The sequence below is a fragment of the Vigna unguiculata genome, chromosome 7 (genome assembly GCF_004118075.2).
Source record: "Vigna unguiculata cultivar IT97K-499-35 chromosome 7, ASM411807v1, whole genome shotgun sequence".
Taxonomy (NCBI): domain Eukaryota; kingdom Viridiplantae; phylum Streptophyta; class Magnoliopsida; order Fabales; family Fabaceae; genus Vigna; species Vigna unguiculata.
In genome coordinates, this window is record NC_040285.1 from 33179458 (window position 1) to 33248987 (window position 69530).

The 69530-nt window shown below is 32.1% G+C and overlaps 12 protein-coding genes and 1 long non-coding RNA gene across 14 annotated transcripts in view; 6 read left to right on the plus strand and 7 right to left on the minus strand.

The window, feature by feature from the left end:
* Window positions 1-433: 433 nt before the first annotated feature.
* On the plus strand, window positions 434-1899 carry LOC114190316. Its single transcript, XR_003605786.1, has 3 exons — window positions 434-831; window positions 939-1055; window positions 1188-1899. It is a non-coding gene; the product is annotated as an uncharacterized LOC114190316 (long non-coding RNA).
* Window positions 1900-2292: 393 nt separating this feature from the next.
* On the minus strand, window positions 2293-3167 carry LOC114190315 (ethylene-responsive transcription factor LEP-like). Its single transcript, XM_028079147.1, has one exon. The coding sequence runs from the start codon at window positions 3154-3156 to the stop codon at window positions 2695-2697; it is 462 nt and encodes a 153-aa protein (XP_027934948.1). The 5' UTR covers window positions 3157-3167; the 3' UTR covers window positions 2293-2694.
* A 5988-nt stretch (window positions 3168-9155) lies between these two features.
* On the plus strand, window positions 9156-11800 carry LOC114190314 (laccase-15-like). Its single transcript, XM_028079146.1, has 6 exons — window positions 9156-9254; window positions 9777-9928; window positions 10037-10281; window positions 10381-10509; window positions 10621-11565; window positions 11670-11800. Exons 1-6 carry the CDS (start codon window positions 9156-9158, stop codon window positions 11798-11800), a joined length of 1701 nt encoding a protein of 566 aa, XP_027934947.1.
* A 2535-nt stretch (window positions 11801-14335) lies between these two features.
* LOC114189518 (laccase-15-like) lies at window positions 14336-16804 on the minus strand. Its single transcript, XM_028078107.1, has 6 exons — window positions 16697-16804; window positions 16380-16531; window positions 16052-16296; window positions 15832-15960; window positions 14803-15750; window positions 14336-14689 (listed from the first exon to the last, which is right to left on the minus strand). Exons 1-6 carry the CDS (start codon window positions 16787-16789, stop codon window positions 14559-14561), a joined length of 1698 nt encoding a protein of 565 aa, XP_027933908.1. The 5' UTR covers window positions 16790-16804; the 3' UTR covers window positions 14336-14558.
* Window positions 16805-18854: 2050 nt separating this feature from the next.
* On the minus strand, window positions 18855-21068 carry LOC114192802 (cytochrome P450 78A7). Its single transcript, XM_028082623.1, has 2 exons — window positions 20061-21068; window positions 18855-19630 (listed from the first exon to the last, which is right to left on the minus strand). Exons 1-2 carry the CDS (start codon window positions 21066-21068, stop codon window positions 19007-19009), a joined length of 1632 nt encoding a protein of 543 aa, XP_027938424.1. The 3' UTR covers window positions 18855-19006.
* A 3315-nt stretch (window positions 21069-24383) lies between these two features.
* Window positions 24384-27322, minus strand: LOC114192251 (geraniol 8-hydroxylase-like). 2 transcript variants are annotated; one of them, XM_028081912.1, is made up of 2 exons: window positions 26388-27322; window positions 24384-25105 (listed from the first exon to the last, which is right to left on the minus strand). In XM_028081912.1, exons 1-2 carry the CDS (start codon window positions 27318-27320, stop codon window positions 24497-24499), a joined length of 1542 nt encoding a protein of 513 aa, XP_027937713.1. In that variant the 5' UTR covers window positions 27321-27322; the 3' UTR covers window positions 24384-24496. The 2 variants fall into 2 exon arrangements, with proteins under 2 accessions (XP_027937713.1, XP_027937712.1); XM_028081911.1 differs by having other exon boundaries at window positions 24384-25108.
* Window positions 27323-30166: 2844 nt separating this feature from the next.
* LOC114190046 (uncharacterized oxidoreductase At4g09670-like) lies at window positions 30167-31904 on the minus strand. Its single transcript, XM_028078802.1, has 2 exons — window positions 31365-31904; window positions 30167-31040 (listed from the first exon to the last, which is right to left on the minus strand). The coding sequence occupies exons 1-2, from the start codon at window positions 31824-31826 to the stop codon at window positions 30420-30422; spliced, it is 1083 nt and encodes a 360-aa protein (XP_027934603.1). The 5' UTR covers window positions 31827-31904; the 3' UTR covers window positions 30167-30419.
* Window positions 31905-32743: 839 nt separating this feature from the next.
* LOC114189883 (protein COFACTOR ASSEMBLY OF COMPLEX C SUBUNIT B CCB3, chloroplastic) lies at window positions 32744-35788 on the plus strand. Its single transcript, XM_028078604.1, has 3 exons — window positions 32744-32825; window positions 32909-32964; window positions 35206-35788. The coding sequence occupies exons 1-3, from the start codon at window positions 32765-32767 to the stop codon at window positions 35737-35739; spliced, it is 651 nt and encodes a 216-aa protein (XP_027934405.1). The 5' UTR covers window positions 32744-32764; the 3' UTR covers window positions 35740-35788.
* A 765-nt stretch (window positions 35789-36553) lies between these two features.
* Window positions 36554-37398, plus strand: LOC114189884. Its single transcript, XM_028078605.1, has one exon. The coding sequence runs from the start codon at window positions 36880-36882 to the stop codon at window positions 37237-37239; it is 360 nt and encodes a 119-aa protein (XP_027934406.1). The 5' UTR covers window positions 36554-36879; the 3' UTR covers window positions 37240-37398.
* Window positions 37399-43825: 6427 nt separating this feature from the next.
* LOC114190171 lies at window positions 43826-44683 on the plus strand. Its single transcript, XM_028078964.1, has one exon. It carries the CDS (start codon window positions 44101-44103, stop codon window positions 44458-44460), a length of 360 nt encoding a protein of 119 aa, XP_027934765.1. The 5' UTR covers window positions 43826-44100; the 3' UTR covers window positions 44461-44683.
* Window positions 44684-46484: 1801 nt separating this feature from the next.
* Window positions 46485-53464, minus strand: LOC114191923 (cleavage stimulating factor 64). Its single transcript, XM_028081377.1, has 10 exons — window positions 53241-53464; window positions 52946-53024; window positions 52382-52556; window positions 51987-52020; window positions 51632-51870; window positions 51473-51550; window positions 50410-50445; window positions 49222-49707; window positions 47896-48201; window positions 46485-47027 (listed from the first exon to the last, which is right to left on the minus strand). The coding sequence occupies exons 1-10, from the start codon at window positions 53275-53277 to the stop codon at window positions 46884-46886; spliced, it is 1614 nt and encodes a 537-aa protein (XP_027937178.1). The 5' UTR covers window positions 53278-53464; the 3' UTR covers window positions 46485-46883.
* A 6093-nt stretch (window positions 53465-59557) lies between these two features.
* On the minus strand, window positions 59558-63545 carry LOC114190985 (NAC domain-containing protein 17-like). The gene is made up of 5 exons (XM_028080091.1): window positions 63012-63545; window positions 62015-62292; window positions 61627-61911; window positions 60575-61130; window positions 59558-60227 (listed from the first exon to the last, which is right to left on the minus strand). The coding sequence occupies exons 1-5, from the start codon at window positions 63205-63207 to the stop codon at window positions 59863-59865; spliced, it is 1680 nt and encodes a 559-aa protein (XP_027935892.1). The 5' UTR covers window positions 63208-63545; the 3' UTR covers window positions 59558-59862.
* A 3244-nt stretch (window positions 63546-66789) lies between these two features.
* LOC114192168 (very-long-chain aldehyde decarbonylase GL1-9-like) overlaps window positions 66790-69530 on the plus strand; it is a 3596-nt gene continuing 855 nt past the window's right edge. Inside the window, exons 1-2 of the mRNA XM_028081793.1 lie at window positions 66790-67049; window positions 67341-67689. Of these exons, the coding sequence (XP_027937594.1) occupies window positions 67465-67689 (225 nt within the window). The 5' untranslated portion in view covers window positions 66790-67049; window positions 67341-67464. The remainder of the gene's footprint in view (window positions 67050-67340; window positions 67690-69530) is intronic.

The window sequence follows — 69530 nt, forward strand, 5'->3', positions numbered from 1 at the left end:
ATATTTCATTTTCCTCTATTTACTCTCTATGTCTATCCACCAAAATATACCATATGCAGAAGAGAGTACGAAGAGAGCATAATGTGTAATTAATATAATTAATGATAGAAAATATTACATGTTTATATATATATATATATATATATATATATAAAAGTATTTTTCGTATATTTTATATTTGTTTATCTTATCTAAATACTAATTCATGAAATACGAGTAATGGTTAGAAATACAGTGTAAGTTTAATTCAATCTCATAAAATTAACTTGTAAGGTGAGGATTGTATCTCCACTTATATATTGTGAATTGGTCTTATCTTTAATTGATATGAGATTTTTAATACAACCTTTTACGTCGAAGTATATTCATTTGATGTGTAAGACCATAAATTAGTAGTAAGTAGTTAGCGGTCTAATAACAAATGAAACATAGTGTATAAAAAATCTTATTAGCATGAACTCTAATTTGGTCCATGAAATATGAAGAATATAGTCTTTTGGAAGGGAGTGCATTTAAGAGAGGTGGTTGGAGTTGACAGAAGCAAAGAAGCACTGAAAAACAGATAAAGAGTAAGATTAAAATTGAGAGACGCAGAAGAAGTTAAGGCGAAAGAGAATGGAAGAAGAGAGAAGAGCAACATTCTACGTGTACCATCCATGCGATTTTCTTCAAGAAGCAGTGAGGGCAGTTTTGAAGTGTCTGGGTATTGAGTCTTCACAACCAAAAGAAGAGAGAAACTCATCGCCACAAACACATGCTGCTGCAGATCCTACTACAAACTCTCCAACAAAAACTCAAACATCCCTAGATGATGCTGCAGATCCACCATCTGTAACAGATCGCTCCATTGTTTGCCTCTCTCTCTCTCTCTGTTTCTCTCTCTGTAAATACATGTTTGTTTTGTAGCAGTAACCAAAATCTGAAAATATGTTATGCAGAATGCAAGTTTATTTGCAAGGCGTGATGGTAGTCGAAGGTCTGCAATCAGCCATGGACCCGGCCCTCAGCATAATTAATATATGCCATGGCTCTGCACTTTCCACTTCAAAATTTCAGTAAGCTTCTTCCTGTTATGAAATCTCAAACCCCATTTACCTTTTTTCTTTTCTGGATATCAAAATCTTTGCATTTTAACTATATAGTAATCAGGTTAACTAATAATTACCGACGGAGTTACTTTTCTGCAGGAAGTTTTAAGGGCTTACTCTAGGACCAGCCCTTCTGAATAAATAAAAAATTGTGTTCACTTTCCTTCTCAGTGTTTATCTAACAGAAGCAAGTTATCGTAAATTTGCTTTCGCTACCTATTTATTGATCTTTCATCTACTTTACCATTTCTAGATAGAGTTGTATTGTATTGTATGTGTATGGGAATTAAATGTTGTTCTAGATATACAGAAGGTCTCACCTGCAAATTATCAGTATTTATTTGCTGCCTTGTGGCTCACAATTTTCTTATTTTGTGTGTCCACTTTAATATATACATATTATAAATTGTGGCACCATTATTCTTCCGACAAAAAGAGGGGCCTAAACAGAAGACGACGCATTCAATAGTATCTGAAGTTTGAGTTGGTGGTGTGCGTCAAACAAGGAGGGCCATATTATGTTTTTTGATGACTATTATTATTAGAATTGAAGGAAAATGGTAACATCCCATTATTAATAATTGGTGATAATTGATAAAAGAAAATGAAATTGTATATTGTGTGAGTGCAGTTTTCTATATACATGCCGCTCAAATTTTTTCACGTCATGTTTTTTGGTATTAAAACTTTTCTATTTAACGCCTTAGTTTTCTAGCTTAACATTATTTTGGTTCACTATTCCAATATTTTGGGCGTATAAATTTATTAAAAAAAAAAATACTAAGTTACTTCGTTTTAAAAGGTTGTTATAGAAGAAGATATAAGAGGAGCTCTTTAGTTAGGTACGGCCAATTTTTATTAATTCCATAAAACAGAGTATTTTAATTTTAATCTTTATCCTTTTTTTTTTAATTTTAGTATCCATTGCTAATTTTTCCAGTTTAATTTAATGGTGATAACATCGTAATAAAATAATGATGATCACATTCTATGTAAAAAAATCCAATAAACAAATGGCATCAAAAGCGTAATATTTAAAATGACAATAATATATACAAAGACCAAACTTAAAAAAATAATAGTTATGGGGGCAAAATAAAAAATAATAGAATAATATATTTACAATTACTAAAATAAACAGCGTTTAAAAAAGATATTTAAGCATATAACTAAAAATTGATGGACGGACAAATAAATATAGCCCATGTGAAAAAAAAAAGAAGATAAATTTCCTACCATTTAAATTTACATGAATTTTAGACGTTAAAATTTGACATCCAACTGAATTCCATCAAATTATTTTATATGTAATTTGGAAATGTATAAGTCTGTATATCCTACCACTTTTTTCTTCTATTACTTGAATATTCATCGACCAGAATCAACCCAGCTGAAATCTATAGCTCCTTAGTTTACCATTATACCAATATTTAAAAAACCCCTTGAAATTCAATGCCCAATTAAAAAAATAAAAAATAAAATCTTATGTACATGAATAAATAGCGGTTCGCTGCACGTAATTGGATACGTAGAAATTTTGGTGTAGAAGCCATAAATAATATCAAATGCTGATTATAGCCTTTTTTAGGTCTCATTGGAATAAAAACTAAAAAGAACAGTTACCAGAGTTAGAAAAGCTTTGCAAAATGGAAGCAATAACCAGAGATTCATCATCGCCATCGAAAACAGAATTCATCTCCGGACAAACTCCGACACTTTGATGCAGCTCCTCCGGGGTAGGTGGCGGCGGTGGAGGAGGCAATGAGATAGAAGGAGGTGGCGGAAGAGAGAGAAAAGGGTAATGAAAATTGGTTCGAGCGTTAATACCACAAATGTTGATAGATGAAAGATCATAGGCTATAGCAGCCTCTTCAGCAGTGTCAAATGTGCCTAACCAGTGTCTCTCTTTGGTATAAGGGTTCCTAATCTCAGCAGCATATCTTCCCCATGGCCTTTTTCTCACGCCAAGATACATTGTAGATCGCCTAGAGCTTCTCCTAATAGGGTTTTTGTAAATCAGTGAAGGAACATTTTCCATTGGCTTGGTCGTGGAAGCTGTTTCAGACATAGAAAAGATGCAGTGTTGTTGAGTTTGTCTGTATAATGGTAATTAGTGTATATATAAATAGAATGATTGAGAAGGTTATAGTTTAATCGATGAAATTTATGTGCAGTCCATGTTAAAATGTCTAAGAAAGTTCGTTAAGATAGACTTTAATTTAGTTTTGATATCATATTGGAGTATGCATTAAGTCTATTTCAATTCCACAAAACGAACTTATGAAATAAGTATTGCATCCTATTATATATTATATATTGTAAATTGGCCTTATCTTTCATCGATAGGAGAATTCCATAGGAGAGTTCCAATCGTCTTGAGTGGAAAATGGAACAAAGGAGGATGAAAATTATGTGTTTATATGATATAATATTGGGTGGAGTGGGGCAGGTAAGAATCAATATATAGCAATCATGGAATATATAATATATAATTAACTGATCATTTTTTTTCTCTAATGGCTCTATCTTCTTCTTCATTTCCCTGATTTCCTCGTATCTGACATTATCAGAGTCAGCATAATGCGTAAATCACTGCAACTGCTGATTTATTGTCACCTTTGCCAATTAATCTCTCTATTTATGTTCTTGCTAGATTGATGGATGATGAATTAATTATACAAATTTGATTAGTTGTTTTTTTAAGAAAAACTGGTTAATTAAAACTGTCCCATCTTGTTGCCAATTTATCAAATAAAAAATAGGATCTTTTTGTCATGCCTGCATGATTTTGTGGTTTGTGTTTGTGGAAAGTTGAACCGGTGGTTTATCATGACTTCTTTGGCAGGCAGAAAAACATAATGTATTTTGGATCTTTATAATGGAAAATCAAGTTGTGATATGTTTTTAATTGTTTATGTTTTATATAAAAATGATTAAGTTTATATCAAGATTTCATGATTAATGGTTCAATATTGCTGCTTGTTGCAGTTTTACCCTTCTGCCAAGTTTTGCTCATTAATTGTTAATCATCGTGTAATTGCTCACTAACTAGTTTATTAATATATCCAAACCATTCTATGTTTTCTTAGAAAATGCAAAGAGATAATTTTATAGTCCATTATTAGTTTCGTTGATCCAAGGAGTTAGGTTTGTTTATCAATGAGCCATTCGTGCACATAAAAGTTACATTTTTATTTTGTTTTATATTAACCGCGCGTGATGATCTTGCAATTAAGCTATTTTCTTTAAAGTTGGAAAATTAGACGCCTAAAATTGCTAAACACTGTCTTCAAGATTTTTTTTTTTTTTGCAAACTATTGTAAAAATTTGCTCTTTAAAATTAGTTTGATTTGAACACTATAGGCTAAATAATACATATGAGGTGGAGCCTTACATATATTTTGTTAATAAGAATCAACAACGTAATAAAATTTAATATGCTAAATTATTTTTCTAATATCGTCTCACAACACTTATATCATACATACGCGCGCGTGTATATATATGCGCAAAATCATGTATTTATAGTTTAAGAATTTAAATATCAACATAATTATCCAGTTAATGCAATTGTGTAGTTAATAAGTAATTTGTTCAAGTGGAACATAAAATACTCCATAAAAATATATGTAAAAATTTAATTTATTAATTTTAGAGTCAACCAATTTTGGATGATAAAAGGTTTAAATACATTTGGTAGCGCGAGAATTGACATGGGCATGAAAAAGTGAAAACTAATTCCAACTTTTTGATGTACAAAGGAAAAGAAAAAACATTAGTTTTATTATTAAAAACAAAATGTTAACACACATAGAGAAGTCAGCAAACGCAATCCATCTTGGTGTTAGTAAACTATGAATGAAATGAATACATCAACTAACCAATTTCTAACCACTTACATTGACACATATTAATTTATAAAGTGCAACGATAAGATGTACATCGATTGATTTAATTTTGAATTGTATAGTGTACATATATCCCGTATAAAACACCTACTCGTAGATTCCATCAGAAAATTTTATCGTAATTTCTAATTGAAAAAATTTAACCTAAATTTTTTACATGATTTTAATTCAAAATTTTAACATAAAAAGTTTATTAATTCATTTTTTTTACATATTATTCAATTTTAATCTAAATGAGACTGATATTTAGATTCACAAATAAAAATAAAAATTAATCATAATATACCTTTACTATACCATGAAAGAATTAAGGTATAGCAATAATAAGAAATTAAAAAAGATAAATACGGATGATTTGAATTGGAGAGGCAGATTTTAATAAAGAATGAATAATTTTTGTATCTTAACTCTATATAGAACTTTTGACGGATTGGTTATATTTATCATTAATTAAATATGAGTTCGATCTATATATAAATAATTGATACTATTTTCTTAAAGATAGTAAATTTATAAAATTTATAAGTCTCCATCTTTATATTCATTTAATTTTTTAAATTATTAATCAACGTAAAACTTAAACTTGCGATTAGATTTTTAGTATTTTTTCTTTTGTCATGAATCAATGTTATTAAGGATTACATAATGTGTAATTGTTATCCTTTATTCATTCAAGGTAAAAATAGTAGTATATTACGTGTGTGAGAGGAAAGAAACTTGTCACGTTATCTTATGATTTATTAAGAATAAATTCTAATTATTTTATATTCAAATTATTAAAATTATATTTAATTTATATTAGTTTAGTTTCAAAAGTAACCTGGAAGCTAAACGCAACGGAGGAAAGACAACGAAGGAGTACTTGAATATGGAATCTTGTTGTGCTTTGATCCCTTTTCCTTAACTATAGTTGAAATTGCATTCTACAATGGCAGTGGTGGTTTTATCAAAATTAACCCCAACAACACTTCAATAGCATTAGCAGCCATGTAATAGTGGTAGAGTGTTTGAGATAAATGGTGAAACAAGAATGTCCTATTATGTAGAAATTCATGATAAAATCTAATTCACACTTGAGATATTAAATTGTACGAATATATTCAATATTTTTCTTTTCTAATAAATATGATACTTTTAACTCATACTTAATTTTTTTAGAAAAATATATATAACTTTTATGTAACTCTTTAATAGATATAAAAAGTCTCTAAGAACTAATATTAAAAGTTTTTATAATAATATAATAAAAGTAAGATTTAACTACTCATTTGCTTTTGCCCCTATATTGATTAAAAAGTTATTAAATTTCCACTTTTATTATATTTTCTTATCAAGTTTCAATTTTTGAAATTGTCTCGATCATCTTTCCGTCATTATCTTACCAGTGGAAAAAAAAAAACTTTTGTTTGTAAGAAAACTAACACATTAAAGACATGTCATGTCATGTGCAATGTGTTATTTTGTAATTTTTTTTTAAATTTTTTTTGTAAGAAAATTTTGTTGTCTGTGTCAAGTTCCGTGGTGTGACACATGACATTGTTAGTGTTACATGGTTTGATAGTGCCATGTAATATGACAGTGTCATGTGTCACTGTTTTTGTATTCAATTCAATAGTCATATATCTCTAATTGATTCAATTCAATTCAATTTCAATTATTTTTTTTCAAATGAAATATAAGGTTGCTCCTCTTTTGTAACCAAATTTATTATTTGTATAAATATTATACTAATATTTATATTAAATTATTTTTTTATTAAATATTTATGGAATGATTTTTAAACCAATTCTAACAATATTATTGGAATTCATTTAAATTAATTACTTTTAATCTTAGAAAAAAATGGATTCATAATATAGTAGTTTTAATTTTTTTAAATTTTTGAATGAAACTTAAATTTATTTATTTAATATAATAATATTTATACGATAAATAATAAAGTATTGTCTAACTTAAAAATAATAAATATGGTCTCAACTTGAATACAGACAACATTACTTCATTTAATGAAAAAATTGGAATTGATTTGAATAATATATATATATATATATATATATATATATATATATATATATATATATATATAAACTGAATTAAATACAAGACAATAAAGACAATATATGCTTTGTGTTCATCCTGAGAGTATGATATATAGACAACAATTTTTTTTCTAAAAGATAAAATTAAAAAAATGCAAATTAACACATAACATGTCATGACATCCATCGTTTATGAAGTACTAAAAAAAAACCTAATTAAATAAGTTTTTTAAAAATTGAAACTTGATTGAAATAAAAATAAAAGTGAAAACATACTTATAACTTTTTAATAGGATAAAAAAGAATTAATTAAGCCTAAAAGAAAAAGAGGATTTACTGATATTTTATTTCACAGCTTGATTACAAATCTTCCTCATTTTCGCTTTTAATTGAGGTTAGTCTCTCTAATTATTAAGATACTAGGTCGAGAACGAGGTTACATATCGTTTCTCATTAATTCTCTTATATGCATGAGCTATTTGCGCTATCAAAAGAAAGTATATAGTTCGGTATATTATATGAAATTAATTGCAATAATATATAGTTGTTGCAAAATAATTTGCAAAAATTTATGTAGACTTTATAATATGTTCCTTTTTAAGTTTGAGTGGAGAAATTTATTTACACAAGCTGCAATCCAACCACATAAGATACAGGTTAAGGTTAAGACCTGTACGCCTATTTCTTACAAATTTTAAATAAAAATTTATATATTTTAGTACACATGTGTATTACTTTAATTTATCGGGTGCTTGATATAAAAGGTTTCTTCATTCAAAGAAATCATCAACCCTTACAATTATGATTTTAAAATACGTTTGATTATTTATAAATATTTATACTTTTAAAAATAAAGAGAAATACAATATTTTATTTTTTTTTTCATCAAATGATTTGATAAAAATAATATAAGGTTTTTATTTAGAAAAACTTTCCAAATAAACTCAAACTAAATTTGATTAAACATAATTAAATTTTGACATTTTAACTATACTGATATTTTAAGTTGAACAAACTACTTAAATTATAAAAGGTTAGTTTAGTTATATAAATACTTTTAAAGATGTATGAAAATATAAAACGTATTCTGTCAAGTCCGACGTCCATATAGCCCACGTCAGGGGAAAATATTTAGCTTTTCACCGCAGTCGTGTAGATGGGAATGTAAATGAGGTGAGGTAATGCAGTTTCACGAAGTTTAAATTTATAAAAAACAAATAACTATTTAAAATTGATTTATTTATTTAATCTAGTTCAGTTAGAAGCTTAAATTTGACTTGTTAAAAAATATTAAAATTAAATTTGTTTTTTTTTTTGTTTCATTTAGAATTTAACTAATTTTTGTAAAAATTTCTTAAATTATTTTTAATTTTTTGTTAATACAATGTCTTAAAATTATTTCAATTCCAATTTATTAATATAAATATGTATATACTTTATTTTTCTTATAAAAGTTATTCAGACATTAAAATAAAGTTATTATTTTATAGAAATGCAACTCAATATTAATTAATAAAACTTGAATGTTAAAATAGGTGTATCAATATAAAACATAAACTATATATATATATATATATATAGAGAGAGAGAGAGAGAGAAAAGCAAGTTATTTGAATTTATAATCTAAATTATTTAAAATTTAAACTCGACTCATTTAAACAATTAAACTTAATCGAAAGTTTACATTATTTATTTAATTTAACCAGTAATTAACATATATAACTTGAATAATTGAGAAATTATAATTGAGAAATATCTACATACATACAAAGTATAAATCAATGCATAATTAAATTATAAGTCATAATTAAAAATAATATAAAAAAGTGAACTTTTATTTTGATTAAACCATCTTAACTATTAGTGGTTATGGCATCATCTAAATTAATGATTAATTATGGGGTTTTGAAGTAAGTTGTTGTTGCAGTGCTTTCAAGAACTCTTCAGCTCAAATTGCCTCAGGAATCCTTCTTAAGTTTCTTTACATGTGACAATGAGGTTGCACCAATATTTGAAGGTTTTAACTCTATTTAAATCTTGCATCCCAACATACAAAACTCTTATTGCAGAAAAGTTCCACATATAACAAAAACAATTAGCGTAGTTAGGATTTCTTTTTGATGAAAATGTCACTTGGCCGGAAAATGTTCCTCCAAGTTCTGTGGTGTTTCTCGTTGATAGGTCTTAGTTCCCAAACACGGAGTGCTTACACTTTTGTTGTGAGTACCGTCACATCCTATCATTTCCTATTACTGTTGCAGACATTGGTGAAATGCTGTTTTATATGAACCATTACGTTTGTGAATATATTTTTGAAAAATAATACTTTGATAATAAAATATAATAACATAAATACATAATTAATGAGTTAAAATAGTGAATATTTTTAATAAATGTAATTAAAAATCAAGCTTTTTTATGCTGCCATTTATATATATAGACTGAAATATTTTTTTAATTTGTTTTTAAATTTTATGCTAATAATAATTTGTAATCATACCGTTGAGAATATATATAAATTCTATTAAACTATTATTATATTCATGGTTTGTTTTTTTATTGTAATACTTATTTATGCATAACTTTTTTTCTTTCATGAAGATGCTATTGTAATTTTAAAATATTATAATTTAAAATATTTATGAATTGAGCACATATTTATTCACAAATAAATGTCAAGAAAATAATCAGCAAATTGTTAAACCATCGGATAATAACTAATCATTTTGATTAACTTGCAGGTGAGAGAGGCCCAGTACACAAGACTGTGTTCCACAAAAAGCATGTTGACTGTGAACGGAAACTTTCCAGGACCAACTATCAGAGTCCACAGAGGAGAAACAATCTTTGTTAATGTTTATAACAAGGGCAACTACAACATCACTTTACACTGGTATTGAGTTTCCAATCTTAACCATTTTGATGATGACCTATGGAAAATACAACACCATGGATAAAGCTTAATCAAATGCATAGCTAACTCTAACTGATTTATGCACAGGCATGGAGTGAAGCAACAAAGAAACCCATGGACAGATGGTCCTGCATACATCACTCAGTGCCCCATCCAACCAGGAAGAAAATTCACACAAAAGTTGATTTTTTCTTTCGAGGAAGGGACTGTGTGGTGGCATGCTCATAGTGACTGGGCTAGAGCCACTGTCCATGGAGCTATCTTTGTTTATCCAACCAAGAATAGCCCCTACCCTTTTCCCCAACCTCATGCCGAGATTCCAATCATATTTGGTACGAAAAAGGTTGTTTTTATATGATCGAAATCGCTATAATATATGCATAGAAACATGGTTCAAAATGGAACAATATATTTTGTTCATTCATATGTAGGAGAATGGTGGAACACTGATGTCAACGAGGTCTTCACTCAATCTATTTCAACCGGAGGAGCTCCAAATATATCTGATGCTCTCACTATAAATGGTCAACCTGGGGATCTCTTCCCTTGCTCAATGACAGGTACTCACAAATGATAATTATGTGACAGTTCATAAACATATATGTTTCTTCTTGCAAATGTTTGTATTTTTGAGGTTATGCTTTAAACGCCATACTTGTTTTAATATGCAGAAACGTTCAAGCTAAGTGTAGAGCGAGGAAGGACTTATCATCTCCGTGTTGTTAACGCGGCAATGAATCTCATTCTGTTCTTTTCTGTTTCCCAGCACAATCTCACTGTTGTTGGTGCTGATGGTTCGTTCACGAAGCCATTGACGAGGGAATACATTTGCATATCACCTGGACAAACAATGGATGTGTTGTTGCAAGCAAATCAAGAGCCTAATAATTATTATCTGGCGGCAAGGGCATATTCTAGTGGGGTTGGTGTTGCTTTTGATAACACCACAACCACTGCGAGAGTTGAATACAGTGGCAATTACACTCCACCTTCGTCTCTTTCATTACCTTACCTTCCCAACTTTAATGACACAACTGCAGCTTTTGACTTCATCACAAGCTTGAGAGGCTTACCTGAGAGATACCCCCGCCAGGTCCCAACAAACATCACAACTCAAATAGTCACCACTATTTCTATCAATAGTTTGCCATGCCCTGGTGGCAGAACCTGCCAGGGACCAAATGGAACCATTTTTGCTGCTAGCATGAACAACATAAGTTTCGACACCCCCAACATTAACATACTAGAAGCCTATTACTATCATGTCAATGGGGTATACAAAACGGGATTTCCCAGATTCCCACCCTTTACATTTAACTTCACTGCAGACTTTTTGCCTTTAACATTGAATATACCAAAGCGAGCGACTAGGGTTAACCTGCTGAACTATGGTGCAACGGTTGAAATTGTAATCCAAGGAACAAACGTTGTTGCAGGAATAGACCATCCGATGCATCTCCATGGGTTCAGTTTCCATGTGGTTGGATATGGGTTAGGCAATTTCAACCAAAGCAAGGACCCCGTTACTTTCAATCTCATTGATCCTCCTCTTTTGAACACAGTTATTGTGCCACTGAATGGCTGGACTGCTATTAGGTTTGTGGCTAGCAACCCTGGTATGTGAAGTGTTTGCGTATAATTCTTAGTTTTCCATTTTTAATGATTTTATTAGCGGACACTTTTTTTGTTGCATGAACTGCATGTGTTTTTTAAATTTCAGGAGTATGGTTCATGCACTGCCATCTGGAACGCCACCAAGCTTGGGGCATGGAGACAGTGTTTATTGTGAAGAATGGGAAGGCTTCAAATGAAACATTACCACCACCACCGCCAGACATGCCCCCATGTTGAAGAATATTCTAGACTTTTTCTGTTTGGTGATTTTTATTTTTTTCCTTTGATTAATTTATTCTGGGCTTAGTAACTTTTGATACTGAAAAACAATACTTTAAGTGTTTGCCAGAAAGATGGGGTATGATGTAAAATACTGAGTTTATTGGGTGTTACTTACTGTTAAGGTTTCTATATACTTTTAATACACTGAATATATTTTTTCACATGAACAATAGGACATTTCAAATATTCTTTTTAAGAAACACGTTTGTTTTACCTTATCTTTCAAGAAGTCACGTATTAGAAATTTGGAGAAAAAGATTGTCCGTGCTTTGCCATCTGTCATAGTGTTTAGTTGTTGTTTTATTATTTTTGGCACATTTGGGTTCTTCATAAACGTCTGAAGTTGATAGTATCCTTTAATTTGGTGCCTAGTCTTGATCTTGCATGAACGTCTCGCATACTACAAATTCAAGTCAAAGAGAAAGCTCATAATCAAGAATCACAAAATCACGGATCCAGTAATTAAGGCCAGGACAAAAAACTCACCAAAGAAAATATCTAAATAACAACTAATTAATTTATGAAAAAAAAATTAATTCCTATAATAATCAATTTTAGATATAATTTTTAAATTAAAAATTATTTATATCTAAAACAATTTATATTATGAATAAAAAAATATAATTGAATAATATATTAATGTCTAACATTAATTATCAATATTTTAACTACCAAAATAAAATTAGTCTAAATTGATCTTCAATTAATTAATGACTAATTTAGATTCATTTGGTAGCTAATAAAATTCTAGTAGGTCAGGCATGTAATACCAATTTAGAACTAATTCACAAAACCCAATTATATTTTTGTATTAACAATAAAAGTTATTTTAAATATCAATAATTTTTAGTTTATAAATTGATATCTAAATTGATTACGTAATTTTTTTTTTCTGTAAAAGTGATTACTATTTCAACATTTTCTTGTAATGGTTATAATTGATAATGAGATATATTTTTTATTTATTTAAGAACATAGAAACTCAAACACCAGTATTGAGTTGTGAGGTAACTCACCTGAACTCTAACTCAGGATAATTAATGTATCCTATGACAATTTAATTATTATTGAATAATATTATGGTAACATAAAATATTTAAAGTTAAATTACTCACAATTTTAAACATATGATTAAACTAATAATATTTTTTAAGAATTTTTTTGTAGTGATAATAAAATATGTTGTAAGAATTATGGAATCTCACTGTAATTAACTCCTCTCAAAAAATCCCATCACATTAGTTTTCATAGACATATATATATATATATATATATATATATATATATATATATATATATATATATATATATTAATAAATACCGCATTTAACTGCTATAAAAGGTCACTAATTTTTTTTTTGCATATTATTATCTAAACAACAGTTTTTGCAATATATTTTATAATATGTATTATCTTTTATCTTTTTATCATAACATTTATTTCATCTCACATCTTTTTCCTGTGTTTGAAGTTACGATTTCTGTAACTATCTATCAATCACAAGTTATTTACAAAATATGTTTGTTTTTTTTTTATCAGCATTTACAAAATATGTGATCTTTGACAAGTATTCAATTTCTTGAACAACATCAATCTTTTATACCAGTTACTTTGCACATATAAGTAGATATTTGGATGATAAGATAATAAATTGGAATTGAATAAAAGACATAATTAATCCGGATTAATAGATCTCAGACAATCTAGTCTAAAGGATTGTCTTTGCAGAAAAATGAATATAGAATGAAGGTTTACTTAGGAAAAAATCTCTAACGAAAATTTTTAAGATCTAAAACCAATCAAATATATAATGAGAGAAGAACATCATTCGAAGGAGGTTTAAAGTGCAAAGATTTTTTGTGAGAAATTCAAATTTCCAAGGACATGTTTGGTTAGATAATATTAATAAAACCTTGTTGGACATAAGTACTACATGAACATGACACAATAAAATGGCCATTGAAGTAAACACATTATTATGTAAAAAGATAGTTTGTGTAATTAATCTATTATGAATTATGAATATCATTGTTAGGATTGGAATATATAGGATAAAAATACTTGGATTGCAAATGTTAGATATTATCTTATATCATAATGACAATTTGTTTGTAGATCATAATACATAATTTTGTATATGGGTTAGAGCACTCCAATTACTCTCATATAAATATATATATATATATATATATATATATATATATATATATATATATATATATATATATATTATTTGTAAAAGTATGTTTTATTAGATCTGAATTGGATCTAATAATTGGTCAATTTCTAAATTTTAAATTCAGTATATCTTATTGGATGGGAGTGCATTTTGAAAATTACAATCGATGATCACCTTAGCTATATATAGCCAGCAATCGATAATGTTTTAAGCCTGCTGTCATTTTTATAAGGCGATGGTCATGTGACACTTAACCAACCAAAGACTACATACACCAAGCAATTAATAGCCGAAAGAAAATCTCAATTGAAAGACCATTTAATAATGTAAATATCATATGTTGATGGAAAGCCCCGCAACAAAATTGCCAAAAATAATAAAAGAAAGTGAATTATTACAAATAGCAATGTACTCGGAGAACCAATTTCCTCAAATTTGGAACACATGCCTTCTGGAGGGGTAAGGTAAAACAAACATCTAACTTATTGTTTTCAATGTAAAGTTATTCAAACAGGGAAAGTCAAGAATATTCTTCAGCATGGGGGCATGTCTGGCGGCGGCGGTGACAACATTTGATTTGAAGAGTTTCCATTTTTCACAATAAAAACTGTCTGCATGCCCCAAGATTGGTGGCGCTCTAGATGGCAGTGCATAAACCATACCCCTGCAATTGAAAATACGTGCATGCAGTTCATGTAGCAAAATTTATTAAACTCTCCATTCAAAAATTTGAAAAAAAAAGGTTAAATATATGAACTCGTAATTGGCGTTACATACCAGGATTCACAGCCACGAATCTAATGGCAGCCCAGCCATTTATTGGCACAATCACAGTATTCAAGTAAGGAGGATCAACGAGATTGAAATTCAAGGGATCTTGACTTTGGTTAAAATTGCCTAATCCATATCCAATAACATGGAAACTGTACCCATGGAGATGAATAGGATGATCTATCCCTCCAATAACGTTTGTTCCTTGGAACACAATTTCAACTGATGCACCATAGCTCAGCACATTAACCCTAGTCTCTTTTGTTGGTGTATTCACTGTTATAGGCAAAAAATCTGCAGTGAAGTTAAACGTAAAAGGTGGGAATCTGGGAAATCCCGGATGGTAAACCCCATTGATATGATAGTAATAGGCTTTTAGAATGTCAATGTCGGGGGTTTGAAAACTTATGTTGTTCATGCTAGCAGAGAAAATGGTTCCATTCAGTCCCTGGCAGTCATTTCTGCCATTGGGGCATGGCAAAGTGTTGACAGAAATAGTGGTGACTATTTGAGTTGTGATGTTTGTTGGGACTGGACTGGGGTATCTCTCAGGTAAGCCTCTCAAGTTTGTGATGAAGTCCAAAGCTGCTTGTGTATCATTGAAGTCGGGGAGGTTTGGTAATGAAGGAGATGAAGGTGGAGTGTAATTGCCACTGTATTCAACTCTAGCAGTGGTTGTGGTGTTATCAAAGGCAACACCAACCCCAGTTGAGTATGCCCTTGCAGCTAGATAATAATGACCAGGTTCTTGGTTGGCATGCAACAACACATCCATTGCTTGTCCTGGTGATATGCAAATGTAATCCCTTGTCAATGGCTTCGTGTACACAGCATCAGAACCAACAACAGTGAGGTTGTGTTGTGAAACGGAGAAGAAGAGAATCAGATTCAGTGCCGCGTTGATCACTCGGAGATGATAAGTCCTCCCTTGTTCTACATTTAACTTGAATGTTTCTGAAAATTACAAGAAAGTGTGGCGTTTAGAGCTGAAAGTTGATCATTAACTTCATCAACTTTAGACATTGATGCCTATACCTGGCGTTGAACAAGGCAAGAGATCCCCGGGTTGACCATTTATAGTGAGAGCATCAGAAATGTTTGGGGCTGCTCCTGTTTCAGAAGACTGTCTGAAGACCTCGTTGACATCATTGATCCACCACTCTCCTGCATATCCTCGTGCTTGTATCAGTATATGTTCTAGCTATATTTGGTGAATTGCAGAAAAACAAAAACTGTTAAGGATAATTTTTAGTACCGAATATGATGGGAATCTCAGCATCGGGTTGAGGAAAAGGGTAGGGAGTATTCTTTGTTGGATAGACATAGATAGCACCATAGACAGTGGCTCTTAACCATTCACTGTGAGCATGCCACCATATGGTTCCTTCCTCAAAAGAAAAAATCAAGGTTTGTCTGAATTTCATACCAGGTTGGATGGGGCACTGAGTGATGTATGATGGACCATCTGTCCATGGATTCCTTGGCTGCTTCACTCCATGCCTGTTCATAAACCAGTAGTGGTTAATTGGTTAATTTTCATCCATTCATATGTTATTAAAATTGCTTAAGCTAGAAAACTATACCAGTGTAAAGTAATGTTGTAGTTGCCCTTGTTATAAACATCAACGTTGATTGTGTCTCCTCTGTTGACTCTGATAGTTGGTCCTGGAAAGTTTCCATTCACTGTCAATATACTTTTTGTGGAACAAAGTCTGGTATACTGGGCTTCTCTAACCTGCAAGATTAATCAAATCATTTTATTTTATTTATGGGTTTTCATATGATAATTTTATAAAAAAAAAAACAATAATTCTTTTTCTGATGAAAAGCTATCCGTGCAGAAGAGTTATGCTGGGGAAACTAAACAAAAGAACAGAAAAATATTCTTGCTGTTACTCACTTCAAAGGTGTAATGACTCTGTGTTTGGGAACTAAGAGCGATCAAGGAGAAACACCACAGAATTTGGAGGAGAATATTCTTGCTGCACCACATTTTCGTGAAAGAGAAAATGTTATGCAACTCGTACTACAATGCTATTGCTAATAGTTAGTGTTATATATAGGAAAAAGTTTTATGCAGGAGGTTTTATATGTTATAACGAGTGATTTAAACAGATATTGTATTGAGTGTGCATCAATTAGTTGTATTCTTCAAAAATTGGTGCGGCTTCACTGTCATGTTTACCACTAATGTATAAGTCAATAAGTCAATCTAGCCATTTAATCAATTGTAAGAAAATTGTAAAAGAAATTAAAGAGGAATTTGTCAAGCAATTTGAGTTGAAGGTAGCGTATATATTGGAAACTGATTGTATTGTACCTCTTCGAAAACACTGCAACAACAGCTTTACTTAAAAACCCATAAATAAATTGCTAACTTTGGAATGTGATGCCATCCTCCGAATAGTTAAGATTGCTTAATCAAAAAAGTGTTAAGCTATCCATTATTCGCTTCCGTTTTGTTTGATTTTGACTTTTCATTATGTACATGCACACATTTTTTCCGTATATGATTTATTATAATTAAATGATGATTAGTTTAATTGATGATGTTAAATTTATACTTTTTAGCGAAACTATCCCTCAATGTCAACAAATCTCTTACAATGTCAATTACTATTGAATTAAGATATATTTAAGTAATAAAAAAAGAAAACTTACATTGGTTCTTATAAAGATTAGAAACGGTGGATCTACTTTTAAAATCTAGCCATTTATTTACTTCATGCCATAAATCAATTTTAACTAGTAAAACTAAAAAAAGAAAAAAGTATTTTTCTTAAAATAATATAAAAACATGAACTAATAATCCATATATTATGTTATTTCTATTATGTAATGTATTTTATTAAATTAATTTATTGTACCAATAAAAAATAAATTTCCAAAAAATTAAATATAATAAAATAAAACTGCTACGTTAAATTAAATAACTGAAATCGGCCTTCACCCTGACGACTTCAATCTCATATATGCAGGAATCGACCTCCTTCTTGACGATTTTCTTTTTTTAAAAAAGAAAACCGGTCGGGGGAGGACAAGCGTCCTCCCCATTACAACTTGACCCAATTTCACAAATAAAATTTCAACGGACCTTAAGCCGGTGGTCATTATTGCCTAATAGATTTTTAAATGAAAAAATATAGTATTAAACTAAATAAATTATAAGTAGTGTGGCATCACTTAATAAATTGGAACAGGTTGAAGGGAAAAAGAAAAGTAATTACTTATAATAGCGCCATTTGAAGAAGACAACATGGAATTATTATTAGAGATAAATTACAAACCATCATTTTATAAGCTAATATTAGTTTTACAATGATGTGCTTTGAGTTAAATTATATATTGAACGTGATTTTTATCTTAGGAAACAAACCTAGCTAATCCTCAATTAATTTGTTTCCCTACCACATTAATGAGAAATGAAGTTTATAATAAAAAAACAAAAAAAAAAAACTACAGTTCTTGGTTTAAGTGTGTGAGAATAGTGTTTGGCCATTCACTTTTCTGTTATGGCTTTGAGAGATTCAATCGTTAACCGACCTAGTTAGTAGCTAGTATGGCATTGCACATTGAAAAAATCAATGCCACCAATCTTAGCACGTTGCTTAACCAACTGTCTTCTCGATATACAAATCTCATTTTTTATTTCAATATGGTAGAAACTTCGTGAATTCAATATGACACATTAATATATATATATATATATATATATATATATATATATATATATATATATATATATATATATGTGGAAAATTATCTTTTAACAAATTTTTTTAACAAACTTTTGACGAAGTTTCTATAAATAGAATTAAATAGATTATTTTTTTATTTTTTAATCAAAATAAAGTAATAATTGTAATACCTCTTTTACTTAAAAAGGTAATTTGTCAAAAAGTTTGTCAATTTTTTTTAAACTATCATCTTCCTATATATATATATATATATATATATATATATATATATATATATATATATATATATATATATATATAATATACTGCTGAATATCAACTTATATAAATTATATTGCTTATCATCGTACAGAAGTTGGTAAAGATTTGGTATTACAACAAAAAGGATATTTATCTCACTTGTATAAAAGCTAGATAAATAATCCTCACACTTAGAGACACTTTTTTATTGGAAAATTAGTACTTTTCACATACTTTTACACACACCCAAATCTCAGAATAATTATTAAGGTTTAATTAGTAAACCTTGGAGATGCGAGGGCTCTGAGGGGGTTCTTCATCTCACAGGATAACTTCAGAACCTCGGCTAGGTCAACTGGGTTAGCCATGTCTTCAAACCATTGAAAACGATGAACCAAGTTAGCCACCCAAAGGCTCACAGTCACAAGACCAAGGTTTTTACCCGGGCAAACCCTACGTCCAGCTCCAAATGGTGCGAGTCTTAGGTCACCACCTCTCACATCCACTTCAACCCCTCCTTCACTCTTCACAAACCTCTCTGGCTTGAACACAAGTGGCTCGTGCCACACGCTAGGGTCATGAGTAATGGCCCACATGTTCACCATTGCTGTGGTGTTGGCTGGGACCACCATTCCATTGCTGAGATGGACATCTGACGTGGACAAGCGGGCCCACGAAAGAAGAGGCCCAATTGGATGCAATCGCAAGGTTTCTTTCACAATGGCTTCTAAGTATGGCAACTTTATCACATCAGCATCTGTAACTACCGTCTTGTTTCCCACAACCCTGCGAAGTTCATGGCGGAGCCTGGTTTGTACTTCCTCATTCAAAATAAGCTCCGCCATTACCCACTCAGTAAGAAGTGCTGTTGTATCCGTGCCACGAAATATCATCTCCTGCGTGCAATCAAGTTTTTAAAATATTAATACTTTAACTTCTATGTACCTACCACACTACAATAATATTAATTACTATAGCTCATAAAACTAATTTAAAATAAAAGATGATTACCGTGACATTAGTGTCACTTTGGAGTGTGTTTAAATATTTATTTTTTTTGACTATTTTTTGTTTTCTTGTTTTTGTTTTGCTAATTAGAAAATGCAGATGAATAAAAAAATGTATCGATCTTCTGAAACATAACATTCTGCCCAGTTAAATTTGGAGGATCTTTTATGTTTGGGTTATCATTTTTTAATTAGAGTCACGCGACACATTCCCAGATTTGATATTTAGTTGCAGTAGTTTTTTTCAAACGCATGCACGTGTTAAAACATGCATGGGCAATAAACTTCCGTACGTTGTAGGGATTAAAGAAACACAAACCCATAAAACAGCAATGATGTCATCGTCTTCGAGCTTGTCCTCCCCTTCTAGAGAGAGCAGCACGTCCACGAAGTCCGAGTCATCAGAAAGTTCCTTGAATGGAGCCATTATGCGGTGCTCCTCCAGAATCCTCTTTACAAATTTCTTCACTCTCGGAGCAAGAACAGAGCACCGTTCTCGAACACGTAAAGGGTCATAGAAGAAGCTGATCCAAGGAACATAATCAGACCAGTTGAAAGCTCCCAGAAGGTCAAAACCTTCCCGCACCATGTCGCGCACCTCTTCAATCTCACGCCGATTATAACACTCATCTTGGTCGTGGTACCTTCTTCCAAAGACAGTTCCCATAACGTTATTCAGCGCTGCATCTTGGAGGTGTTTTCTTAGGCACACGAACCCGTTTTTGGACTGCTCTTGAGCTATAGCACGCAACATGGCGGCGCAGTCTAGCCAGCGACCTGGCTCGTGGGCGAGAATGCGCCGCGGGGAGAAGAGGTGTGTTGAGGCTACCCTCCGCAGCAAGCGCCAATACGCACCGTTTGGGGCAAACCCAATGGCGCGGTTGAACATGAGGCTCTTAGCGGATTGTTTAACGGGGCGGTCGGCGAAATGGGGTGAGTTCAAGATCTCACGCGCCACGTGAGGGTTTGAAGTTACAACTACTGGGCTTGACCCCAAACTGAAGGCCATGAGTTTGGTGGCGGATAGGGCTGAAGCAATGGATGCGAGGGTGCGATGAGGTAGGGCATGGTTTAAGCTAAACAAGAGGCCGAAGAGAGGGACTCCTTTGGGCCCGGGTATAGGGACCCGGCCCATTTGGTTCTTTCCGTTTCTCCATGCAGGACCTCCTCCCCCTCTTGGGAAGGCCCACGCCAGAAGGGCAATGGAAAGAATTGCAGTGAGGATAATGAGCAAGAGTGGGTTGTGAGTTAAGTTCTGTGTTCTTGCTATGGCTGGAAGAGTAAACACCCACCAGCTAGTGTCTAATGACGAGGAAGGTAACCCCATTAGAGTGGAGAGTGAAATGGAAACAGAGTTTGAAGCAATAAGAGAGAGTGATGAAGATGGTTGTGAAGTGCAGGGGAGAGGCTTGGTATAAGTAGGTGCGTGCATGGATTAGAGAAGCAGCTTAGTGTAAGTTTGAAGATATTATGTATTTTTAAGTACAAAAAGTGTGTAATAATGCGTGTAAGTGGGGTTAGAGATATACGTGGCTTAATTTGGTGGTTATAAGGTTTCCTACTTATTGTTACACCTAAATCTAGTGTTCTAGAATGGCCGTAGCCTCTGATATAATATGGCATTGGGAAACGACGTAGGCATTCTATTACAGACATTTATGTCACATTTTTTTATGTCTTTCTTTCTAAATTGCATGACAGAGACGCAGGCAGAATGGTGGAGGAATTTTGAGCAACCGCCACTGCGCCCTTGAATGTCGGATCATGGAGCACAGGATTTAATTATGGAGGCATGCATGCATGGACGTGTGTTAGGGCGGGAAGCAAGGTTGCACATACGTGTGCACGTTGCTCGAGGCCTCTCGCCTCACGTGACTACGGGCTATTCAAGAATAAGTGCATCGTATTCCTAAATAATCCAACGCAATTTCAATTCCTCTCGATTCTTAACGACCCTGTGAGACCCTAGTGGCCAAGTTTAAGTTAGAATAAGATGAGTCAAACAAGCAGAGAAAAGGTTACTTCCCGAACTTTTCTTTTGCAAATAAGGTTATATTTCACAAAAAGATATTTATAGTGTGTGCACACTCCACCGATTTACCTAACACCTTTCAGTCTTTAGGTTTCGCCGACTTCTATAGGAAGAAATCATACTACCTCATAGACTTCATTGATCGACATTGAGTTTATTTATTAGGGATGACAAAATAGATGGCATCTAACGTGTCACTACGTCACTTTGTACTAAAAGGAATAGGTTGAGTTAAAGATTTCAATCTATTAGTTTCATTTTAGTCTGTGTCTCGTCTATTCCGTCAACTTGAAGGATCAAAGTACGGGTCATTCTGTCCTGATCCGTTAGCCAATTTTAAAAAAATAAAATAAAATAAAAATAATTAAAAAGATTAAATTTTCATATTAAATTTTTAAAATATGTAAATATATAATAGTATTATAATTTAAATCATTAACACCTATAAATTAAGTTTCAATTATTAGTTATAATTGAATAATTTAATATGTAAATTTAATAATTATTTTAACTTAACTAATTAAAACATTAACTAATCAATTAAAATTTTAAAAATATTTTATTTGATTAAATATGTCTTTAATAATAATTTATATGTAAATATAAACAAATTTTAAAAATTAAAAAATTAAAAACAAATTAAAAAAGTTTTTAAAAATTAAAATAAAGGGGGACGGGTTGTGATTGTTGGTTCATTTTTGTTTGACGGGCTAGCCCGACCCAGTGCGTTAGCCCGTCCAGTACGGGCCGGGTTGTGATTGTTGGCTTGTTTTTGTTTGACGGGCAGCCCGGCCTGATCCATTTTTTACGAGTCATAGACAGGTTGGACCAAAATGGACTGGACTGACCCATTTTGCCATTCCTATTATTTATGGTTAAAGATTATGAAGATAAAGCATGTGGAAAGAATTTATAATATGAAAATAATTTACATAAATTGATGTTGAGTAGATTTTTATAGTAATTTAAAAAAAAAACTATCGACTTTTATAATTGTTTATAATTTCAAGTAATGGGAATATGATACAGAATTATAATTTGAATATTTTCAATCATTTAAAGAATGAAACAGAATAGAATGTTGTTTAATCATTTAAATGAGAAATGATAGGTTGACATTCATATTTGACCACTTTTTTTACCACCTTCATAAGTTACAAGTTAATTTATCTTGGGTTACAAATTAATTTTAAGGTGGTAAAAAAAGTGGTCAAATGTGGGTGTTAACCTATTATTTTTCCATTTAAATAGAATGTTATTGTCTAAGATTTCCTTCTGACGGTAATAGTTTGGTTGTGATACAAACTTTAAGTCTTTAACTTATTTTGTAATAGAATGTTAGATCTTTTATACGAACAATTTATATCCTACGTTAATTTTTTTTAATTAGTAATCACTAATTAATCTAAATGGTTGTTTTTTTTCTCTTTTTCGTTAATATAATTTTTTTACATTTTTAATATAATTATATATAACAAAAACTAAAAAATAAATTAATAGTAAAATTGTTATATTGTTCACACAAAATTAATGGGTCATATTTTCATATATAAAAGTTCTAATTTTATATAACTTCAATTTAATATAATATTTTATTGTTAAAGAGTTTTTAAATAATTATTGTTAGATTATGGCAAGACCGTTAGGAATCACATTTTTTAGTATTTTTATCGAAACAAAAAATAAACATTAAAACACTCAGACCAAAAAATAATTTTCCTTAATTATGAGAGTTAATTTTTAATTTATAGACAAAGTAGTCACAAAAATATAATAATTCACTGACCAAAACTATATTTTCCGTGCAAAATATCTGAATAAAATATCAACTAGTACCAAGATAAACTTAGTCCCAAATTCTTAGATTCATAGACTTGAGGTCAACTTTGAGATGTCTTATCCATCTTCATAAATGAAGTTGGATCCTGAACGAACAAGATGATACTCAATCTCTAGAAAAGTTATTAAAAGAAGCAGCAAAAGGAAAATATTTATCATTGTAGATATTTTAGGATTGGTGTAGTTCTTAAACTGACTTTTTTGTATTTCAGAGTTGGTTTGAAATTGAATATGTAAATATGAATCGTTTGACTTATTTTTTTTTTATAAAACAGGGTGAAGTCATCAGAAGTGTAGACGACATCAATGCTGAAGTCATCATGATACAAGTCGCTTTTTCCCCTTTTTTTTAAAAAAAAAATCAAAGTCGTCGTGAGTTATGACAATTTCAATGTAGTGTATCAAAAAAATGAAGTCGTCAAGATTCATGATAACTTTTTCTGATATACTGAAATCGTCATGACTCATGACATTGACTCATAACATTGACTCATAACGACTTTGTTTTTTTTTTTTTCTTTTCACCTATAAAATGGTTATGCTTCCTAATGATTTCATCATATTTTACACACAAAAAAAAAATCTAACCCATATTTACAATTTCCACCTCAAACCAACTCCCAAATAAAATAAAAAAACCTCTTAAACTCTTTTAATTATAATTGATATCTGACCATTATAATTTGGTGAAAATTATAAATAGGGTAGTTTTTTTTGAAGTGAATTAGGAAAGTGTAAGTACAAAATTATTTGGAAAAAGAAAAATTATAGTTGTCAGATGATATTTTTCTAAAAATTTGAAGTCGGAAGAAATTCTAAGAACACAAGTAAATATCAATCACGAAACTTATTACATTGACCTTAAGCTTAATTTACAGGGAATTTCAGAGTGGTATGGGAATTGCATAAAGAGGAGAAAGCTTCTTCAAGGTGATTCCATACTGCTCAGTCATGTCAAGGGTGTGAGGAGTGACACCGTGAGGAAGCTCCCATCGAAAAGAGTGCACAAGCGCAGCCAACATCAAAGTAATCATCCGATTAGCGAGTGGCAAGCCAGGGCAAATTCTCCTGCCACCACCAAAAGGCAAATACGCGAAATCCCTGCCTTTGAAATCTATGTTAGATCGCAGAAACCTTTCGGGCTTAAACGATAATGGTTCATCCCAAAACTGGGGGTTCCTCCCAATGGACCATGCGTTGATGAGGACTTGGTTCCCTTTACGAATGGTGTACCCACTAACTTCAACATCATGTCCTGCAACGTAGGGCAAGAGAAGGGGCACCGGTGGATGAAGCCGAAGGGTTTCTTTCACTATTGCTTCCATGTACGGAAGTCTAGGGATGTCTGATTCTGTTATTTCAACGTTGGAGGACCCTATCACTTCGTTCAGTTCCTCTCTTGCTTTCTGCATTACTTCTGGGTTCCGTACAAGCTCTGCCATCGCCCACTCTGTTGTTGATCCTGATGTGTCACTCCCCGCAATGAACAAATCCTGCTTCCAATAACCAACATCCTCACACTCCATTAACACTTATCCATGCACGTTAATTTTTTAAAATCGTACCGTACTTGTACTGGAAAAAGAACTTTGGACAAACATTTAAACTAAACTTTAATTGTTTATTTGAAACAAACATAAAACTTGTGCTTCTCATATATATTAGGATCATGATATTAATCCACTTTTTTTATCCATTTTTAATTCATCATTCTCATCACTTTTAGATTATCACATCACATCATTACAAAAAATTAAAATAAATGATCTAAAGATGATAAAAGTGATAGGTTAAAAATGGATAAAAAAAATGAGTTAAAATATCATTTTCCTGTATATTATTCAACTCTAAAAACACCATACAGTTAGCCTACTACGCTCCTTAGTCCTTCCCCCAACCCTACACGTTTTTACAGGTTCAGCCCACGCACATTACTCCAAACAATAGATGAAAACAAGCCACCAACTCTACTTGTTTTTTCAGATTCATTTCTACACACATTACACGAAAAATATGATAACCAATATCCACCATGAACACAACAAGAAATCTTTTAACCGTGTTTTCACTTTTATAGTTATCAATATTACTTTTCCAATAATATTATTAATCACATTTGTATATGGGTGTACAAAGTGAACAGTAGTTTCAAAGGATTTTTTCAAAAAAACCTTTGACGAGATGCTTATATATTACCTTTTAGTTAATAAATACGGTCCGTTCGAATAACAACTCTAGAATTACAAGAAGATGACAATATTTAAATTTATAAACTAAATTTAGAATCTATTTATATTAAATTAAATTATAAATCTAAGTTTTACATAAAACTTCATATAAAGATAATTAGACTCAGATATTATATCTCAATCACAATAAATAAATAAATAAACTTCTACAATACCACAAAAGGAAAAACACATTTAATGTTTAGGGTTCATTAATGTTTTTAGTCTAATTATTTTAGTAAAAAAACTTAAAATAAATAAATAAATATATTCTTTTTGATTAAGGTTTTCCTTATGTTAAATGATATTTTAGAATAACATTTAAATTAGTTAAACTATTTGATATATTATGAAATATCATCTAACACAAAAAATAATAAATTACTTAATTAAAATATTATATTCATTTATTTTTTAAAATTAAAAATAAAAACATATAAAATTTAAAATATAAAAGAATTTCAATACCAATTATGAATTTAAGAATAAAAATATACTTCACTCTAGTTAAAATAAAAAGTTAATGATAGAAAAGGAACGGTGGTACCAGAATCAACGGCTTGATGCTTTGAACGGTGAAATCGGACGGCTGACCTGGTTCACACTGATCAAGCAACACATCCAAGAAATCCCCCTTGGCGACACGAGGACCCTCTCTTTCCGCAACACGTTTCCGAATGATGGTGTCAAAAATATCATGCAACCTGACGTATGAAACCGCCACATGTCGCTTAACGCCTTGCAAGTCAAACGGCTTCAGCAGAGGAAAGTAGTCTGAGAGGTTAACCCTCCCTGCGTCCTCCATGATCCTCCACACCAGCTCCTTGAACTCCCCTGCACTCTCGAACTCCGGGTCTACCAAATCCTCCGAAAACACCGTGTTCGATACCAGGTTCAGCATCGTCGCGAATGCCAGATCTCCAATCGCAACACCTTTTCCATTCCAAGCTTGTTTCCGAAGGTGCTGAACTAGTTCCTGTACTTTGCGGTGTCGGAGGTGCTGTAGCAGGTCCAGGCGTTGGGCGGAAAAAATCTGGGTGGTGCAGACGCGGCGGCGGTTGCGCCACCGTGAGTCGGCGGGGGCCCAGGCTAGGGTGTCGCCCACGTTGGGCTGGGCCGCCACGGATTCTGGGATGGGGCGGTTGGCGAAGGTTTGGTCGTTCTTTTGGAGGATTTCTTGGGCCACGGCTGGAGAAGAGGCCACGGCCACGGTAACCGAACCCAGACGGAGGGACATGATTGGGCCGTAGGTTTGGGCCAGAGAGGAGAGGGCGCAGTGTGGTTTGGGGCCCAGTTGGTGGAGGTTTCCGATTATGGGGAAGCCGGTTGGACCGGGGGGTTGGTTTTTTTTAACGCGGCGGTTGAGAATGAACTGGCTGGTGATGAGGAATAGTGTGAGGAGTAGCAGGAAGATGAAATGGTCCATGGTAAAATTTGTTGGTTTTTTCTTCCCGACGTGATTCAAACCTACTTGGTCCATGTTCTGTCAGGTTATATCCTATATATAAATATATGAGTTGTAAGAGAGTTATAAATAACAATTGATATAAGCATATACTAATTTGTATATTGCTAAGCGTTTATGTATTATTATTTTATTGTGAAGGAAAAATGAAAGAAAATTTGCATATTTTATACGAGGCTAAATTATACTCATCATATCTTTTTATAGTATTCAAATATATATTTACATTTTAATATTATATTATTCAAAATTTTTATATTTTAAATAAATATTTAATGTTATTACTTTTTAATAAATCTCATTTTCTTGTATTTTTTAATAAAATGAAATATCAATGAAATTGAAACTAGTTTGGAAGATGTTTTTATAAATATCGATATCATTTCTTTATAACGTGTTTTTGAGTATTTTCATGTGTGTTTTCTTTAGGTTTGGTTGGTTCTTAATTAGAGAGTTTGCTAAGATATTTTTGATTTTCAAGTTAATTATACGTCACAAATAATACAATTGTAATGAAATGAACCAGTAACATAATTCATAAAGAATGACTATTTATAGTATTTGTATAGATTCAAGTTTTCATGGACCTAAGATTTGAAGACTTCCGTTTTAAAGTTTCTTTGTATATTTAATTATCCTTAATTTTTTGTTTTCTAATATAAGTCATAATTCTTTCTTAAGATAGTATTGTCATAATAGATGCTTTGTACTATGTTGATATGTTGATTGAAGTATCTTCCTCCTCCATCGTGATATAAATGATTTAAAACGTTGTTATTCCTGATATAGTAATAGGCTAATTAATTAAAATAATTATTATATTTAATAGAAAAAAAATTGAAATGAACTCAATATACAGTGTGTTCATGTAGTGATTATTTTTATTATTATGTATTTAATTGAGACTATATGAACAATGATGGTTGGTCCTCTTTTTTTGTGCGTGAAAAAATAACAATAACTCACCCAATATCGACTATCGTGCATTACTTGACCTTTGTGTAATTTTGTATTTCATCATTCCCTTTGATTTTTATGAGAACATGACATTTAAGTAGAAGAATATAAAGATAAAAGTGGGGTATTTTACGAATGGATTCGAATATGATAGCTATTGCTTTCTAGACTTCATTTAGTATTGTCATGTAATATAGATTAAGAAGTTAAAATCAAATTTCAAATTACTGAAAGGGATGTATTCCTAACTTTCTATGTATAAATTTATAAAAGGCAGACTTACTGAGATGGATTATTGACCCGTTTTCACTACCTTACCTAAACCTTACCAAAACATGATTGGAAATATCTTAAACTTATTTTAAATTGTTAATGAATTATTTTATATAATCATGTGATGGTAAATGTTTATCACTTATTTTAAATTGTTAACATTTTATATCTTCCTGCATCCATTATTTTACTTTTTTTTTTCTCTTTTGTTTTTCAAATATAAAAGTGTATTTTTCTAATAACCACATTAACACTTTGTCAATCATAGATGCCCATTAATTGCAATTATATGCCTCCACACCACTTTCTATTCAATCATTCAACCAATTGTATGTCCACCACAATGAACCAATAAACATAATCTGTGACATGATATGTTATAGATTAGTTTATTATTTGTTTGGAAAAGAAAGAGACAACACTAAATTTTTTTAGGAGTTATAAATTAATGTGTTATTTGTCTTAGTTAGAAAGTGAAGAGTAAGGCTGTAGTAGAGTTTTTTGAATTAAGAAAAAGTGAAAATAAATAAGTAAATGAATTGAGATTAATTTCATTGATATAGTAGAATAAAAAAAGTTGTGTATATTAGTATATCTAAAATTGATTGAATTACTCGTGTATTAAAAATTTTAAAATTAAATATAATTAAATGTTAAAAAGTTTGTATGGTTACAAATTGGCATCTATTTATAAATAATTGTCATTTGTATAAAGTTAGTTGTATTAAAATTAAATCTTAAAAAATAATTGTACCAACACTAATTAAAGAGTTCCACATTTTTCTAGAAACTTTAACTTGAAAAATAAAAATAAAAAATATTTAAAATTTAATATTACATTTTATTAAATTTATATAAATATTAGATATTATATGATCGTCTAGAGAAATATAGTTCACGTACCAAGAAAAATTGTTCTATATAACTTTTATATTTATAATGTAATTCATGAATAAAATTAAATTTTTATAATAATTTGATTATAAAAATATATTTAACTTTAAATTTAATTATAATCACTCACTTCAATAATTTAATTTTAGTATTATTGATAGTAAAAATGAGAGTTATCAAAAAAGTTCACCTGATTCAACCTAATTATTAAGTTTTTTTTTTTTTTTTTATTTTATATTTGGATTGGTAAGTCTATCTAACTCATCACAGATGAGTTGGATTTTCAGTGGACTGAATCCATTTTTATGGTGACTCAGGTAAGCTCACGATCTTATTAAAATATGGAAGCACAATCCGCTCAAAATCGGCATTCTTAAGAAATAAATGTATATTTGCAGATGAAAAAATAATGCCAACAATTTGAAACGTTAATAACATAATTAAACGATTCAAAGTTCTTATATTATAGCAAAAGGTACACAAACATATTTAAAGGTATAAAACCATTATATTAGAGCAGAAGTTATAAAAAAAAAAAATCTTGAAACTGACACGATAAACCTCATGGAATGATCTTTACTTTGAAAATAACCTAACTAGTTATTTGAAGATAAATACCAAGGAATAGTTATCCCAACCATTGGCTTAACATAAAAAATTTCTTGACCACTTTTTTCTGACATGAAAACTGAACTCCTCCACCTCTAAAATAAATGAAAACTTGCGACAGATTTGTGGGATTTCAATTTTTGGAGGATCTCAATGATCGAAAATCTTGTGAAAAGTAACTGCATACATAGATTGTTGTACGAGCCTGGTCATCACTGAAGTTCCCACAATTACCATTCTCCAACGAAATGAAATTAATAATCAGAAAGGTTATGCTACAGAAATGAACAGCTCACAAATGCATGATGGAATTTTATTTGGAATGCACAACAGAGAAGCTCACTTCAGCAAGGTACAGAACCAGATTCAGTGGAGACTTGTTCACTCCTGAATCTGAACAGGCTCAAAACCCCTCTGAATGGAAGCCTTAACAGCATCCAATACCAGTTGGGTTTTCCTACTAATTGTTGGCCACTTCTTTTCAGGCTTAGAGTTTTTGAATTTGATTTCTGCCACCAAGCGAGCAAATTCTCTAACCAAAAGCGCTTCCTGAGGGAGATCAGTGTTTATCGTATGCTTTATTGGCTGTTTAGCCCAGCCTGTGACAAGATCATCAAAGTTAGTTTCTGTACCAGCAAGAAATGACGCCTCCTTTTCATGATAAGGGATGATGAAGTCATGCACATGTAGAGTTCCTCTTGTCCCAATAGCTGTTATGTCCATTGTTAAGTTTGCCAAGAAAGAGCAATGGAAGGTTGCTACTTTCCCATCTTCCCAGTACAGAGAAGCTCCACATTCTAAAATCACACCATCTTTGTTGAGCACAGGTTCATATGAAGCAACCGCTGTTTTAGGCAATTCATAGTTGGCAGCCAACAGAATTGCTCTAATGCAGTACCACCCGTGATCACCAAGAGCACCAAGAGCATCAAGATCAGGCTTTACACGAATGTTTCTGCTCAGATAATCTGAATCCGCTGCAGATGTGAAGCAAGTGCGAACCTGTACAACGAACAACACAACACTGCTCATCAATCTGTCAAAACATACATCTCAACAACACCACACTGATTCTCCACCTTCTAATAAAAGATCTATTTTTCTCTGAATTCCCCGACCAAAAATATCCAGAAAAGTTCCATTATTCAGTCCCTCACTCACTCGCTGAATCATAAAAACATTGATTCTTAGTAAAATCCTTGTTATAAAAGTCTCTAACCATTTTTCCAACCAGGAAGATTACTAAAATAGAATTGAAGAAAGTGAAAAAAAAAAAAGCAGTTGCATTGCAACGCAGTTATGAAAGAATAAGGAACGGAATGATACCGATTTGAGGTTACCAAAACGCTGCGCATCGTTGAGGAAGTTGGCCATGGCCGCAGTCCTGGGGTTATGGACCCACATTGTATTATCCATGAACTGCACCCCACTCGATTCGCAGGCCTCCAGAATATGGTCGAATTGGGCCACGTCGAGGGCCACGGGCTTTTCCAGTAGCAAGTGTTTCTTGTTCTGGGCCGCTAGCACGGCCCACTTCAGATGGAGACTAGTGGGGAGTGGCATGTACACGGCGTCCACCTCAGGATCCTCCAGAATGGCCTCGTACGAGCCGTACACTTTGGCCGAGAGAGGGAGGCCGTTGGCGGCGGCGAACGCGGCGGCCTTTTCGTGTGAGCGGCTGGAGACAGCGCAAATGGCGGCGTTGGGGGCGAGATTGATGGCGCGGGAGACCTTCCTGGCTATGTCTGCGCAGCCAACAATGCCGATCTGGATAAGAGTCTCCGCCATTTTCGGTCAATGCCAGGGGAAGAGATCAGTGAGTGATGTAAGACAGCAAAAAAGTGAGACTAAGTTGTAACAGATCAGTGAGCTGATTTAAAATGTGTCTGATTGGAATATTATTGTCTTTAAAAAAATAAAAAATAAAAAATAAAAAACTAGTGCAATAATTGTTGTTTTGCTTGGATGTTTAATGGAAATGTTTATTATTATCAACCACTTACCTGATTAATGAGATAAAATTAGTTTCTATGGAAAGTGGTTTTAGGTAAATAACGTTTGGTTTTAGATTGAAGAATTGATTTTGTTGATTTAGATTCAATGTTATTAACTTTGTTTTTGTAATAAAAACATTTAAACAATTTTAAAATCTGTTTTATTCCAGTAACTTTATCAATATTTTTTTCAAGCACGCAGAGAAGACAAATTTTTCGTGGAAAAGTAATAAAGAAGTAATTTATATAAATAATTTTTCAAACAGAAGTGTTAACATTTTCACAAGTAAACTTGTATTTAAATACGACTAAATAAATAATGTTATATTGTTATCTAATGTAAATTATTATGTACAATGTGTTCGTCATAATTATTTTCAATGCTGCTACATCAATCACGTTTTTTTCATTAATTATTAATATTTTAAAACTTTATTCTTAGTGCACATACGAATTAAACTTTTCTTATATTAATAAATCTCTTATTTTAAAATGAAAAATACTCTATCCACCGTATCCACCGTATGATCGAGTCAAAAAGAAACGTATTAGAAAAATATATTTTATTTACATTTTTTAAAATTAATTTTAGTTTTATTTAAATAAAAAATAAACCTTTTTTTTAAGGGTAGTAAATGGAGTAAAAATAAAGCATTAGGGGTGAATACGTGGCTTAAAAACTGAGAAATATAAATTGGTGGATTTATTTTTAGTAGGTTCCAGCGAGCCACAATGGCAACGCAATCTTATCTTCTGAGTCTGAACACTATTCATGTTCATGCTGGAATCAGTGGTAAGTATTCAACTCTCGTATGCTTTTCATTCTACGAAAATCCGCTTCACACCTTTTGTTGTTTCAATTTTCCAATTTTGTAGGACGGCAATGCAAACCTTCAATATTCAAACCAAACAATTTTCGCTTTGGCGTCTGGGTAAGCATTACTATCTTAAATTTATCTTGGGAATGCTTCATTGGCTATGTTTGGCATACCAATTTGAGATTTTTCTGAGTTTGTTACTTCAATTCATTTTCATATTTCCTTCTGTATAGTATTTAGAAATGATTTAGTGATTTTGATGGCTTTGCCGAAGAGAGAGGAAATGCCATGTGTGAAAGAGCTAGCTTGGAATTCTTATATTATTGTTACCGTTTTGATTTCATTTGACCTCTGTTTTCTTGAATCCTTAAAAAAAAAAAAAACAGTCATGCCCAGGATTTCAGGGGAGTTGTAGAACCTGCAGAACAGTGGTTTTATTGTCTGAACAATTGTAAATAATTAAATAAGTTCTTTATATTTCTTATTATAACAATATCCCTTCATCCCCTATGCTGTACTATACCTAAACATGACACTGAAATAAAATAAAAGAACCCAAATGTAAAATAATTGGAAGGAAAAGTGGGTGTTTACATTGATGTTGTCTCTGAGAGCTCAAATCCCTTTTGAGTTTCTACAATTTGGGAATTCAGTTTAGCGTTGCAATTTGAGGACAATGTATTAAATTGAAAGTTCCTTCTATATCACTTTCAATGTTGAAGTAATCGTGCACACATATATTATATTGTGAGATGATAGATATAAGATCAGTTTGGTGGTAATAATAGAAGGGCAGGAGGGATAGGTAGCGAGTTCAAGTGGTTTTTCTTTATCTCTGCATAGTTACCAAATAAATAAAACAATGTTTAGCTTCAATCAAAGTCAAGAATCTAGAATGAGTAGAAGCCCTTCGTTAGTTGGTACATTGAAGTGCAAGTGCCTGAGGCAAGGAGAGGGATAGGTGGGTTAGTGGATGCTAAACCCACACCATCATCGTGGCCTTGTAATCTTGGAGACTGGGCTGTTCCAATTGTGCTACAAATAAGGGATACAAATTGATGCAATATGAATTTGTGGTGTTGGCAAAGATCCTTTAGGGATAGATTTGTGGTGCAATATGAATGATACTAATTGAGTTCACTAGGAATGGTATGAAAAATAAGGGACAAATAATATTTGTTATGAACATTCAGTAGATAGTGTTTTCAGGATAATATAGCATGAACAGAACAAATATGGTTCAAATGGCTGCAATACTCTACGCCTTAGAATTCATCCATTATGGCAGTACTAATTTAAGGATCCTGTTGCCAAATATGATTGTTTTAAATGATATCAAAAGTGGATGAAATTGAGGTGTAGATATATATGTTTTACTTGAAATCCAACACCATCTGGAGATAGTACCTATAAGTGCGAGTAATCCTCACCTACAAGCCAGTTTTATAAGGTTGTTAGGCCTAAACCATTTTGTGGGAAGAACCAGAAGAGAAGCCATGTGATAGGATATTGGTATCTCACTTATGATAGATTGGTTTTGCATATTGAGATGCTGATTGGTAGCAACAAATAGTCATGTAACCGGGGTCCTTCACTTATTATTGATATATTTTGAAGTGTTTGGAAAGAAGCCTGCCTTGAAATTGCTCTATGTTATCTTGTTATTACTTTGAAGGTGCGCAGTGAGGAATTTGTTTTCTTAAGTTCAAAGGACACCATTAAACATATTAGGCCTTTGTTTGGTGATGCTCTACCAACGTAAGATATTTCCAAAATTGGATCATAATTATTCAGTAATGATAACAAGAGTGTTTGATTTTTACAGTTCAAAGGACAAGATTGAACATATTACGCTTTTGTTTGATGATGCTGTACCAACATGAGAGTATTTCCAACATTGGGTCATACTTATTCAATAATCATAACGTGGATCAGTTTACTGCGGGGCCATTTCTCTTTTGCACACTTTTATGCTTTATACAGTTTACGGCACGTTTTATTACTGTCAGTGAAGAAAATTGGAATGTCAATCGAATACCCATTGCATTAGCTTATTGAATGGATGTTTCCAGTATTTAGGATTAAGTGGGAAAATATAAGTTTATTTCAAGCTATTAGAGGATCCAGATGTTGGGTAGTTTCTTCTGTTTGGAGTCAATTGGTTGAAAATATAAGGGTATCTACCGATTGTGACTCTTAATTGAAGCTAATGGCGGTTTATATTACTGGCTAGATTTGAATGTGTGTCAAGATTTCAATGATCGCCTTTCCATTTGAAACACATGTATTTTCTTCCACTCTGCAAAAAAAATATCATGTTATGTCAGCCTAATTTTAAGATTCTAATCGTTGCAGAAAAGTTCAAAGTATCCCACTAAAAGAAATGGCAATTCTCCAGTCGTGGAATGTTGCTCACAATACACAGAAGTTGGAGAATCTGCAGGCATAGCAATATCATCACTATTGGATGCAGCTACCACGAAGGTATCTCTTAATTCAGATCTGCTCTTAAAAACTCTGAAGCTGAGCATACCAGAAACTTCACATGGTTCCAAAGATCTGGTGACAAGATTAGTTCTTGCTGATCTGGACCCTGCAACTGCAAAGTTGGCGATTGGGTTCCTAGGTCCCTTCCTCTCGGTGTTTGGTTTTCTCTTTATCTTGAGAATAGTGATGTCTTGGTACCCAAAACTTCCAGTGGGAAAATTTCCATATGTAATAGCCTATGCTCCCACTGAGCCACTCCTCATTCCTACCCGCAAAGTGATTCCTCCTCTTGCTGGTGTAGACGTTACTCCTGTTGTGTGGTTTGGATTGATAAGTTTTCTTAACGAAATATTAGTAGGGCCACAAGGATTACTTGTTCTCCTTTCCCAGCAAGTCAATTAGCTTACACATTTGAAATTTATGAATGACGTATTTTCTTCCTCATTGGTTACTTGTGAATGGATACATGAGTGAGGACACTATCAACAACCTCATCATTAGCTGCAACCTCATATCTTCCCATCCTTTTGCAGTAACATCTTAGTTTCCCTCAACAACTACACCCTCTTTAATCTCCTCTCTTTCTTCAATATTTCCTTCATACGACAAAAAAGATAACAAACAACGTATGACCAACCCAAAACGATAAAATATATAAATAAATACGATACACTTGTTACTGTAACCTACACCAAATATTATACGACCACATCATGACTCAGTAAAATAAACATTTTCCAAATCAAAAACCGAAAAATACACCATGTCAAAATAAACATTACACTTTGAGTTGTCAAACACATAGGCTTGACTCGGTCCGACTTACTAGATCACTTAACAAAAATTACATGGGAGAGATCCAGTCAATTTTTTGTTTGGCTCAACCCTAAATTAGACTAACTTTGCCCTAATTTAAAATATTAAAAAAATAAAAATGAAATAAATTTAAATAAAAAGTAATAATTAGGTATATATTTTTAAAAATTTAAATCACATTATTGAATTTAAATTTTACGTAAAATTATTTCATATAAAATAAATATAAACTACAGTACAATTTTTTAAAATAAAAATATTAATTTTTATGGAACTTTTTCCCAAAGCAATATACTAGTTGGGTGTCTCGTCCACCCTGTCCATTTATCTTCTTGCACACTATCAAACTTTTTGGAAATATAAAAGAAGTGAAAAAAAAAATGATAGGGTGGAGAAAGCAACATGCATACTATTTTCATGTTCCGGAAGTCTTCCCTACAATAACAATTTCATTTTCCAAAATTCTTTCCTAAATTAGGTGTAAATACCAATACGTGTTCTCCGACAACGACGCAAAGCCAAGTTTATTTGTTTCCCGTTATACCTTCCCTTATTCCTCGCTAACACGGAAAACAAAACCCCAAATTCCTATATTAGGGTTCAATCCAATTTCAATTCCGAAACCTCCCATTCTCCCAATCCTCCAAATCCCAAAACTTCCCCTCTTACAGAGTCCTCAAATCTAGCACGGCGAGCTCTCGCGGCTCGCCATCTCCAACAATAACCATGTGGACATTCCCACCCTCTCGCCACCGGTTCCTCGCCGCCGCGATCATCGTCGTTGCACTTTGCATGATTCTACCCGTTTCGAATGCGACACAACCGCTGAAATTGTGCATCCTAACGACGCCGACGCCGACGTGCCCCGTTAAGTGCTTCGTCGCCAACCCGGTTTGCGGCGAGGACGGCGTAACGTACTGGTGCGGTTGCGATGAGGCAGCGTGCGCCGGCGTGGAGGTTGAGAGAATAGGTCCCTGTGTAGAGGGGAATGGGGGATCGGCACCGATTCCTGGACAGGCTCTCCTTTTGGTGCACATTGTGTGGCTCATCTTGTTGGGGTTCTCCGTCTTGTTCGGTCTTTTTTAGTTTTATGGGGTTTGTGTATGGTTCCATGATTGGTTCTTTTCAATTCTTTGAGGTTCTTTTGTAAATTAACGACACGGCAATTCTTGTACTGTATGTGTGATTATTTTTTTTGTTATTATTTTTATCATTGTTATTTAAACAATGATCTTTTTTACATCATGAAGTTTATATAATAAAAGTACTTAAAAATTCTATACGGATAAATCATATTCATTATACACTTTAATGATGGTGAGATCATTAGATATTGATAAAGATCTATTTAGATCTTAAAAGTAAATAAAATGAAAAACTACTTGGTGCTGAAGTACCCTATCTTAGTGCTATAAGAGTACTAATATATCTTGTTAATTATACTCTATCTGATATAGTTGCTGTAAATTTGTTAGCAAGATATAGTTCTTCAGCTATAACAAGATACATTAGAATGGAGTAAAACAAATAGTATGTTACCTTAAGGACACTATGAATATGAGCTTATTTTACCCAAATGATTCAAAATTAGATCTAATGGGTTATGCAGATACAGGTTATTTATCAAATCCGCATAATGGTCGATCACTAGATCTAATGGGTTATGCAGATACAGGTTCTTTATCAAATCCGCATAATGGTCAATCACTAGATCTAATGGGTTATGCAGATACAGGTTATTTATCAGATCCTCATATCTGTTCACATGTGGTAGCACAACAATTTCATGGCGATGAGACAAGTCGTGAATGTGTTTGGTTAAGGTCTATAATTCAACATGTGCGACAAACTTGTGGTTTATCCTTGAAAAATATGAAACCAACAACCATATATGAAGACAATAGTGCATGCATTTCTCAATTGAAAGAAGGATGTATTAAAGGAGACATAACAAAACATATTCTTCCAAAATTGTTTTTCACTCATGATCTTCAAAGAAATGGTGATGTAAAGATCCAAAATATTTGTTCATGTGAAAACCTAGCAGATTTATTTACAAAGTCTTTGCCAAGGAGAACTTTTGAGCAATTGGTTCACAAGATTGGACTTCATGTTGATGATGTAAGTTTACAGGAGGGAAAAGGGAAAGAAATAAAAGATGTAAAGAACAATATTATATAGAATGATGTAATTTTTTTCCTTTTTTTATCCCAAAGGGTTTTTTCCTAGTAAGGTTTTAACGAGACATATTCTTTTATCAATGGATACCTAAGGGGAGTGTTATGAATTAATGGTCGTCCATTGTGTACTTGACACGATTGATACTCATATAATTCATTATTCTTTATGTAATATTTTGTATTAACTATTTGATTTATATCATTTCTGGGTTATCATGTTGTATCTGTAAATAGGACTCGTCTTATCAGTAATAAGACAGAAATGCAAACAGAAGTTGTTCTCTACTCTCTCATTCTCTATTATTCATCTCCTTCTTTTATCTCTTATTACCTTTATCTCTTATAACATGTTATCAACACGAGGGGTTATCCAAATGAGCGTGAAGGCATATTTTTTTATCTCCTTAAGGACAGCGCTCTACATTCTTCAATCGAGGTTCTTCCTAATTTTTTCTCATTCACAAACTTTATCTTATATTTTTTTTTGTGATGATAATTGTTTGATTTTTTTTTCTTCTGTCGTATTATTATTATTATTATTATTTGATTTCAGTAATTTCGTACATGAAATTTGATTATATTAATATTTTCTGTGCTAGTTCTAAAACATGTCAAATCTTACAAAGCTTAAATTTACGGCCCTTTATATTTCGGAGAAGAATTATTTATCATGGATTTTAGATGCTGAAATTCATGTAGATGCAATAGGTCTTGATGATGCTATCAAAGAAGGAAATAAAGCATCTCAACAAGATAAAGCTAAAACTATGATTTTCCTTCGTCGTCATCTTCATGAAGGGTTGAAAATTGAATACCTTACAACAAAAGACCCTTTTGTAATGTGGAAAAATTTAAATGAAAGATATGACCCTTCATTTAATTATGTTCTTGAATTTTGTTTTGAACTTCTTAATTCTTTTTAAAGTTTTCACTTTAATTATATTCTTTAATTTTGTTTTTTAAAATTTTAATCATCATATTGAATTCTTCTTTCAAAGTTTTTAAATTCTTTTTCTTAAATTCTATTTTCTCACTTTTCTTAATTTTTTAAACTCTTCATTTTCATTAATTTATTGAATTACTTATTTCTACACTTTCTTTACTTATTTTTTAATTTTATTTTTTTAAACTTTTACATATCATATTGAGTTCTTCTCTTAAAGTTTCTAAATTCTTTTTCTAGAATTCTATTTTCTCACTTTTCTTAAATTTTTAAACTCTTCATTTTGATTAACTTCTTGAATTACTTATTTTTAAACTTTCTTTACTTATTTTTATTTCCTTGAATTTTATTATATTAAACTTTTTGAATTCTTTTTTAAAGTTGTTATCAACTTCTTGATCATTTTCAAATCTCTAATTATGTTCTTGAATTTGTTTTTGTAAAATTTTACTCATCATATTGAGTTCTTCTCTTAAAGCTTTTAAGTTCTTTTTCTTGAATTCTATTTTCTCATTTTTCTTTATTTTTTTAAAACTTCTCATTTTGATTAACTTCTTGAATTACTTATTTTTACACTTTCTTTACTTATTTTTCTTTTCTTGAATTTTATTTTCTTAATTTTTTGAATTCTTTTTTAAAGTTCTTATCAACTTCTTGATCATTTTCAAATCTCTAATTATGTTCTTGAATTTGTTTTTGTAAAATTTTACTCTTCATAATTAGTTCTTCTCTTAAAGTTTTTAAATTCTTTTTCTTGAAATCTATTTTCTCACTTTTTCTAATTTTTTTAAACTCTTCATTTTCATTAACGTCTTGAATTACTTATTTTTACACTTTCTTTACTTTTATTTTCTTAATATTTTTGAATTCTTTTTTAAAGTTCTTATCAACTTCTTGATCCTATTCAAATCTCTAATTATGTTCTTGAATTTGTTTTTGTAAAATTTTAATCTTCATAATCAGTTCTTCTCTTAAAGTTTTTAAATTCTTTTTCTTGAAATCTATTTTCTCACTTTTCCTAATTTTTTTAAACTCTTCATTTTCATTAACGTCTTGAATTACTTATTTTTACACTTTCTTTACTTTTATTTTCTTGAATTTTAATTTCTTAAACTTTTTGAAATCTTTTTTAAAGTTGTTATCAACTTCTTGATTCTTTTCAAATCTCTAATTATGTTCTTGAAATTGTTTTTGTAAAATTTTGCTCATCATATTGAGTTCTTGTCTTAAAGTTTTTAAATTCTATTTTCTCACTTTTCGTAATTTTTTTAAACTCTTCATTTTCATTAACTTCTTGAATTACTTATTTTACACTTTCTTTATTTATTTTTTCTTTTTTTGAATTTTATATTCTTAAACTTTATGAATTCTTTTTTAAAGTTGTTATCAACTTCTTGATTCTTTTTAACTCTAATTATGTTCTTGAATTTCGTTTTGTAAAATTTTAATCATCATATTGAGTTCTTCTCTTAAAGTTTCTAAATTCTTTTTCTTCAATTCTATTTTCTCACTTTTCTTAATTTTTTTTAAACTCTTCATTTTCATTAACTTCCTGAATTACTTATTTTTACACTTTCTTTACTTATTTTTCTTTTCTTGAATTTTATTTTCTTAAACTTTTTGAATTCTTTTTTAAAGTTTTTATCAACTTCTTGATCTTTTTCAAATCTCTAATTATGTTCTTGAATTTTGTTTTGGAAAATTTTACTTATCATATTGAGTTCTTCTCTTAAAGTTTTAAATTCTTTTTCTTTTGATCTATTTTCTCACTTTAAATTCAACGGATAATTCATTTACAAAAATTGGCTAACCAATTACCATATGTTTTTACTGACACCAAAAGGGTAACTAAGTCGCATATACTTGTTGTTAATGCTCCAATCAGAATTGATATTCCTGTTGGACAATCTAATATAGCAAATGAATCTCAAACACGGCTAAAGCGTGGTAATCATGTCAGTTCCAAAGATAAAAATCATCGAATGAGAAAAAGGGAAAAAGGCAAGATGGCCTAGTCGAGGGGGTAAAAGTCCCAAAAGATTCTTTTGACATAATTAATGATTCGGTTCCAGAAGAACCTCAGATACTTGAAATTGTTGAAAATGATGAGATCTCGATAAATTATGTCATGAATCATAAAATATGGAACCGAAATAAAGTCAATATTGACGAGGCTTTTGCATATAATGTAGCAAAGGATGTTATAACTGACAATGAGGATCAAGAACCAATGATAATTGACGATTTTCAACAAAGAAATGATTGGCCAAAATGGAAAGATGCAATTCAAGCAGAATTAGATTCGCTTGCTAAACGAAAGGTCTTTGGACCTGTAGTTCGCATACCTAAGGGTGTAAAACCTATTAGGTACAGATGGGTTTTTGTACAAAAACGAAATGAGAATGGTTAAATTGTTAGATATAAAGCACGGTTAGTTGCTCAAGGTTTTTCACAAAGACCTGGTATTGATTTTGAGGAGACATATTCTCCAGTGTTGGATGCAACAACATTTAGATATTTAATTAGCCTTGTTGCACAAGAAGGTCTGAATTTACACCTCATGGATGTTGTTACAGCCTATTTATATGACTCTTTGGAGAATGATATTTATATGAAACTCCCTGAAGGATTTAATTTGCCTAACAAAACAAATTCTAAAGAGGATTATTCAATTAAATTGAATAAGTCCCTTTATGGATTGAAACAATCAGGACGTATGTGGTATAACCGTCTTAGTGAGTACTTGTTAAAGGAATGGTATAAAAATGATCCTATTTGTCATTGTATTTATATGAAAAGATCCGATAATGAATTTGTCATAATTGTTGTTTATGTAGATGACCTAAACATAGTTTGAACTCCTACTGAGCTCACAAAGGCAATTGATTATTTATAGAAAGAATTTGAGATGAAGGATCTTGGAAGGACAAAGTTTTGTTTAGGATTACAAATTGAGTATTTAAATAAAGGTGTTTTTGCACATCAAAAAGCTTATATAATGAAAGTGCTTAAAAAGTTCTGTATGGACAAATCACATTCATTATGCACTCCAATGGTGGTGAAGTCATTAGATGTTGATAAAGACCCTTCTAGACCTCAAGAAAAATATGAAGAATTATTTGGTCCTAAAGTACCATATCTTAGTGCTATAGGAGCACTAATGTATCTTGCTAATTATACTCAACCTGATATAGCATTTGCTATAAATTTGTTAACAAGATATAGTTCTTCACCTACAAGAAGACATTGGAATGGAGTAAAACAAATACTTTGTTACCTTAGGGACACTATGAATATGGGCTTATTTTACTCAAATGATTCAAAATTAGATCTAATGGGTTATGCATATGTAGGTTATTTATCAGATCCTTATAATGGTCGATCACAAATAGGATATTTGTTCACATGTGGTGGCACAACGATTTCATGGCGATCTGTGAAACAAACAATAACAGCAACATCGTCAAATCATGCAAAAATCTTAGCATTACATGAGGTAAGTCGTGAATGTGTTTGGTTAAGGTCTATAATTCAACATGTGGACAAACTTGTGGTTTATCCTTGGAAAAAATGAAATCCAACAACCATATATAAAGACAATAGTGCATGCATTGCTCAATTGAAAGAAGAATATATTAAAGGAGACATAACAAAACATATTCTTCCAAAATTCTTTTTCACTCATGATCTTCAAAGAAATTGTGATGTAGAGATCCAAAAGATTCGCTCATGTGAAAATCTAGCAGATTTATTTACAAAGTCTTTGCCAAGGAAAACTTTTGAGCAATTGGTTCACAAGATTGAACTCTGTCCTGTTGATGATGTAAGTTTACATGAGGGGGAGAATTAGAAGATGTAAAGAACAAAATTATATAGAATGATGTACTCTTTTTATCGCAACGGGGTTTTTCTAGTAAAGTTTTAACCAGACACATTCTTTTATCAATGGATACCCAAGGGGGAGTGTTATGAATTAATGATCGTCCATTGGTTTGATAGATATAATTATTCATATAATTGATACGATTGATACTTATATAATTCATTAATTCATTACTCTTGATGTAATATTTTATATTAACTATTTGATTTATATCTTTTCTGGATTATCATGTTGGATCTATAAATAGGGACTCGTCCTATTAGTAATAAGACACACATACAAATAGAAGTTATTCCCTACTTTCTCATTCTCTATTCTTCATCTCCTTCTTCTCTCTTATTACCTTTATTTTATAACAAATATTATTTTTAAGAACTTTTTCCCAAAGCAATATACTAGTTGGGTGTTACTTCCTCCACCCTGTCAATTTATCTCCTTGAACACTATCAAACTTTTTGAAAAATTATTTCTTTTAAATAAAGGAGAAGGTGAGAGTGTCTACTGAAAAAAAAGTGAGTGAGTATCTTCTGAAAATTATGTTTCCAAAAATGATTTAATGTGTTTAAAAATAAAAACAAAAATAATATAAAAAATATATATAGGGTGTAGAAAGTAACATGCATACTATTTTCACGTTCCGGAAGTCTTCCCTACAAAAACAATCTCATTTTCCAAATTTTTTCCTAAATTAGGTGTAAATACCAATACATGTTCTCCGACAACGACGCAAAGCCAAAGATTATTTGTTTCCCGTTATACCTTCCCTTTTTCCTCGCTAACACGGAAAACAAAACCCCAAATTCCTATATTAGGGTTCAATCCAATTTCAATTCCGAAACCTCCCATTCTCCCAATCCTCCAAATCCCAAAACTTCCCCTCTTACAGAGTCCTCAAATCTAGCACGGCGAGCTCTCGCGGCTCGCCATCTCCAACAATAACCATGTGGACATTCCCACCCTCTCGCCACCGGTTCCTCGCCGCCGCGATCATCGTCGTTGCACTTTGCATGATTCTACCCGTTTCGATGGCGACACAACCGCTGAAATTGTGCATGCTAACGACGCCGACGCCGACGTGCCCCGTTAAGTGCTTCGTCGCCAAACCGGTTTGCGGCGAGGACGGCGTAACGTACTGGTGCGGTTGCCATGAGGCAGCGTGTGCCGGCGTGGAGGTTGAGAGAATAGGTCCCTGTGTAGAGGGGAATGGGGGATCGGCACCGATTCCTGGACAGGCTCTCCTTTTGGTGCACATTGTGTGGCTCATCTTGTTGGGGTTCTCCGTCTTGTTCGGTCTTTTTTAGTTTTATGGGGTTTGTGTATGGTTCCATGATTGGTTCTTTTCAATTCTTTGAGGTTCTTTTGTAAATTAACCACACGGCAATTCTTGTATTGTATGTGTGATTATTATTTTTTTATTATTATTGTTGTAATTCCATGACTTCATTGCTGCTGCTGCTGGTGTACCTTGTTGTGAATTTAATTCGAATGCAGTTTCTATTCTATATATAATTGTTTGTTGGGGTTTATGACTATAATAAAAATTAATGTATGAGTTAAATTTAAGGTCATTTTTAACTGTGTTCCTTTTTAAGAATCTAAAGGATCCATGTCGAACTCATACTCTTGTGTGTATGTTGCTTGTGGCTGTAGAGAGATAGTTGAAAAGGGAATGGATTTCCTTTATTCACCCGTGGACTAATAGTTAATGAATGTGATGGGATATTGGCATTTCAGAACATATTAGGCCTTTGTTTGATGATGTTCTTCTAACGGGAGTGTATTTCCAAAATCGAGTCATAATTATTCAATAATCATAATGTGAGGGTTTGATTTTTACAGTTCAAAGGACAAGATTGAACATATTAGGCTTTTGTTTGATGTTGTTCTACCAACACGAGAGTATTTCCAAAATTATTCAATCATCATAATGTGGATTATTTCACTGCGTTGATCATTTCTCTGTTGCACACATTTACTGGAATTTCAATGAAACACCCATTGCAGTAGCTTATTGAATGGATGTTTCTAGTACTTAGAATTAAGTAGGCAAGTGTAAACTTATTTCTAGTTATTTGAGGATTCAAATGTTGGGTAGTTTTTTCTGTTTTGAATCAGGTGGTTTAAAAATATTATCATATCTACTCACTGTCTCTCCTAATTGAAGCTAATGACTGTTTGTATTGACTACTGCCTGGATTTGAATGTGTCTCAAAATTTTCATTATCCCTTTGCCCTTTAAAATCATGTATTTTGGGTAGTTGAATGTATTTTCATTATGTCCATCTAATTTCAGATTCTAATTGTTGAAGAAAAGTACAAAGTGTACCACTAAAAGAAATGGCAATTCTCAAGTGGTGGATTGATGCTCACATTATACAGAAGTTGTACAATTTGCAGGCTACCGCAGATATCTCTTAATTCAGATCTATTCTTGAATACCCTTAAGTTGAGCATACCTGCAATTGCAAAGTTGGCCACTTGGTTTCTAGGTCAATGTTTGGTTTTCTCTTTTATCTTGGTACCCAAAACTCCCATTGGGGAAATTTCCATGTATAATAGCCTGTGCTCCCACTAAGCCACTCCTCATTCCTAATCGCAAAGCGATTCCACCTCTTACTGGTGTGGACTTTACTCATGTGGTGTGGTTTGGATTCCTCAGTTTTATTAACAAAATAGTACTAGGGCCACAGGGATTACTAGTTTTCTTTTGCCGACGAGTCAATTAGCTTATATTATACATTTTGAAATTTACGAATGGCATAATTTCTACCTCAGCTTGTTCGAGGACATATATACAAAATGATTTACATCGGTTTATTGCAAATTGCATGTGCTAAAGGAAAAAAAAGTTTTGAACAGGAAAAGGAAAGACAACTGATAAGGCAATCAAGGATCTTCAAATAAACTAATTAGTTCATTATCGTGTATTAGTATAAAGAACAAATGTTAGGCACACACTAATCTTATAGAAGTAAAATCGAGCATAATTCAGTGCCACGGGAAAAACCCATTTGATAAAAATCCATGCCTTCAAGTTGATTTCTTTTTTATCCCCTCCGAAAAGTAGGAAGCATTTCTTTCAAGTGCAATATTGTTCACCGTTGTCAATGACAACCCAACCGTTTACAGTCACAATGCCGCATTATGTAGAACGAAACGACTGATACATGATTAAAGACCTGCCAATTGCTCTGTACTGAGTATTGTATGGTGTAAATGGTAAACTTAATTTCCTTTAGTATATGGATTAGATTAGGAAGACGGTTTAAGAGAACAAAAGATAAAGAAAACGAAACAAGGAAAATTATTGAAATGAGAATTAATATGCTGGATATTGAGCTTAGACATTTTATTGTCTAAATTGAGGTGGATCAGCGATAATACATAGTGCAGACAACATATTCAAGCATATACGCATGCGGCACATGCTTACAATAGCTCCAACGACAAAGCAAAGTTATTCAGCCCACACTAGACATATGCCAACAGCAAAAAAAATATCGCCAAAATTATTATTGTACAATATATCTCTTCTAAGGGATTAAATACGCGCCCATCTGGATCTCCTCAATGCTACATCAACTATTTGGACAATGAACTAGAAAACAAATTACAAAAGAAGCAATAGTAGTAGAAAGAATTTTAATATTCTGAATCTAATCTACAGCAAATGCTAGTATACAATAAGTTGTTGCTATCTGAACTGTTCATGAGTCCCTCTTTGTTATGAGGGCTGCATCTGATCTCGCCGAAGAGCCTGCTGGAGCTGAATGACCTGTTGTTGCTGCTCTGGTGGTAAGGAACTCAATTGCTCTGGTGTCAGATTCAATACTTGTTGCAGCAAAACAGACTCCACATCAGGAGGAAGCTGGGATGAGTAAAGAAAACAAAAATAATGATTATATATCCAGAACGACCGGTTACGGTAATCAAACAAGACAATGGTCCATTGTGGTAAAAAGAATTAAAACAAAATATTCGAAACAGTAAAAGTAATGTAAATATGAAACATTTAAAAGCAGTATTTTCAGGCAAAGGTTTGCTACCCAAAAAGGTAGGGACTAAACATGCGATCGTTTGAATAATAAGATGCGTTTTGCACTAACCATACACAAAAACCTCTCCTAATATGGAATTCAGATCATTACAGACTACAAGCTTGTAACCATGCCAGAGTCATGTCATCATGATCCTTAAAGTACACATGATCCGTTATACCAATCTCTAGTTCCGTGCCAATTAGTGGTTAGCAGGCTATGATCTAAAGATGGTTCAGACGCCAAAAATCAGAGAAACACAATGGTTCCTTGGCCGTGTGCATGAATTGAGCATAATTTTTTCCCTTAGTGATGATATTCAAAGTTCAAACTAAAAGATAAGGAAACTTTACAGCAATAATGATTGTGTATGTCAAATAATTGGCAAATTTGAAAGGTCAGTTCCCACTAGATGCACCCCAATTAAGTGTACCTAACCATTCGCAGATAATCTATGCAAATTTCAAACTTTATTTAGAAAACAGGCAACATTAAACAACTCTGAAGTATATTCTAGGCACCCTTTTTAAGGTTAGACTAACTTTTTTAGCAACCAACTGAAAGACTACTCAAAATACAGAATTTACAACAACTTTTGCATCCAAACTCAAAAAATAATAATGAATTATTCGATCAATTCATAAGAAAATAATTCACCTTCACATCTCATCAATGAATCAATCACCAAGTCACACATACCTGAGAAGATTGTAGCTCGGAGTATTGCCCTTCTGCTTTTGGAGTAGCATGTACAGGCAACGAGCTTCTTCCAAGATTATGAGATGGTCCATCGTTGACAGGCACGTCTGACATCCCAGTAGAAAGAGGTGTACTCCTTCCCTCATCCAATTTCATGAGCTTTGATGGGCGAGAAAAAGATTCTGAAGAATCACGAACCATGTTTGTTTTCTCCATTCCCAAAGGCATGTTTGAATACGTTATATTAGAAGATTTATCACCTTTACTCAACAACTGAGAAGTAGATGACGATATGGAGGGACCAGGCTGTTTCAATAAAGGTAAATACATTATTTAAAAATATGAGCATATAAAACATAGAAGTGAAGAGAAAATAAACTTCTACACATTACCAGCTACATAGCATCTCAATTTGAGAGCATAAAGGGAATTATGCTCAACCAATGACTGGACATTTCTATGTACGATAAAAAATGCGAACACATTACAAAATGTCAATGATGTTTCAATAGTAAGTTGATGATTTTTTCTTCATTAATATACAAATGCAAGAGGATTGAAAGTCCTAAAAAACTAAAGAAAATAAGAAGGGAAAAAAACTAAAGGGATGAAGTACCCCACCTATTTATAACATAAAATACAAAAGGGGTACTGAAGTTAGATTCTTTAATATTTTCATTTTAAAATCTGAAATCATTCAGCTTGCAACCCTGCTCTAGCAACTTAGGAAGGATATAGCTCCCTCCAAAATCAAGTGTTTGGCTTGACTGGTAATACATTAATCAGCGTCATTTGTTAAGCTTATAAGTTGAGAGTTCAGGGTGGAAAAACAAGCCAACTTGTTGGGAAAATCAGTCTATCATGGTTAGAATGAGATGGGAGCGGACAAACTCATAATTTTACACATGGCCAAGTATTGCTGCAGAAATATGTCCCATATAGGCCAAAAAGGACAAATATTCTATCTGCACTTTGATGGGGTATACTGATATATCAGGCATCCTTATGGTGTTAATAAAACGTTTCTTCTATGACAGAATTGCAGGAACGGAAAGCTTTGCTTGGTTAATGTGGGTTTCTCCTATTGTCTAGTTTTTATACTTCTGATATCCTGTGCTACAGACATCTACTTTCTTTCTCTACTACAAATGACTACTAAAATAATAATAAGCAATAAAAAAGTGCAGAAGGCAAGAATAATCATCCCATGAAAAGAAAGGTGGCGCTAAAGCAGCATATCCTAATATTCACTTTTAATGCATGGAAATTTTTTTAAAGACCCATATCTCAACGTAAAAGAACTACAAAACAAGCAAAACTTGGCACCTGAAAGTTGGCATCTGGACGAACCATTTGAATATTATGTCCAACAGTTGAGTTTCCAACATGTGTAGAATTTTGTAGCAAAGAGACATGCATTTGCTGGTTTAGAGCAGTTGAAGTTGTGGGTTGAATTGGAGGCCTGACGGACAAACTACCCAAACCTGGGCGCACAGAAGGAAGCAGTAAATTAGGCTGCCCTGACAAAGTTCCAGGCAGTACAAGGTTGTTTGGATGTTGTTGAATGGGAATTCGGGGCTGCACAGGAGGCTTTGGATGAGCAGTTAATTGATTAGGAGCCAGAGGATTATGAAGTATGGTGCTGACTTGGCCTTCTTGAGCATAAGGTGTCAAACCAGACTGCAATTTGCTCTGTCCATGAGGAGGAAGGCCGGGCAGAGTTTGCACCAATGGTGGTTGACCCAGCTGACCTTCATTCGTTATAGACTGTGAGGGTTGATCTGAAACCAGCCTAAGGTTTGGCATTTGTAACTGCAATAATTATCATGACAAAAAAAAAATTAATGATCTAGAAGGAGTAAGCTTAAGGAACAAAAGTCTCAGTAGTCTAATATAAGTTTAACGTTAATTTGATATAAGATAAACCCTAAATGATCGTAATAGGTTTAGAGCTATTTGGTGTTGCTTCAGTTGATGTTATATAAGTCCTAGAGTCATCTTATTAATTTAATAATTAAGTATTTTAAAGCTTGTCAGCAACTGAGCTTCCACGTCTTTTCCTTAAGTTGTTTTAGTTATTTGAGCTTTATTTATTAATGGTAAATTATTAATCTTGAGACCTCCAGTTTCGGAATATTTGTTACCCAAATTCCTCCAATACAATTTTTGTATACAGCTTCCATGAAATCAATTCCAGATAACTCCTACTACCAAGACAAGAAAGATAATCAATTGCTTAATAAAGTCTATTCCCTTTCTCTTTCTCAGCCTGCCCAAACATATTGTTCTCCACAAGGAGATATATAAAACACGTAATGAAAAAATATTAGCTGTTATTTGCTTCCAATTGTTCCAGAACACACTAGCTGTAATTTACAAATTAAAAGGTTCAGTTCACAGCCTCGGAAGGTGGGATTTATAGCAACCTAAATCAAATTATAAGTCTCAAATGACAGAGATTTGGCATCAAATATAAAACAAATGAACATCAAGCAGAAAGATAGCGAAACAAACCACTTGAGAAGACACCATTCCTAGCATGATTTGAGCCTGCATATAAAATTATGAACATAATGGTCAAAGAAATTATCCAAATCATTGATATATACAAATAAATAGATCCACAAAAATCCCCAAAGGTAACATTTTTGGAGAGTTGAAAATATTGTGGATTGTATAGAACACATCACAAAGTGTAACCGAAGGAAAAAGAGATCAGCTAGACGGTAATTGTCAAAATAAAGAGAAGTAGCACGCAAAATTGAAAGTTTCTAAATTACAGCCCACACAATGAACATTGATATATTTTCTTTTAGACTGCAATTCTATGGAAGGAGAAATAACAAGTCAAGGATAAGGGTTAAGCAATACTTCAAAAGAAAACATAATGAAAATGTTGATAGCAGGAGCCAAGTATTATTACCATACCATGTAACCATGACCTACACAGCCATGACTGACTCTATTATGAATCATGATTTTGGAGGTAAATAGTAGGCTGACTTTTCCCACTTACAAAGTGTAAAATGACAAGAAAAAGGCCACGAAATTAGCAAATCATGTAAAAATAGCATATGTCTTAGACAAACTATGTCCTGTCAAATGTTCCTACTCTAGTCTCCAAATGGATTGGACTCCCAATTAGTGCAAAACAAAAACTATACCTCCCCTCCTCCAAAAAGTTGTAGCAAAAGACAGAAAAAGTAAGTTATTTATCTCCCTACCAGACATACCCTGATTCCAGTTCCATGAAGCAGACAAAACTGCTATGAATCAAGTATAATACAAAAAGAAAAAAAAAAAAACACTCAGCTCAGCTGTATTTAAGTTGAAAAAATGAGAAGAGGTCATCCAAAAAGTCATTTTACCACTCAACTATCTTAATTTGCATCATCTCATTTGTTCATTTCTAACAGTCACATGTGGTCAAATCAGTGAACTTTCTAGTATAGCTGCCATAATGAATATCTATATCATACGAGCACATGTAGAAACTAAAAGGTGACAAGTTTGTTATAAAAGAATGCTGTGGTAGAACAAATTTCCAGGGGAATTGATATAGGAGAAAAGTACACACCTGGAAAAGAGCCTTGGGCAACTGTGGCCTTGAAAGCAACAGCTGGCGAGCCAGATCCTTGTTTTGTGTAGCCATTCCCTGCCATCATAACAAGAACGAAATCTTCAACCAAAGAGAAGGTTGTCTAGGAAAGTGAGGTTACCTATAACCAATAGTTACCTTGAGTTCAGATATCATCTCTGTAAGCTGACTCCTGGACATTTTGGCCAGATGCAGAGTTAAAGGATCATGTGCCAATGCTGACTGACTCTGCAAACTATTTTGATTTGACTGAATACCAAACTGAGCACCGCCTAGAGCCGCTGTCATAACAGTTGCAGCTGTTATGGCAATATGAAGACCAATAGGCTGATGCTGAACAGCTTCCCCAGCTGGGCCACCAACTTGTTTCTGAGGGTCTTTAATACAGAGAAGGAGAAAATGAAAAACACAGGACGAAAAAGGCAATGCAGTGATTATATGTGCAAGATTATTTATTACAGCATAAAATAATAGCTATAGGAAAACAACTAACCAACATTTGTTGACATTCCAGGCCCGCCACGACCCTGTGGCAAAAAAGAAAAATAAGCAATTTAATCTGTAATAAACCAACATCCAGTACATGATTTTGGGTGACATGATTTAATTGGTCAAAAATAAAACTAGTAAAAGAAATTGAACAATGTGAGAAAAAAACAAAATATTTGTATAAGTTAATAGGTATTTTCCCTTTGGTTTCACATTGCTTAAACTTTGCATTTTGAAAAATATAAATATAAATATAAATGAGACAACGTATGTCCAATTACTCATGAATGTCTGGGTGAATACCAGTATCAATGGTGACTCGGTGCTTTTTTTAAAGTAAACATGGCAAAGATTCGGAAGAATAACTAGTCACTATTTCAATAAAGTTTGATAATTAACCTGTTCTCTATTTCTGTCAGTCCCTTTGTCATTTTCGGCAAAATCAACACGTAATTGCCGACCATTAATTTCATAACCCTGAAGATTTCGTCTAGCGCTTAAAGCTGTCTCTTCATCCTTATACTCACAGAATCCATAACCTTTTGGTTTCCCAGTTTCCCTGTCAATAACTAATCTGCAGATAAAAGATGGGAATGCTTCAAGTCTTCAACCAAATAAAGCATTGGTCAAGAAGCAAAAGGAAATTCCAAAAATTTACACAAAAAATCTCATAATGAAACTTGTCCCTTGAAAGAGACTTGGAAAGCAACTTTTAGCCATAACTATTGATTTGATTGCATAAATTTCTTCATAAGATCTTCTAAGAAGAGAAGCTTATACACCTCAACTTGTGGGATAAACTTATTTCATTTTTCTCACATTTTTTCTCTACTGTAAGTGTTTGTAGAGAAACTAATCCCCTATGCCCAGGGTGGGAGAAAATACGAATTGCTGTAACAAATAAAATAAACCTAAAAAAATACTCATCAACGGCGACATGCGTTTAACTTTTTTCAAAGTTACCTGAATGAGACTACTGGACCAACCTCCTGGCAGATTTCGACAAGCTGTTCCTCTGTGGCATCATACGGTATATTCCCAACTACAACAAAATCACAACAATTGTCACAACCCAACAACCAAAGTGCATGAATTTCACAAATTCCAATCTGATTGAAATCGACAACATTAAAGGTTGCAATAACAAGAAGCCACAAAGATAGAAAATTTAAAGATAAAACTAATTCGATTTCTCATATCTTCAACGTCCAAAGACTCGATAACCATAACAACCCGAAGAAGGAGAGGGAGGGGATACCGAAAACGCAGCGATGCTGGGACTGGGAGGTGGCCATGAAATCAACAGCAGAAGAAGAAGGTGAAGCGCTGCTCCATCTTCTTCCTCCTCAGAACCATAATTTGTTGTGGAGAGACAAAGAAAATCTTGAGTTCCGATTCGATCTTCTTCTTCTTCTTTTGGCAACGACACTATTGTTGTGTTAGTGAAAGGGTTTTTATTTTTGTTTTATAGATATATAAACAATAAATAAAAATTCTGGCACATCGCTCCTTATGACTAATACTACTATTCGCACTTGGTTCTAAATTTTAATACGATCTCTAGTGAGACCGGGAACAGGTTTTTTTTTTTTATTCTGCCTCAACAAAATATCCATACAATTTTTAATTAAATTTCATTTAGATTATAAAAAAAATATTTCAATTATTTATAAAAAAAAAAATGCCCGTATAAATAAATTATAAAATTAAAATTGTGACTTTTATTTGTAAATGAAATATTTCAATTATTTTTTCAATTATAATATTTTTTACTTTAAGTTATATTAAATTTAAAATAAAAATATCTGGGATCATACTTTCATGTTGTTGTTTTTGTGATACTTTAACACATAGTAAAAACTAACTTCTCTAAAAAGAGTAAATCGCAAATTTGATAAGTATTTTAAAAAAACTATAAATTAAAAATTTTGTTAAAGAAACTAAAATTTAATATTTTTTACTTAACTGATGAGTTGGTTTATTTCGCTCTTATTTTTCGCTAATAATAGGGTCAAAATATGAAAGTGTAAAAGGAAAAGGATAAGTGTGAGAGTTTCTTTTCATAAGAAAAAACAAAATGATTGATGAATTATGTGCTATTAGGTTAATACAGACGTATTTCAGTATCGAAGTTCTAAATCCTTTTATATATATATATATATATATATATATATATATATATATATTTGATTGTGTGGTATTTAGTTTACTTAGTTTTTTACTTAACAATTATCAGTCATAATATTTTATGTACATATTTTTTTCTAACTATATCAATCTCTTAGAATTGTTTTTTTCTTAAAGTAATTATTCTAACTATATTTCAATTCCAGTTTCACAACAACTTTAGAGTTACATATAGATACGGTACTGAAATAAATAATTATATATATATATATATATATATAAATATATAATTATTGATTTATTTTGTTGACTTGGTCTAACCTTATCACAGATGAACGGATCTTTTTGTTCAATTAAAAATTATACAAAAGATAAAAAATAACTATTTATTTTAAAAATTTAAGTTATATCTGAATTTAAATTTTGGATATAATTATTTCAAACAAATAAATATAAATTATAATGCAGATATAGGTTTAAATAAATATTACTTTTATTTTTTTAAAATTTATTTATTATTATTTTATGAAAACGATCGCGAGACAAACTAATAACTAAAACATGAGTTGATTTAAACCTAACTCATTTTGTAATTTCTGTAGGTTAAGTGTAAAATCTTAGAAAATAGTATTTTAAAAGTGATAGTGGGTTAAAAATAGTGAAACTTAATTATTTTAATATTAAAATATTTTGGTATAAATAGAATCTTTATAAACGAAATTTATTATTTTAAAATATATCATCTCTTTAAAATCTATTTTTCTATAGTTCTCTAGCTTCTCTTTAAGTATTTTATTTTTCTGGTTGTCTGATTGAATAACCGAGATTGTAGGATTAATCCTCTCGGTGAGCTATTTAATTTGGACCGATCAGTTTTTCCTCTATTCGCGTAAGTTAAGTTTTCGCTCTCTTTTTTTGGTCTTTTATATTTTCTATTGCATGTAAGCCATATTTCGCTTGCATGCGTCATTTTATTTATCAGTATGAGTTTCTGCGGATCAGTGATCATAATGGTATGTCCAAATCGTCTTGTAATGTTTCTATGTGTAGATAGAGCACCCTGTGGAGTTAGATACGTTTGACGTTGATATAATTGTTTAAGCACGATACCTGGTAAGGGAAGCTAATATCTATCATGTCTCACAAATCTGTTAGAAATGTTATTATATGATTATTCTGTAATTGACTTGTGTGTTTGATATGTAAACTGGGTTGTGATGTTTGAAAACGATTATTTGAGAATAAATGTATGTTATAGGTGCAATTGGATATAATTGGTGTGAATATTTTGATAAAATTAATGTTTGATACTTGAATGGTCTTTGTAGAGAATTTAGAGTTGTATGGATTGATTGAATAGGTATAATTTTGCTTAAATCAGTTTCTGCAAAATTGTGCAGATTTGCTTACTCGTTGGACGAGCCTACTTGTTTGGGCAAATGAGTTGATCTGTATAATTATGCAGAACACTGCAGAATTATGCAGATTCGCAAACTCGTTGGGCGAGTAATACTCGTTGGACGAATTTCCAAGTTAGGAACTTTCAGACCTGGATCAGTGGCTGGGCGAGCATAGGCTAGTGGTTGGGTGAATACTACTCGTTGGGCGAATGCTACTCGTTGGGCGAGTAAGTACGGACCTGGAACTTGCATTCTTGAGTGATTTGAATGGTATTTTTTTATGGTTATAGAAGTTTTTTAATTATTATGAATGATGAGTTTATGATATGAGATTGTTTATGAGACTGAGTTGATATTGGTTGATTCTAACCTAAGGAGGATTGGCAGTGATTGTGGTAGTGTATGCATTGAGGTAGAGATTGTCTTAGCAGTTATCCTAACGCTCTAATAACCATTTAAATTCTTAAGTAGAGAGGAATAGCGCATGTGGTGAGAGGAGCAGGAGGTCATAGCCTATGGGTTTTTTCTTGACCATAGGTGTCAATGAATTGATCTTGTATGTGATAGAGTTTTCACTCTTAATCTGTCACTCTACAAAGCATGAGATGTCACTACAAGTGCAGAACTGACTGGATCCGACCTTAATGTATGTATACAAAGTAGTTGAATCTTAGTTTATAAATATATGTATGTGAATATCTGTTTGTTTGTAGTTGTTACACACACACACACACACATATATATATATATATATATATATATCAATATTATATGATTTAAGAAAATTATTTAAAAGTCATTAATTTATAAATATTGTATGTTTTCTTTTTGCAGTGATAACTTATTCGATGGGAGCAGTGTAGTTGTAGTTTTAAAGGCACATCTCGAGATTGAGGAGCCATCTTTTAGGTCATAAGGAAGTCTCAATAGGAATCTGTTGTAAATGGTTAACTTGTGTTTATAGTTAGAAATGTTTTGTATGTATAATTGATATATTTATATAGTCCGATCATTTGTAAGACTATATTAATATATTTTATACATTTGTTTATCTATTTTGAATATTAGGATGGAACATCCTAATTTATTAGTTTTAAGCTGCTAAAATTAAGATGTTATCTGAACAATTTTAAAAGCATCACATATAGTATTATTAAACAAGTTGATAATTTAGTATCAATATTACTTGAGTTCAAACTACTTCATTCAAAGTGTCACTGTAGGTGCAAATTATTTGAAAGATCATGAATATGTTGAAGTTAACAACGTTTGGCTCGTTTGTGCGAAAGAGGAAGAAAAAACAGTTGGGACGTATATGATGTATATAATGTGGCGTATGGAGACTTTGACTCGTATTGCTTGTGGACATTAAATATTTAGAATATAATAGTATATATATAATTATTTTATTTTATCAATTGTATCTTATGAATTCTTTCACATTGTGATTAATCATAATGCTGAAGCTTTTCTTACACAGAAAAAAATGACCAAGAAAATCAAATTTGTTCAATGAAAGGGAACCACATGTTACTGTACTGTAGTTCTTGAAGTGTTGTTGCAGTTTCTTGATTGGAACACGTGTCTGCAAAAAGAGTTCTCACTGCACCGTCTGAATGAAAACATAAATACTTATTAAAATCATTCATTCAACAAAACTTCAAACTTTAAGATGTAAACAAGGTATGCTTCTAACATTGGATAAATTCTCACATCAAGCTGCATTGGAAATTTCATTTTATTTATACATTATTTTTAGTTTATAAAAAGTAATTTTTTGTATTTTTTATATTATTTATAAAAACTTATTTAAGTAGAACCTTAACAGGATATACTAAAATTTAAAATATCCATCTAAAAAGTATTTCGTACTTAATAATATTTTTATTTCGACATTTAGTTTTGTTTTCAAATATTACTGTATAAATTAAACATTTGCAAATAGTTTTACTTGAATAAATTTATTAATCATTACTAAATTAAAGAATAAATTTATGACAAAAGGAGAAATTGAGTGACAAACACTATAACTTGAAGAAGTAACACTGTATAACCAAATTGTATCAAAAGATACATGATATTCACACTCAAATGATTTATATGCATCAACTAATGCAGAGGGATCGATGTGCAAAATAAATTAAAAGAATGAATATAATTCATGAGCTTATAGGAAAGTAACTTGAATAGAACAGTGTGGTCAAAAACATACTTATTATAATAAAAATTGTTCTTAAATTTGATGATAAATATTATTCATTTTAAAATGTGAATTCTATTACAATTTTATTCTTAAAAGACATATCAAAATATAAAAGAAAATAAAGATATTTAAACAATTTTAAAGTATCATATTTTTAAGTGATGTATAACTATTGGATGGGATAGAAACAAAAATATGTTTAAACTTACAATAATTGTTTTTGAAATAAACACTTATTAACATAATTACTAATTTAAGAAAAATAAATAAATTATTTGTTGAAATAAAATAAAATAATCATATTAATAAATAAGCTCTTCCCTTAAACAGGTAAGCACGAATAAATCAACCCAGAATTGCATTACACAGCGGCGGTACAGTGGACAAATACAGAAAAAATGGAGGAAATTTCGAGCAGTCAAACTAAACTAAGATATTAAATGTGTAATAACTTAGAAGGATTTGGTAGTAATGTATTATTATTTCGACACATTAAGATTAGACGCAACACGGTACGCAGAAAATAGATCAATTCATTAACGAAAAAAAAAAAACCCGAAATATTTTAATGTTTTACTACAACTTTAGTAAACATGAACTGAAAAATGGAACACTGTACAAAATTAATTACATATGACAAAAAAATCTTTTGATTAAATTATTAACTTCCATTTTATTGCATAACTTTTGTTACCTCACCGATGCACTTATTATTTTGATCACATTGTCAATAAACAAAAAGTAATTAATAGTTTGATTTTCTTGAAGAAAATTTGTGGCTAGGAACAGTGATTTAAATATTAAAGAATGTATATTTAAAAACCTTGGAACCAAATTAAAGCACAAACTTCAGTCATTCCCCATCAAAAGGTCGATAAACAATTATTTTATCCAGAGGTTAGATGTATCCACTATCAGTGTGCATGACTAAATAAAATATACTTCCGTTACTTCATCAATAATATAAATAATTAAAACAAATAATATACAAATGCATATTTTTAAGATTGCATAACATTAAATGATAAAGTTAATAAACTTAAAAGCATTGTATAAAATTTACATTCGAATAAAATTTCCACACCCAGTATTGAGTAAACAAAATGAACTGATAATGAATTTATTTAAATAAGCTTTATAATAAACACTTAAAATAATAATAATAATATAACCTTGTCTCTACACTAATTTTAATTTATGAATAAATTAATTTACAAAAAACTATAGTACAACTTTTATAAATTATTATATTTAATTTATTTATTAACTAATTTTATCTTACCAAAAATACTTGTTTCAAAGTTTTCTTATTTTTCTTTAAGAAATGCTTTGAAAAAAAATAATTGTCCAGCTACACTCGATTATTATTACAAAAGTTCAGCCAAAATGATTTTTAATTACTTGCATTGTCGAAAATAAATTATATATTTTGTATTTTAACAAAATAAATAAATAATAGATGTATAAACTTCAAATATAAACATGGGTTTAATGAAAGTAATGAAATGATCTAAAAGAGACAAGAAACACCTTTAAGGGTATAAAAGCAATTCAAACTAATTTACTGATCCGACCAATTTTAGACGATTCTTGATCCATTATTTAACTCATAAGTTTCATGATCAGCTAACGTTTAGAACAAACCGGTTATCTGTCCAACCATCCAGATTCTCAGACTTAGCTGCAGAACTATTTTTTACACAATAACAATCTAATGCTAATGCAGGCGTTATAACCAACAAAGATCATCAGAAATCCAAAGACACATTCTACAAAATGAGATCTTATCCATGAATAATCAATCTCGAAAATAAAATGCTGTCCAGGTTAATAAAGAACAAGATATACATCGTCCCAAAAAAACTTTATAAACCAATAAAAAAATAAGATTAGACGAGTTTGAAAACTTGGCTACCATTTCACCCAGCAAATTCCTGTACATTGCCATCTCTTCAATTAAGGTTCATTAGGCTTACCCTACGCCTTCTAATGACCTCAATATTCACAAAGATATATATATTTTTTTTTAATTTTTGAGAATATGTTAGAACAGCACTGCTTGGCAGTTACGGGAGGTCCCAGACAACTGGGAGATCCCAGACAATATATACCTAGCAGCAAAAACTTTGGATTTACATGATATATAATAATCAAGGAAAGATACATCTCCCTAATGATCTTAAGTTTCCAACAAAAACCCACAAAAAAGCACATAAAGCAATAAGAATAGGGAAGAAAAGGAATGAAAATCCCTTTCTGCCTGCTTTCTTCGTAGTTACGGTGTCTTTACCTGCAGCAATGTTTGTGTGCCTGAGCTTTACCCGGCTGAAGCTAGACATTCGATTCAAAGCTCGATTCACCAAAGCACTTTCAGCAGCTGATGCAGGAGTAGTAGGTATTGACTCAACAAAGGCCCAGAGAGAAGAGGAGAAGCTACTTGTAGAAACATCTTCCACGGTGCTACTTTGATTGTAATTGCCTTCCGTAGGAAAGCTGAGAGATTCACATACAACACCTAAAACATGACCAAAAAACAAAAAACTAGCATATATCAGGGGATAGCCTAAGACATTTGTTTTAGATTTTACAAAACAGACACTTGAAACTGGCTCGGCTCTCATTTTCCCAGAGGGAATATTAAGTCAGAAAACTTAATTTGAGTTTTAAAAGCTATCAAAATGGCACAAATTTTATACTCCAGAAAAGTTCCTGCCAAGCATAAGCTGGCATGTCAATCAAGAGCATTAAACTGTGAAGAGCTCAGAACAAATGAGATGGGAAGCTTGCATCTCCATCCGAATCAAAGAGTAAAATCATTTTTTGGCAGTGGAGCAACACTGTATCGTGTGCTGTTGACTATACCTGGGGATGATAGTGAGCAAGAATCAACAAAGCCTTCTTCTGATCGAATCAGGGTGTTTCTTTCACCGTGCATCCACAAGTCACCAACAGTTTTGTTGGCATCCTCTGGATTGGATAGCAACTGGTAACTTTGACTTTCGTTATTGTTGCTGACAAGGGCATTTGTATATGCATGTGAATCTGTTTCGTGAATTATTGGCCCCAGGTCACGAAGAAACATCTCTGCATCTTGGTACAGATCAAGTTCACTTAACCCATCTTCAAACTGCAGGTACTCCACCGGATTTTCCACATTTGCCAACGTAGATTCATTATCAATGAGATCATTAATTTCCAAAAAGCCAACCTTATCCAAGTCAAGCCCCTTTGTTTTTATGTTGAAGGCAGAAGAAACCTCAGAAGCTTCAGAAACTTGTAAATGAGAACTAGCCGGCTGGTTGAAATCAAAGCTGGGCTGCACATCAAAATATTGACAGCTATGATCGGTTGTCTCAGGGAACATAACCACCTCAGAGAACTGATCCACAACGGTACTTTGCGTTTCTTCAGAAACAATCTACACAATTTTAGGACAAATATCAGTAAATGACTAGAAAATAAAAGGGCAACAAATCATCAGTAGCTAGGAAAAATCTGATAAAGGACGAAAGGAAGACCAACATTACAATCAACAAATAAATGAGACTGCCTTCTAGTTTCTTTATTTCAGTAGAGATATTCAAAATGTATTATTTTTCAGTATTCACAAATCCAAAACCACAACATATAGCAGCTTTTCATATATTTTTACCGAACAAGATGAATAAGCTACAAATTTTTGCGGTCATATTGGAAGCCAGTTTATAACCAACGACGTCAACAATAATCTTTACCCCCCAGGTAAGGGGAATCAGTTTATAGAAAAAAGATCAGAACTTGGAAAAGTATAAATAATGACATATATAGTATATGCTGCTAAAGGTTTCCTTCCCCTTCACCCTACCCACATCATAAACAAAAAGGAAATGAAGGTGGATCTAAATCAAAGAAGAAAATTTGAGAAGATCACAGACCTGAGGAAAGTCAAGATAACCATTCACATGCTGCTGATCAAGGACAAGCTCATCATCCAAAATTTCTCTAATGATGTCATTGATTTCATCATCAAGCAAAGGATGCAATGCATTCCCATCCTCAGGGACAACATTTGGAGCCTCCTGATCAGTTATGTTAATATTAAAATCCACAATGTCATCATCCGCTGCCCACTCTTGTTCATTAAATGGTGCACCATACTGTTCACCATTTTTAGGACCAGGTCCGCTTTTCTTGAAAACCTTATAAAGTGCATAGTAGTCCTGATAATGAATTTATTTAAAAAACCGAAAGTCAGTACATTTACTCTTACCATCGTCAAAACAGCAAGGAAAACACATGAAGAAGTTTGAAGAAAAATGGTACCTTAACATCTTGGCATCTCTTAAGCTCCTCTTCATCCATGGTGTATTCATGCATAACCCAATCAGTCCGTGTACCACTAGGAGCTCTGCCTATATAGAAAACCAGGGTTTTTTTCACTCCAACTGCCCTAGAATTGCATATCACATTACGATCCTTTCCTGTTGCCTTCCAGTATCCATGTCTGGTGGCTCGGTTAGACCTTGCACCATTAGGATACTTCCTATCTCTGTGACAGAAAAAGAACCATTGCCTATCTCCAGTTTTCAGTATGGATTGCCCTGCAAAATATTATAAGCCATTAATTAGCTAGTATCCAAACAAGAATAAACTGAATGGCAGCCAGAGTTTTATGAAACAGATTAAAGAAAAAGAAATCATGAGACTGGATATACAAGATAAGTATAGATGCACATAATATCAAAATCTATATAATTTCTGTAAGATAAGCCAAAACTTTAGAACTCCAAAGCACTCACAATATTGAAACATCAATTCCTATTAAATAGCCACCATATCAACGAAGAGATCTCGAACTAACCAACCAAGCAACCCCACCCCCTCCCCCTCATATAAAAAAAAATAAAGAGAGCGTAAATGAAATCAGTCCACAAAGCTAAGGAAAACAAAACCCCTGCGAGCACCCTAACATAAAAAACAAAACATATTGACAGCAACACAAAAATAACTTGAACCGTTAATTAGAGCTAAATATAAAACACCAAATAACACTCAACGCCTTATTGAAGTAAACCCAAGTCAAAAATTGGTACTGCACCAAAAAAAACGCACCCAAAACATCACTTCATCAAAATGCTAAGAACAGTCTCATAACAAATATTTACAACACGAAGATCTGAATTCTCATCCCCACATGAACTTCTAATCGAACAAACAAAACAACCAAATGAAAAGAAACACAAGGGTAGTCAACGCCATAACAATCAGTCAATCATCGACTAAAAAAAATTATAAAGTATAAAGAGGAGAGATCAAATACCAGGCAACTCCTCAGGATCCCACTTATACACATCGGTTTCACGAATAACGTTGAGCTTCAGCCTCTTCCCACAAATCTTCCGCTTCAGATAGTACATCACCAACTCCTCATCCGTGGGATGGAAGCGAAAACCCGGCATCGACGACATCATCTGGCTGAAACAATCAGCAGAACCATATTCCGAAGCCTCACCCATTCTCGATCGTGAGCAAAAACCAAACAACCTCGATCACCCACACCAAACACTACCACTTTCAAAATCAAATCCAAAACCCCCAACAATATGACACGACGCGAACCCCGAGTACTCGAAACCGGCGATCGAAGCCTAGAATCAAAAAACCTAACCAGGGAAATAGAGAACAAAATTTTGGGAATAAAGAAGTGGCGAAGCAAAAATCCCACAACTACATGGTACGAATCGAACCTCCGGGTGAGAGGATCCGAAGACCGAGCTGCGGAACGAAAAACCTAATCCAAGGGTGTTAGAAAGGAACGAAACGCGTGAATTGGGAAAATTGTGAGAGGTTTTGGTTTGGGTTTGGGATAGTGTTGCGGTCAAAGAAGGAAGCTGATATCAGTGGTTGGAGGAACCTTCCTCTGAGGTAGATCAAGTGCCCTTGAGTGAGGGAGTGAGAGTGTGAGATCATCCACGTGATGCGATTGCGTGGGTCTCAAGATTCAACAGTTCCGTGATTTGCCGTGATTAGAGCATTGGGGTCAGAGGTGTACCGGTCACACAATAGGCCGGGTGTATGAGATTGGGATATTGGGTGTGAACATTCGGGTTGGGAATCATACACTCCAAGTCATACTTTTCTTATCCCATACAGTGGTTTCCATTTTTGACTATTAATTGAATGGGTATACGTTAATATGTTAATAGTTTCTTTTATTGTAATTTAAAAATAAAATTGAAAAGTTTTATATATAATTTATTAAAATCAATAAAACCTTTTGTATTGCTTTTTTATCCGAAGAACGTCGTGGGAGTCATGTTTATCAGCTATTACTCTACTGTTAGTATGTAATAAATTTAGTGAAAATATTTAATTTCTTTACATTTAATTTTAACAATGATATACCTAAATTTTAACATGTATCATTTTCAAATAATTATAACACCAATTTAACAAAATATATCAAATTAAATTTTTTTACAAAAATAAAAATTAAATAAGTAAAAAATTGTAATATCCATTTAAATAGAATAATTATATTAAATAAAACATCACATAATTATACCAACTAACCAAGTCATGTCTCATTTTATACCAACCTCATTCTATACCAACACATCAATTTCAGTTTCATTACATCTCATAAAAAATGCATAGTGTCATACTTTAAGTTTTAAAAGTAAATCAATCAATCATTGAAGCAACCAAATAATTCAAAATTAATTCAAAATCAATATGTTGTCAATCCCGCTTAAGCTGAAGAGCTCTCGCTTAGACGACATGAGCCCCTCGCTTAAGCTAAAAGCTTTCGTCTGGGCGAGATTGCAAATAGGTAGCACTATAAGTTTATGCAAGTTCTCGCTTAAGCGATACCTCCTCGTCTGAGCGAGACTTCCCTCACTCAAAACTGGAGTCTGTCGCCTGAGCGACACTCGAGCACGAACCCAGGAGAGTTTCTGTTATTCTCACCTAGACGAGACTTGCTCACCTGAGCGAAAACATGTTTCTCTCCCTACTCATGCATGCAGCCTCAAACACCAAACCAGAAACACAACAAGATATTTTCACTCCAACTTCAACATCATTCAAACACCAAGAACATAAAACAGACAAAAATCGAACAAAATATCTTAAAAACATGAAGTCCTAGCTTCCTTACTTGAACAGATGCTTGCCAACTAACAAAGACACCCAAAGAAGAGCACCACAGCCAGCGACAGAGCTTGGTTGGAGCAGGCGGGGGCCATGACCCCCTCCCCCAAAATTTTTAATTTTTTTTAACTTTTTTTTTTATTTTTTAAATTATATATATTTATAATTTGTTAAATTATTTATGTTTATAAATTTTTTAAATTATATGTGTATTTTTAAATTAGAGAGTAGTATATTAAAAAATTAATGAAAATAAAATTATGTATTTTTTATTTTTTTATAGGATATAATATTTAATGTTAATAAATAATAAAATATTAAATCAAATATAATAAAGAAAATAAATTATTAAGATAATTTTTATTTTTTATTTTTATTGTCTTTTTTAGTTTTTCACATGTTGTATTTATCTCTTACCCTTACCTGATTTCTTTTTATTACGTTACCACACAGGAAGAAAAAAAGTAATTTTCTCTTGTCTCACTTGGTAGTGAATTGATTATCATAATTTTTGTTAGTAATTATGTCTCTCAATTATTAATTATATTATGATAAATTACTTTTTAGTCTTAAACTTGTTTTTTAAATAGGTATATTGTTGAAAAACAAAAGAATAAATTCATTTTTTAGAATTGATAAAAGAAGAGTCAAGATCAAAACATGACAATACGGTTGTTAATCGCATAACAATGGCGACTTTTGAATTGATATGTGCACATTAGAAAAATGGGAAATAAATATTTTGTAAATAATATGATTATTTATATTGAAGAAAAAAAAGCAAAAAAATTTAGTTATGATTAAATTATTTGATAAGTTTAAGGATATGAAAAAACGATGGACAATCAGATAGTTAGTGTAGTTTGTTTTATAGTTATAGCTATACTAGAATATTATTTACTTTCATTGAATGAGTGACGACAATAATATTAAATATGTAAATTTTCAGTACATTATTTTGGTTCCCCCATATATTTTAATCAAGATTCGTCACTGACCACAGCTCTAAAGACGAACTATGCAATTGTAAACTACGGACATAACGGCGAGAATAAATCTCTAGGGACAACCCAAGACTAAACCAAGGTAACCGAGCAGGAAGAGGAGAAAAAAGGGAAAGATTGAACTTAACTTACATGGAGGAAGGACGTTTTGCTAGCTCGGATGAGAAACTTGCTCAAACCCTAACAAAGTTTCTGTTGGAGAAGAAAGTAAGGGAGGGAAACTGTCTTACAAAAAAAAGTATAATGAAATAGTAAGTGTCTGGAAGGGATTTTGGAGTACTAAATGAGCTGACTTGGGACCCTCTAATAAAGTCAGACTCAAACCTTATTAGAGCATAAAAATGGACTTAAAAAAATAAATATTACAATTATAAATTTAGATAAAAAAGCAAAATACTAATTAAATTTTTTTATTAAAAAAAACTCTCACGGTTAAAAAAAAAAACTACTACGTAACATTATTATATTTATTCCGTTTTTTCATATAACTTTCATCAATTTTAATTAGTATATATTTTTTTATGAAAAATGTATCACTCTATTTAGTTTCATGCTTACAATCAATATACATGCATAATTTAATCGAAAAAATTAAATTTATTAAATACTAAAAGTACAAAAAAATTTAACAAAACTCAATTAAATTTTTTTAAACTTATCGAAAACTGAATTAAAAATTTCAAATTTATCTTATACTTAAAACATATTATATATATATATATACATTAATTATATATACATTTTAATCTTACGATATTATTAAGTGACACTACAAACTATATAAGAAAATGTGTTGTTGTCTGTCCAATTACGAAAAATGGCAAAAAAAAAACTCTTTTCGAACGTTCGCGATGGAAGGATGCTTGATCGGGTTCACGGGCTTGCAACACGTGGATCCATCACTATTTCTCTCATTTCCTAGCATCAAAGTTAGGTCACGGAGGGGCGAAAAAGAAAATGCCCCAATCATTTTCGCGTCTCCCAAAAACGTTTCTTTTCTCTCTGAAGGGAGAAGGTACAGAGAAGGGAGAGAAGATAAAGTGCAAAAAAACAATAAAATTAGTTCAAGTTTGAAATAAAAATTCGAACTTTTGGAGATCTTCGGAATCTCACAACTGTCACCACTGTTTATCCCTTTCAGATTATGCCCTAGATCTGATCGACCAATGCGCTGAAAACATTTTTAGCGTCTGTGTATCCCGGTAAGCTATGGTTCTAGATTCTATTATGGGTTATTTTTTTATGTTGTTGGAATGTTTCTTGCTTTGAATTTGGTTTCTGATAACTTATGGGGAAGTTTCAAAATCTTCACACTCTCAGGTTTTTGGAATTCAACGCGGTTTAATGAAAAACTCTGTTTCTCTTTTTGTTTTTCTTTCTTTGGTTTTTGCGAAGTATTAGAATAAGTAAACAAACACACGTCAAGCTGTTAGTTATTTTTGTTTCTTCTTGTGTCTGCTCATCAAGTGATCAGTCTTGAATTTTCTTTTCAGGGAGTGAAGGAGCTTGTCCAAGTTAAGATCTTTAGCTGTAATGCAGCTTTGACTTGCTGAGTTTGTTTCTGGCTGGGATTGTTTTTGCTTGGAATTGACTTGTTTCCACGTTTGGATCTGTACAATGGTTTTCTGGGAAGGATATGTGAGCGATGAATTGATGGGCACGTTTGCCCCTATTGTGATTTATTGGGTATATGCTGGATTTTATCACTTGCTCCCGCCTTTAGAGAAGTATCGGTTGCATACTATGAAAGACGAGGAAAACAAGAATTTGGTTCCCTTTTCAACAGTTGTGAAGGGTGTTTTGCTTCAGCAGCTTGTTCAGGCAATTGTTGCTCTATTCTTGGTCAGTTCTTCAGTTCTTCTACATTTCAGTTAGTTTCTACAAATAACATTTGTCGTTAACATAGTATTTTACTTGAAAGAACTATTCAAGTTTGAGCACTGTTGCTTGCTGATGCTTTTCTTCTCAGTGTTGTTAATAGCATTTTTAAAATGAATCTGTCATTCCATTTTCTAGTTTGTGTTTAGTAAGATTATCCCTACTTCTAATTGTTCCTTGGTTGCTTTCATCTATTTAGATTTTTGGACAAATGACCCTTTATGTTTCTCATATCCTCCCTTCCCATCTTAAAAGGACAAGAGCCTCTTTGTTTGATTTGCAAAATGACATGGCATTAGTTATGTTAAAGCTGCAACTTCTGCATTAAACGAGAAGGCGTTTCATAAAATACCTTTGGCTGAATTAATTGATTAAAAAATTTTAATACCCATAATTAGACCAATGAAAGAGTAATATTAGGAAAACCAAGCCCGAAATGTAGAAGAGCACAAGTGACTCTTCTATTAGTGCAAAGTGATTTTGATAACATGTATTTCACGTATAATGCTTGGGAATAAGAGAGAGCGATCAGTGATTTCAATTAGGTAGTTGCTTCTTTACGTTTTCATCCATTTCTGTTTTTTTTGCTTTCTCATGCTCTCACAGACACAATATTTTGAGCGTGAAAACTCTATGAATTAATTTATATGTAATCATTTCCCACCATGTAACGAGTTTGATTTGTCCATCTCAAAACAATAGTCTTTAGCTATAATTAAGAATGATCCATCCTTGTTTTTCATGAATTGTTCAGCTTCAAATATATAAGCTCTTTATTGGGTAAAATATATTTTCAGCTTGACAGGGCGTCACGTGTCTCTCTATACGGGATCTACTAAATTGCATGGTGTGGCATGTTCATCGAGTGGTCTGTCCAATTGCTTGATATGTGAATGGTTTGATGTTAGATATGAGCTTCCATCTAGACATGTTAGGTGGCATATCAACAGTGAAGGTGTGATATGAAAATATAAATAAGAAAAGAATATTATATAGTCATCTACTGTTAGATATGATTTCACAGTTGTTGATTATCTGCTTATAAATAAAGTATGACTGTTGTATATAAGGCAGGCCGAAACAATAACTGAAGCGCCGTGTTGGCCCCTTGATCTCTTTGTTTCTCTTATATTTATACTTTCTGTTTGTTCTTCTTCTCTCTTCCCTCTTTCTTTCGGTCATTTTGTTTCATGCTATATAATAGTTGATTATTTGGAAGAATCAATCTACATTATAATTTTTAGTTGAATATTTTCTTGTAAATTAGGTTTGGCTTTCAGTTGAGACTCTGCCTTCTGCCTTTTCATTCATGGGAATTTAGGTTCCACTTAAGTGTAAAATTTAGTCTGAATTTGTAATGAACTTTTGTAGCCCTGGCAAAAGAAGAGATATTATAAGGAAGAAAGAGAAATCACATTTGGAGACAGTATAGGAATACCAACACCACCACCGCCAAAGTCTTATCCCACTAGGTGAAGTTGGCTACATGGATTTCACAACAACGCCATTAAATGGTTACAGACCAATTTTTTTGGAGATGTTATTTACCATGAGATCCCTCTTCACAACTTCCTTTATATTAAAATTTAACGGACCCTTTATAGTAGTAGAACGTGGCTATTACTTAAATGATGTGTTTAAGTATGTTAAATTATTAAGTAAACTGTTTGGAATTTCTAGATAGCTGATAAAAATTATAGTGGACCTATCATAATAAATGTCTGGAGAGAGAGAAATTACCTATGCAGTGTTAGAAATCAAACAGTTTTCTGTAGACAAATTCTTTAGCTGTTTCTGATGATACG

Excerpts from the sequence above, each read along its gene's own strand:
- LOC114190985 (XM_028080091.1), bottom strand. The coding sequence starts at position 63,207 with ATGGGTGAGGCTTCGGAATATGGTTCTGCTGATTGTTTCAGCCAGATG. Across the intron at positions 61,912-62,014 it reads AGAGATGCCAAGATGTTAAG|GACTACTATGCACTTTATAA; the intron begins GTACCATTTTTC and ends ATTCATTATCAG. Across the intron at positions 60,228-60,574 it reads TTGCTCACTATCATCCCCAG|GTGTTGTATGTGAATCTCTC; the intron begins GTATAGTCAACA and ends GTCATGTTTTAG.
- LOC114190315 (XM_028079147.1), bottom strand. The coding sequence starts at position 3,156 with ATGTCTGAAACAGCTTCCACGACCAAGCCAATGGAAAATGTTCCTTCA.
- LOC114190171 (XM_028078964.1), top strand. The coding sequence starts at position 44,101 with ATGTGGACATTCCCACCCTCTCGCCACCGGTTCCTCGCCGCCGCGATC.
- LOC114189883 (XM_028078604.1), top strand. The coding sequence starts at position 32,765 with ATGGCAACGCAATCTTATCTTCTGAGTCTGAACACTATTCATGTTCAT. Across the intron at positions 32,826-32,908 it reads TGTTCATGCTGGAATCAGTG|GACGGCAATGCAAACCTTCA; the intron begins GTAAGTATTCAA and ends CCAATTTTGTAG. Across the intron at positions 32,965-35,205 it reads ATTTTCGCTTTGGCGTCTGG|AAAAGTTCAAAGTATCCCAC; the intron begins GTAAGCATTACT and ends TAATCGTTGCAG.
- LOC114192802 (XM_028082623.1), bottom strand. The coding sequence starts at position 21,068 with ATGGGGTTACCTTCCTCGTCATTAGACACTAGCTGGTGGGTGTTTACT. Across the intron at positions 19,631-20,060 it reads ACATCATTGCTGTTTTATGG|GAGATGATATTTCGTGGCAC; the intron begins GTTTGTGTTTCT and ends GATTGCACGCAG.
- LOC114192251 (XM_028081911.1), bottom strand. The coding sequence starts at position 27,320 with ATGGACCAAGTAGGTTTGAATCACGTCGGGAAGAAAAAACCAACAAAT. Across the intron at positions 25,109-26,387 it reads GCATCAAGCCGTTGATTCTG|CAGGATTTGTTCATTGCGGG; the intron begins GTACCACCGTTC and ends GGTTATTGGAAG.
- LOC114189518 (XM_028078107.1), bottom strand. The coding sequence starts at position 16,789 with ATGTGGTGCAGCAAGAATATTCTCCTCCAAATTCTGTGGTGTTTCTCC. Across the intron at positions 16,297-16,379 it reads TACAACATTACTTTACACTG|GCATGGAGTGAAGCAGCCAA; the intron begins GTATAGTTTTCT and ends GTTTATGAACAG. Across the intron at positions 15,751-15,831 it reads CTTGCCTTGTTCAACGCCAG|AAACATTCAAGTTAAATGTA; the intron begins GTATAGGCATCA and ends TGTAATTTTCAG.
- LOC114191923 (XM_028081377.1), bottom strand. The coding sequence starts at position 53,277 with ATGGCCACCTCCCAGTCCCAGCATCGCTGCGTTTTCG. Across the intron at positions 52,021-52,381 it reads CTGACAGAAATAGAGAACAG|GGTCGTGGCGGGCCTGGAAT; the intron begins GTTAATTATCAA and ends TTTTTGCCACAG. Across the intron at positions 51,871-51,986 it reads TGGAATGTCAACAAATGTTG|ACCCTCAGAAACAAGTTGGT; the intron begins GTTAGTTGTTTT and ends TCTGTATTAAAG.
- LOC114189884 (XM_028078605.1), top strand. The coding sequence starts at position 36,880 with ATGTGGACATTCCCACCCTCTCGCCACCGGTTCCTCGCCGCCGCGATC.
- LOC114190314 (XM_028079146.1), top strand. The coding sequence starts at position 9,156 with ATGAAAATGTCACTTGGCCGGAAAATGTTCCTCCAAGTTCTGTGGTGT. Across the intron at positions 10,282-10,380 it reads CGAGATTCCAATCATATTTG|GAGAATGGTGGAACACTGAT; the intron begins GTACGAAAAAGG and ends ATTCATATGTAG. Across the intron at positions 11,566-11,669 it reads GTTTGTGGCTAGCAACCCTG|GAGTATGGTTCATGCACTGC; the intron begins GTATGTGAAGTG and ends TTTAAATTTCAG.
- LOC114190046 (XM_028078802.1), bottom strand. The coding sequence starts at position 31,826 with ATGGCGGAGACTCTTATCCAGATCGGCATTGTTGGCTGCGCAGACATA. Across the intron at positions 31,041-31,364 it reads GTTTTGGTAACCTCAAATCG|GTTCGCACTTGCTTCACATC; the intron begins GTATCATTCCGT and ends TTCGTTGTACAG.